Below are 51807 nucleotides of genomic sequence, written 5' to 3' on the forward strand. Positions count from 1 at the left end.
AACTCTGGAGGAGCTGTGACTACCCAACCCCACGCCCCAGGCTACTGACAACTCCGCACCAGGGAGGTGCTTTGTGTTAATGGGGCGCTCGCAGGCTCTGAGTGGGGGTCTGAGGAGAAATCCAAGCCAAACTAACCTTTGATGTACCCTGGCTGCAGTTCAGAAGCCTGGCTTGTGTCTGTAATGGCTGCCTGCACCGTGCAAACTGGCCGATCTCTCCCTCTCTTGTTTCTCTCTCTCTCTCTGGCGCCATACGCGACCTGCAGCTGTACGAAGGGTGGGGGGGAGGGGTCATACATGCCTGAGCTACAGACCTGTGCTGCTGCTTCTGCACGCCGAGCCCCGGCCCCTTTCCGGTGCCAACTGCTCCCCCCCGCTGGCGCCCCCGGCGGGTGACGTCATCAACGCGCGCCGGAGGTTTTTCTGATCGAATATATTTTCTCTGCTCGGGGCTGGCGGTGGAGGTGGTGCTGCTGGAGGAGGAGGAGGAGGAGGAGGGGGGGTGGTGCTGCGCGCCACATTGTTCGTGCAGTCGCGCCGCCGAGCGTGGAAAAGGGAAGAGAAAGAAAGCAAGGCAAAAAAAGAGAGAGAGAGAGAGGGGAGGGGAAAAAAGGGCGAGAGGTTGCTTTATTTTTTTCTTTTCCACTGTGGGAAGTCGGAATCGCCATTCGAGGAGGGGAAGGGAGAGGATGTCGGAGGAGAAGGGGTAGCGCCTGTGTCTGCAAGCGGGCAGAGTGGTACCGATTCGGGGCGGGCAGGCTCGGTGAGTAAGCGCTCTCAGGAATGTGCTCCTGCATTTCAGCCCTCCTGACGGGTGGGCTGCTGCAGAAACGGGAGTCGCCAGCCAAGGCGCCGTGTCTGGCTGCGGAGCACGCCGAGGACTAACGGAAGTGTGATTTTGCGCTGGCAGAGGAAGAGGGAGACATTTGCGACACCCCCCCCCCGTTTCTGTGCGAATGGCCGTCGGGTCCTTTTCGCTTCCGAGCCGCACCGGACCGAACCCGAGGGCTTCCTCCACCCAGAGCGCAATCAATCGCAAAATTATTCTTTTTCGTTACAATCGGCGTGGGCAGTGTCTTGTCTGTCTGTCTGCCTGTCTGTCTGTCTCTCTCTGCCCGCCTGCACTCGTGTCTGGTGCTGCTGGGCTCGGTTCTCCCGTCCCGTCGGGCTCCCGGTCTCGCAGAACCCGCAGGGCGGAGTCCCGGGCTCGTCAGCACGGCGTCCCGACTTGTTTGAAAAATACGACTCGTTTTTATTTTTCTTCAGCTGCAGTTCAGCTCATGTTCAACCGCTTCCAAGCGTTCAGCACGGTTTCCCGGTATCGGCTCTTTCCCGCAGAGCAATGCTCAAGGTTTCTGGAAATCATTACAAATCACTGTGATGAGAAGTTTGTATGTGCTGGACATCTCCCGTATAACATTTATTTTATTCTCCAATCCTTGATTTGCTCAGGAGTTTACACTTCAGGCCTTTTTTAGGACTACATAACAAAAATGGTGTTGATTTTGGTAGTTATGATAACAGTGAAATTAATTGATTTTGATTAAGTTAGGATTTTTCAATGGAGCTTTTTACATTTAAAAAATATCTCAATATAGTGGACATTAATGTGTTTATCGCTCATAATGCGGTGTTGCTGAAAGTTGGTTTTGGCACAATAAGTCTCTCTTCAATAATTCTTGTGTAAACAAATGAAGACATGAAAAACAGTAAAACTATAGCTGTTGGACACCATGCCTGTCTAGAGTCTTCTGCACTAGGACTGGACAGTCCTGCAGGCACACTGGCTGGTTCTCCAGGACTCAAGATTCAGACAGCTGTCATCCTGGTCCTGGAGGGTCAGTCAGTCAGTCAGTCAGTCGGTCAAAGCATGGTCTAATAAGACTGGACCAGCTGTCATCCTGGTGTAACAAGACTGGACCTGAACCACCGGACCGGCTGTCCTCCCGGTCAAACAGGACTGGACCTGAACCACTGGACCAGCTTTCCTCCTGGTGTAACAGGACTGGACCTGACCCACTGGACCAGCTGTCCTCCTGGTCTAACAGGACTGGACCTGAACCACTGGACCGGCTGTCCTCCCGGTGTAACAGGACTGGACCTGAACCACTGGACCAGCTGTCCCCCTGGTGTAACAGGACTGGACCTGAACCACTGGACCGGCTGTCCTCCCGGTGTAACAGGACTGGACCTGAACCACTGGACCAGCTGTCCCCCCGGTGTAACAGGACTGGACCTGAACCACTGGACCGGCTGTCCTCCCGGTCAAACAGGACTGGACCTGAACCACTGGACCAGCTGTCCTCCCGGTGTAGCAAGACTGGACCTGAACCACTGGACCAGCTGTCCTCCTGGTGTAACAAGACTAGAGCAGCTGACCCATCGGTTTAACAGTCCTGTATCTTAACCAGTGGGCTGAGTGCACTGTGAGCTGTGGGGAATAGTGCTGCCGGGTCAAGCTGAAGTGAATGATTACACTGCTGTCTCCTCCCACAGAAGCTTACTGAAACCCCATTCCTTTTTGCTGTTCGGCAGACTCTTCCCTGGACCAGCTCTCCTTGCCTACAGCTGTCTGGAGTCTCGAGGACCGGACATCTGCGTCACTCCAGGTGGGTACCAGGATGTTTTCAAGAGGTGGTGTGCTAGAGAGTCCCCCAGGAATGCTGTGTCGAGTGTCACCAGCGCCCTGGTCCTTGAGCTGCTTGGGGTACTGGGGTACTGGGGTGTGTGGACTGTGAAGTGTAAAAAGGGGGCAAGTTCAGTGGGTCTGTGCATAACATGTTGGAAGGGGGCGTGGCTCAGAGGTTAAGTACACATGTTGGAAGGGGGCGTGGCTCAGAGGTTAAGTACACGTGTTGGAAGGGGGCGTGGCTCAGAGGTTAAGTACACGTGTTGGAAGGGGGCGTGGCTCAGAGGTTAAGTACACGTGTTGGAAGGGGGCGTGGCTCAGAGGTTAAGTACACGTGTTGGAAGGGGGCGTGGCTCAGTGGTTAAGTACACATGTTGGAAGGGGGCGTGGCTCAGAGGTTAAGTACACGTGTCGGAAGGGGGCGTGGCTCAGAGGTTAAGTACACATGTCGGAAGTGGGCGTGGCTCCACGGTCAAGTGCACATGACAGAAGTGGGCGTGGCTCAGTGGTTAGGAAAGGGTCGGAAGGGGGCGTGGCTCAGAGGTTAAGTACACATGTCGGAAGGGGGCGTGGCTCAGAGGTTAAGTACACATGTCGGAAGTGGGCGTGGCTCCACGGTTAAGTGCACATGACAGAAGTGGGCGTGGCTCAGTGGTTAGGAAAGGGTCGGAAGGGGGCGTGGCTCAGTGGTTAAGTACACTGTTGGAGGGGGTGTGGCTCAGTGGCGGGGTATTGAATGGGGGCGTGGCTCTGACAGGTGAGCGTGACCCTGGAGCATGACTGCTCCAGTCCAGGATATCCATCCATCCCTCCATCCATCCTTCACTGTCTTATTCCTTCACTTTATCCAGTTCAGGGTCGTGCGGGAGCTGCAGGCCTTGCTGTCAGGCAGTGGGTGTGAGGCTGGTACGCCCTGGACGGGATGCAGGTTGCTGCAGAGCAGACACACACACCAGGGCCAATTGTCTCAGACACTGTAGCACCCCAGATTCGGAGTTGAACCCAGGGCCCCAGCCCTGCTAACCCCTGGGCCCCGTGGCACCCCAGTGCAGCACATGCAGCTGGAAATGAACAGTTCAACAGTTTGCCCGTTTCAGAGTGCCGAACTAGACTTGAGAAAAAACCCTGCGCTTGTCGAATGGAAACCGCGCAGCCCTGTGGTTAGCCACGAGCGCGAGCCTCTGTCTCTGTCGCCGCGCGGTCTGCTGTCTCCGGTGGTACAGATGGCGGGGAAGGAGGTATTAATTCGTGAATGACGATTGTGTGGTAAGGCGTCTTCAGATCGCCCTGACTCCTGCTTCCTGTGGACACACACACACACACCCTGGACAGGACACCAGTCCATCACGGGACACACACAGACACACACACTCACACACCCTGGACAGGACACCAGTCCATCACAGAGCAGACATAGACACACACACTCACACATCCTGGACAAGTCACCAGTCCATCACAGAGCAGACAGACACGCACCAGAGCCAGTTTTCCCAGAAAACAGGTAACCCACCAGCATGTCTTTGGAAATAGGAGCACCCAGAGGAAACCAGTGCAAACATGGGGAGAACATACAAACTCCAGACACCCCAGGAACCGAACCCGGGGCCTCAGAGCTGCAAGGCAGCACTGCGAGCTAATCACTGGGCCACCACCTGCGCGTTGCTCCTTAATGAAGCCGACCGTCGCAGAACCATAAAGGGGTCTGCGAGGTGTTGAAGCTGTTTGACTGCGCGTGTGCGTGTTGGGCACGAGACCGCGGTGGCACTGACTGTGTATCCCTGTTGCGTTTCAGGACTTTGACACCCAGGACATCCCAACCCTCGCCCCTCCCCACCGAGAAGGAGCATGGCGCACCACGCTGGAGGTGACGTCAGGTTGCGCCCCAAGCCTCTGGCGGGAGAGGGCGCGGCGGCGGCGGGGGGGGGGTCAGACGAGGACCTCACCAGACACATTGAGAACCTGATCGCCCAGGAGCTCGGCGCCTGCTGCCTCTCCGACCTGGAGAACTCCTCGGAGCTTCCCCAGCCCGGGACGGAGCCCCTGCCGCAAGGGGGATGCAGGAACGAGGGGGCTGCACCCCTGGGAGACCCCAGCTCCCCCTTGGCCGCGCAGGGGGGCGGGGAGACTGCAGAGGCGCTGGCCCTGCCTTGGTGCGTGTCACAGTCTTCGCAGGGGCCACCCTCCCCGGTGGGACATGGCGGCAGATCTCCACCGTCCTCTCTGACAGATCCCCAGCCTGCAGTGGCTGCAGCTCACCACAGCACGGCGCCAGCGGGCACCACGAACAGCGCCTCCTCCTGGAACATGGATCAGTACTCTGATGTCAGCAGCTGCTCTGAGCCGGACACGGACAAGACGCTGGAGGAGTGGGGTGCGTGGGAGAGAGAGGGGGCGCTGTCGCCGCTCTGGCAGGCCGCCTCTAGCCTTTCGCAAAACAGTTTGCCCGACTTCCTGGACAGCGGGGCCGCGGAGGGCGCTGATCCCGAAAAGGGTCGCAGGAGGGAGGTGTCCCTCTCGCAGGAGGAGGAGGAGGAGGGTGGAGACGGCACGGCGGAGTCTCTCGCCTGTGCAGGAGATCCGTTGCCCTCCCCGCTGGCTGATGGGAGAGCCGGGACCGGAGATGGCGTCGGGCCGGGGAGCTCGTCCTTGGGTGTGGAGGTGCCGATGAAGGCGAACTGCGCCCTCGACGGCGCCGGGAGCCCGCTGGACCAGTATTCCAACATCAGCAGCCCGCCTGAGGGCGAGGACAAGAGGTCGTTCTCTGGAGAGGATGCCGACGACGATGACGACGACGACGACGACGACGACGACGATGACGATCCGAGGCTTCGGCGGCGACCGGTAGACCCTAAGCAAATGCAGAACTCAAGTGCTGAACCCATTGCCGACTGTCCGCAAGACAACGACGGCGCTTCTCGTCAGCGCAGCGACTCCAGCTGCGGCCCTGTGGAGGCTGCTCCTGCCGGGGCTGAGAGCACTGGTCCGGAACTGCCAGCAGGGGGCGACGGTGAAGCGTGCCGGCATGCTCCCGACTTGGCAGAGCAGTATTCCGATGTCAGCAACTGCTCGGCCGGGGTTCCGGGCAATGACATCCCCGGGCCGGAGAGAGACGGCGGCCCGGATTCTCGGCAAGATAGGGTAGGGGATTTGGAGAGAGAAGAGCCAAGCTGCTTATCCGAGGAAGCTTGTCAGCCTTGGCAGCGGGAAGTGGGGGATTCCTGGATGGCCAGGAGAGACCTGGACGATTCTACATCCAAGGGTGATCCTGGTCCACCCAGACTTGTCATGATGGATCAGGAACCCGGCAGCAGGGGCCTGGCAGAGGAATACCGAATTGTGAGCCCGACTCCTCGCCACTCGGGCGTCGAGCCAGAGCCCCCAGTGCTGGTGTTCTTTGAGCCCCAGTGCCGGTCCCCCGGGGCGACTGGGAAGGAAACTCCGCCATCCCGTAGCTCTGCTCACGACGGCTCCGGGGAGCACAGAATGGAAACGAGCCCCGAGCGGCCCGTGGCGGCGCAGCCAGAAAGCTCGGCGACGCGCGAAGGAGGAGCCAAGCTTGCCGGCGAGGAAGAGGCGACGGCCGGGAACGGTGGCCAGGACGAGGGAGCGGAGGGAGATGTCGGCTTCGCCTTGCTTGCAGGGGGTTTATCAACGGCCGGCGACTCTCCCGCCAGGGACGACGCCTCTTATCCTGACCGGGCGGGGATCGGAGTGCAGGACGAAGGTCCCGGCGCGGCACGGTCTTTAGAATGCCCTGCGGGATCCAGGCGGGAGTCGGAAGATTCGACGGAGCAGGAAGGGATCTCAGTGAGCTCCCCCGTGATCCGGGATGATCACGAAGGAGTGGAAGACCGCGGCGCTGAGGAAGAAGGAGAGGCGGGAAGTGTCCCAGCTGATCCGGTGCCGGTAGCAGCCGCGAGCTTTGCTTCGCCTCGTCGGGTGCAGAGGCTGCTGTTCCCGGTGGTCATCCTGAAGAAGTCCCCCCGGCCGGATAGTGGGAGGATGGTCTACCGCTGTGGCCAGTGCCACGAGAGGGTGGCGGACCTGAGCCGGCTGATCGAGCATCACCACGTCCACGCCGGCCCCCCGCCGAGCCTGCGCCCCTGCACGACCTGCGGCAGGTTCTTCACCAGCGAGAGCCTCGCCCGGGCACACCTCTGTGGGCAGTGGCGGGGCGGCGGGGCCCTCCTCTTCTCCGGCGGCGGCGGGGGTCAGCCGGGGGCGCCCGCGTGGAGGAGCGGCGGCCGGATGAAGTGCAAGCACTGCAGCCTGCGCTTCCAGCGGAGGTACGAGCTGCTCAAGCACGAGAGGAAGCACACCGGCGTGACCCCGTACCGCTGCAAGCAGTGCGGGCGGTACTTCGCCCAGAGCTCCAGCCTGAACCGGCACATGAAGTCCGCGGCCCTGGGGGGGAAGTGGAGCACCTGCAAGCCCGGGAAGTCGGAGGTCGCCGATGGCGAGAAACGAGGCGGCGGCTCGGGCCCTCGGCTCACCTGGATCCAAACGCCTCCCCAGATCCCGCCCGACCACCCTCATGCCTGGATGGCCAGGTGCTACGTGAAGCTGGTGGACTTCAGGCGGGAGCCCGGGGAGCAGCCGGGCTCCGGCGCCGCGGCCCGGGCCGCGGGCCCCCACGTCTGCGGAGTGTGCGGGAAGGCCTTCCGGAAGCAGTCGCTGTTGCTCGTGCACAGCCGGGCCCACGCCGACGAGAGGCCCTTCAAGTGCTTCACCTGCCCCAAGACCTTCAAGTTCTCCTGCAACCGGTACTCGCACATGAAGCTGAAGTGCGCCGGCAGCGCCGCCCACCGGGCCCGCCTGATGGCCCGGCTGAAGAACGCGGAGGGGGGTCCGTACAAGTGCGTCCTCTGCCCCCGCCTCTTCAAGTACTCCTTCAACCGCCTGCGCCACATGCGGCACCAGTGCCTCAAGGAGTTCGCCCAGCGGGGGCTGGGCCGGAAGGGCGGCCTGTACAAGTGCGCCCTGTGCTCCAGCACCTTCTCCAACACCTCCAACCGGAACCGGCACATGCGGCAGGTCTGCCTCAAGGACTTCACTCGCCGGGAGCAGCGGCGGGCGCGGAAGGACACGCCGGACCCGCGGAGGCGGCAGGAGCTGCAGAGCTGGCGCGAGCGGGGCAAGGCGGACTTCCGCCACCAGTGCCCCCACTGTCCGGCCACCTTCGCCTTCTCGTCCGGCAAGAGCCGCCACATGCACAAGCACCAGCTCGCCGAGAAGGCCGGGGCGAAAACCGGGGCGGCAGCCGTCCCTCCCCGCGCTCCCCCAGAGGCCAGACCCCAGGGTAGCCAGGGGGGCGAGGAGGGGCCCGACGCCGGGGGCCCCCACCCGTTCCCCTGCTGCTACTGCCAGAAGAGCTTCCGCAAGCTGCACCAGCTGAAGACGCACCAGCGGACGCACACCGGGGAGCGGCCGTACCGCTGCCAGGAGTGCGGCAACAGCTTCGTGCAGAGCGCCCACCTCCGCCGCCACCTCCTGACGCACAGGAAGAAGATCCGCTGCCTGGTCTGCAAGAAGGTCTTTGGCGCCGTCGGCGACCTGATCAAGCACCGGCAGGCCCACGCGCAGAAGGGGATGCTGCAGTGCCCCGAGTGCCCGCAGCAGTTCAAGTACCCTTCTTTCCTCCGCCGGCACCTCCGCGCCCACCAGAGGCGGGGCCCCTTGGCGTGCGAGGTCTGCGAGAGGAGCTTCGCCGGGCTGGAGCAGTACCACCAGCACCTGGACAGCCACCGGGGGCAGACGGAGTTCACGTGCGCCACCTGCGGCAGTCTCTTCAGCAGCCTCCGGGCCCTGAAGCTCCACCGCAACTTCCACGTGAGCAAGCGCTCCGGGCAGCACCGGTGCCGCTACTGCGGCAAGCTGTACAGCTCCTCCGGCACGCTCGTCCGGCACGTCCGCATCCACACCGGGGAGAAGCCCTTCCGCTGCTACGGCTGCGGCCAGCGGTTCGCCCGGCAGGAAGCCCTGAAGGCCCACGGGTCCAAGTGCCCCGGTCCTCCGGCAGACCCGCCGGCGGGCCCCCGCAAGGGCGAGCCGGAGGCGAGAGGGGCGGACGAGCCGTTCAAGTGCAGGTTCTGCCCGAAAACCTTCAGCTGGGGCAGCAGCTTGTACAAGCACCACATGAACCACAGGGACAAGGTGATCTTTCCCTGCTCCAAGTGTGGCAGGTGCTACAGTAAGCTCTGGCTGGGGGCCCACGAGAGGTCGTGCGAGGGGCCCCAGGCTGAGGGGGACGGCGCTCCCCCGTCCGCCGGGGTCGGTACCTACTCCTGCGGGAGGTGCGGGCGCTGCTTCAGCCAGAAGGACAACCGGGACGTCCACCAGAGGCGCTGCCCGGCCTTCACGACTGATTCCGGGCCACCGGCACGGGAGGAAGACCGGAAGTTCAAGTGCCGGTACTGCCCAAAGTCCTTCATGTGGCCCAGCAGCCTGACCAAGCACCACCTGAACCACAAGGACAACGTGCTCTGGCCCTGCTCCAAGTGCGGGAGGTGCTACAGAAAGGTCCGGCTCGCGGCCCACGAGAGGTCTTGTGACGGCCCACAGCCCGACGCGGCCCCCACCCCCTCCGCCGCCCACGCCAGCGCCTGCAGCAAGTGCGGGCGTCGCTTTGCCAGGGAGTATTACCTCAACGTCCACCAGAGCAAGTGCAGAGGCCCCCGAGCCCCCGGGCTCCCCGCCGAGCTGACCGCGGCGGCGGCGCCGGCGAACTCCGAGGACGGCGCAGCCGAGGAGGAGGAGGAGGAGGGGGAGGGGGAGGGGGAGAAGAAGTTCAAGTGCAGCTACTGCCCCAAGTCCTTCGTCTGGCCCGGCAGCTTAGAGAAGCACCACCAGAACCACCGGGAGAAGAAGGTGTTCCCCTGCTACAAGTGCGGGCAGTGCTTCAGGAAGGCCTGGCTGGGCGCCCACGAGCAAGCCTGCTCCTTCCTGCAGACCGGCGGCGCCTCCGTCTTCGCCGTGCTCAAGCCCCACGCCTGCGGCAGGTGCGGGCAGGGCTTCGTCAGGACGGACAACCGCGACGCCCACCAGAGGACCTGTGGCGGCCTGGAGGCCAAGTGGGTGACGCAGGAGGAGCCAGCGGGCAGCGGGAAGTCGGCCGCGAGAATGGCCAAGTGCCCCCACTGCCCCAAGTTCTTCTCCATGGGGAGCAAGCTCCGGAGGCACGTGCTCATCCACACGGGCGTGAGGCCCTTTCCCTGCGTGCACTGTGGCAGGACCTTCCCCCGCATGGACCAGTGCTGCTCGCACGAAGCCCGCTGCAGCGGCGTCTTCCGGGCGCGGAGGCGGCGGGACGCAGGCGCGGCGCGAGAGCCCCAGGGGGAGGGGGACCGGGGCGCTCCTGAGCCGACGGAGCAGGCGCCGCCGCCGCCGCCAGCAGGAGAAGGGGAGGGCAAATACCGGTGCAAGTTCTGCGGCAAGGCCTTCTCCCGGTCCAGGAACCTCCGGCGGCACATCCTGACCCACACCGACGTCAAGCCCTACCGCTGCGAGAGCTGCGGCAGCTGCTTCTCCCGCTACGACCACCTCAAGGTCCACCGGAGTCGCTGCAGGGGCCGCAGGCTCCAGCCGCAGGTCCGGATGGTCAAGCTCAGCCTGGGCGACCCGGGCGCCGGCCCCGGGGACGAGGGCCCGAAGAGGGAGCAGCAGGAGGACGAAGGGGTCTACAGGTGCGCCCACTGCGACAAGGTGTTCTATATCCGCACCAGCCTGGCCCGGCACGTGGCCATGCTGCACACCGTCAACAAGCCCTTCCGCTGCCTGCGCTGCTCCCACACCTTCACCATGCTGCGGGCGCTCAAGTCGCACCAGCTCAAGTGCAGGGGCAGCGCGAAGGCCGCCGCCGAGGCCCCCTCCTCTTCCTCCTCCGGCACCCAGACGGACCCCCCCCAGGAAGTCCAGGAGGAGGCCGAGGAGAAGCCCTGTCGGGAGACCACCAAGCTCCTGATCAGGATCCAGCGCCACTACTCGGACCTGCGGCCCTTCCGGTGCTCCTACTGCGGCCTCAGGTTCAAGACGAAATCGCAGAGGGAGTCGCACATCCGCCTGCACACCGGGGAGAAGCCCTTCGGCTGCGCCAGCTGCGGGCAGCACTTCATGCGGCGGGACTACCTCAAGCGCCACCTGTTCAAGTGCAAGGCCCTGCCCTCGCCGGCCGGCCGGCCCGCCCCAGGCCAGAGCACGCTCTGCGACCGCTGCGGGGAGATCTTCGCCTCCTGGGATCGCCTCCTGGAGCACCAGGGGGCTTGCGTGGTGCAGCCCAAGTCGCCTGACCGCCGCGCGAGGCCCCCTGCCGCGGCCCCTCCGGGGTCCCCCAAGCAGACGAAGGGGTTTTCCTGCGCCACCTGTGGCGAGCGCTTCCTGCTCTTCTCACAGCTCCAGCACCACTTCCTGTCCTTGCACAGGGGGGACAGCTACCCCCTGGGCTCGCAGAGGCCCGGCAGAACCGGGCCGCCCTCGGACAGGCCGCCGCCGCCGCACGTGCACATCAAGCAGGAGCCGGCGGACGAGGGATACGATCAAAGCCACCAGACCGCGGGGCCTCCGCCGCCGCTGGGGCAGGGCAGTCCCCCCGGGGACGCCCCCGAGCTCGTGCAGAAGCCCTGCGCGTGCCCTCACTGCGCCATGCGCTTCTGCAACCAGAGCGCCCTGAGCATGCATGTCCGCACGCACTCCGGGGAGTGGCCCTTCTCCTGCTCCCGGTGCAACAAGGCCTACCTGCGCAGGGACCTGCTGAACAAGCACCAGAAGAGGTGCAGGGTCCCCGCGGTGGCGCCGGCGCCGGCGGTGAAGGTGGAGCCGCCCTCGGACTTCGACCCCCCCGCCAGCTTCTCCTCGGAGGACATGGTGCTGGTCATCAACAGCCGGTCGCGGGCCACGGGCACAGGGGTGCTGCAGACCGCCTTCTCCTGCAAGCCGGGCAGCAAGGAGTCGCCGCAGCCGCCGGAGCCGCGGGGCTCGGGCCAGTTCCGGTGCTCGCGGTGCGACCAGGGCTTTTCGGACGGCCTGCTGCTCGTCGCCCACCTGGAGGAGCACGGGCGCGAGGACTGGGCCGGCCGGGGGCACCCGTGCGACCAGTGCGGGAAGACCTTCGCTAGCCAGAGCCTCCTGCTGAGCCACCGCAAGCTGCACGGCGTCCGGCTGCCCTACGCCTGCGGCGAGTGTCCCAGGACCTTCCGCTTCGCGTCGGACCTGGAGCGGCACAAGGCCTTCCACGACCCGGAGAAGCCCTTCCCCTGCGGGCTCTGCGGGCTGCGCTTCGGCAGCAGCACCGCGCTGGCCCAGCACTGCACGGCCCGGCACCGCGGCACGGGCGGCCACCGGTACAGGTGCCCGCAGTGCGGCCGGATCTACATGACCCTGAAGTCGTACCGGCGGCACTGCCGCCTGAAGCACGAGGAGGGCCAGAGGGTGGGGCCGCTGCTGGTGCCCGTCCTGCCCGGCGAGCAGCAGCCGCCGCCGCCGCCGCTGCCGCCGCCGGGAGAGGAGGAGGAGGAGGAGGAGGAGGAGGTGGACGTGGAGGTGGAGATTGAGAGCGAGGGGGAGGGGGGCAAGGCCGAGGACGAGGAGGAGGAGGAAGAGGAGGAGGAGGACGACGACGAGGACTCGGACTCGGCGCCGTACTTCCCCTGCCACGTCTGCGGCAAGACCTTCACCACCTCGGAGAGCCTGGAGGACCACCAGCGCTGCCACCTGGGCGAGAAGCCCCACGAGTGCGCCGAGTGCGGCCGGTGCTTCTTCCAGCTGGCGCACCTGCAGCAGCACCAGCGCAGCCACAAGACGGAGTTCCAGTGCCTGCTCTGCGGCCGCGGCTTCGTCTCGCTCTTCGCGCTGCGCAAGCACAAGCGCACGCACGGCAAGGGCCGCCCGCACCGCTGCCCGCGCTGCGCCCTCAGCTTCCGCAGCCCCTCCAGCCTGGCCGCGCACCTGGCCACCCACCGGGGCGACAACTTCCCCTGCGACCTCTGCGACCTCACCTTCTCCTGCAAGCTGAGCCGCGCCCTGCACCGCGAGGCGCACGCCGCGCCGGGCCTCCTGCCGCCCTCCCCCGACTGCCAGTGCGCCGCCTGCCTCCAGGGTTTCCCGGATCCCGGGCAGCTCGCGGAGCGCGGCTGCGGCTCGGGCTCGGGCTCCGCGCGCCCGTACTCCTGCCCCGACTGCGGCCAGCGCTTCCCGCGCGGGACCGATCTCAAGAAGCACCAGCTGTCCCACCAGCTCCAGAAGTCGCTGACCTACCAGTGCACCCGGTGCCACATGGCCTTTGCCTACCTGACCCACTTCACCAACCACATGAAGCGTCACGCGAGGGAGGGCGCGGGGGCGGGCGGCGGGGAGGACGTGGGCGGGAACCAGTGCCCCTACTGCCCCAGGAGCTTCGCCACCTTCGCCCAGCTCAGCAAGCACCTGGGCACCCACGCCGCGGCCAAGCCCTACCAGTGCCACACCTGCGGCAAGCGCTTCATGCGCAAGAGCAACCTGACAGTGCACCAGCGCAGCCACGTGGGGCAGGCGCAGTACGAGTGCACCGAGTGCGGGGGCAGCTTCCTGGGCATCGACGCCTTCAGGCAGCACGGCTGCGCCCGCTGGCGGCCCGCCGGCCGGGATCGCCCGCCGTCCCCGCCCTCTGCCTCGCCCCGGCCGCCGCCGCCGCCGCTGAGCGGGCCGGAGCCCGAGCTCGACCCCCGCCCTCCCACCGGCTCATGGGAGGAGCCCCCCTCCCTGGAGTGCCCCGTCTGCGCCAAGCGCTTCTCCTGCCCGCGGAAGCTCCGGGAGCACCAGCGCTGCCACTCAGCCAAGCGGCCCTTCCAGTGCCCGGCGTGCGGCAAGCGCTTCCTCAAGCCGGCACACCTGCGCAAGCACCAGGAGGTGCACCAGCGGCAGTACGCCTGCGCCAAGTGCCCGCACACCTTCAGCAGCATGAGGGCCTACCTGCAGCACCAGGGCCGCCACAGCCGGGAGCGGCCGCACCAGTGCGCCGCCTGCCTCCAGCGCTTCGCCACCGCCTCCGAGCTGGCGCGGCACGAGGGGACGCACGCCGAGGCGGGCGGCGGGGGCGAGGGCGGGGTGTTCCAGTGCGACATGTGCTGGAAGACCTTCAGCCAGGCCGCCTACCTGCGGCGCCACCAGGAGAGCCACGTGGGCGAGGTGGTGTACGAGTGTACCGAGTGCGACAAGGCCTTCGCCTCCTTCCAGCTCCTGCAGCAGCACCAGGGCGCCCACGCCCCGCCCCCCCCGCCGCCCGCCGCGCCGCAGGGCTCCCAGGACGCCCCCTTCCCCATCCTGCTGATGCGCAGCGCCCCGGTGGAGTTCGTCGTCAACGGGGACTTCGTGCACTAGCGCCGCGTCTCCGCGGAGACGTCCCGAGCAGCAGTGCGGAACGCCGGGCCGGGAGAGGAGCGCCCAAAGGTCAACCCTCTTGTTTTTAAAGGGCAACTCCTTCGTCTCGGCAGGAACGCGCGTGACTGGGGTCCGAGCGGGTTCGAAGGCCGCCGGCTTCGGCCGCGGTCAGAGTCCAGTTCGCCCAGACCCCCGGCCACCACCCCTGTCAGAGACGTCCCGCTAATACCCGTGTCCACCTGTGTCCAGCAGGCTGGCCTCCGCAGTGCGACCTGGACCCTTGGCTGTCCTTGGCCGAGCCCCTGGCGCATCGCCGGGAGAGTCCGTAGAGATGGATGTTGCGGGCTGTTTGGAGTCGGGATGCCATTCCCCTTGCAGAGCAGTGCGATCCGCTCCAGGTTTTATAACGCTGCGCTGCGGACTGTCCTCCTCGCTCCGTCTCTCTCCTCCCCGAGCGCGCTCTCGTCCTGCGGCCCTGTGGTGCCCAGCGGTCAGAGTTAGTGCCTGGCGCTCGGACCCTGCAGGTGTCGGTGTTGTCCTCTATCCGTCTGTGTCTCCCCCCTGTTCCCGGATCCCGCTGTCTCGCTCCGCTGGGCAGGTGGCGGAAACCGTCATAACAGTGTGTTCCTCTGTGGCGTTTTTTTGTGTGTTTATACGTTCGTTTCTACGTTTTCGGACCGTGACCAGACACGGTTGTTTTCAAGCTCGAGGATTAATTGTTTGAAAAAAAAATTCTCCTTGACCTCGGTCCAGTTCTGGAGCGAGGCGTGGGGTCGGGGGCTGGCTGGGGCTCGACCTAGCCGGTCTCCCTCCGAGATGTTTCATTGTTACGGTTTAAGCTGAAAGACTTAAAGAGGAAAAAAGAAAAACTTTTTTTTCCTAGGAATGGTTTTCAAGGTCACAGGATAAAAAGAAAGAGTGAAGAACGGCCAACCCTTTGAAGTTTCCCCTGTTTCGTTGAAGGTTTTATCATTTAAACACACTCAGAAGAGAAATGAACTGACGGATACAGAAGTGATGGGCTTTGGTTTGGCGTTTTGATTTATACTTTTTCCTTGAGCGTTGGAGTAAGAAACTGAAATTTTTCTATGGCAGATTTTTTCCGCAAAAGTAGAATCCCCAGTTCTTACAGGAGGCCCTAAATTTTGTTGTTATTTTATATGAGAACCTTCGGTGAAGCTGTTAAACTGATGACACAGAGCTGTTCAGGAGCTGGAGTGAACGCCTGCTGATCTCTCGGGGTGTAAAGGTTCTTGCTCGAAGCCTGTTACAGCCCCACCCCTTTCCAGTCTGTTCCTGGGCAGTTCCTGGGCTTGACATTAATTGGTTAATTGTTACAGCGCCGGCTGTCTGCGGTCCCGGCCTGGTGCGGACTGGGAGAGCAGCTCGGTGGGGTCAGAGTCTTTTGTTGCTGTTGACAGAATTTTTTAACAAGTGTTTTTTTTTTTTCCTCAACGGGGAGCGAATCATTATTTCATGAAAAATAAGATTTGTCTTTTTCAAAGGTCGCCAGTCTCTGTCCTTGACCATTTCTCTCTTGTATGTATATGTATATGTATATATTTTTATTTTCTTGGTCTTCTGTTTTTGTCATTTACTCACAGTCCAGACTGTACAGTTTAAAACAGGGGGAAGGTGGAAAGAGAGACGTTTTGCCCTCACTATACTTCCCAATAGGTAAGGAGTGGGGGACCCCAGAAAGTTACTTTTTAGGTCCACTAGTCTTGGTCCTATGGAAGTACAGGCTCTTGTAGTTTCAGGACTGAACTGAGCCAGTTCCTGTCCTCATGAGCCCAGACTCATAGTAACCTTTAACCCCTGAATGAAGACCCCCAGAGCCCCTGAAGGACTGGGGTCTCAGGGACTGAACTGAGCCAGTTACTGTCCTCGTGAGCCCACACTCTCAGTGACCTTTAACCCCTGACTGAAGCCCCCCAGAGCCCCTTTATTCCATTCTGCCTGAGTCACTCAGTTCCTCCCCCAGTCATCTGTTTTGTCTGCTCAGTCTTTTTTGGGGTGCTGGTTGTTTTGGGGTCCCCGGGCCTCTCGTTCCCTCTTCCCTTTCTTCCTGTTTTATCCGAATGGTTCATTTCTCACCTCCTTTCCGGAAACTCGCAGACATCGTTGACATAGCACTACCCTTAGACTTTCCCATGGAAAGGAAGAAACTGTCACATTGTGATTTATTCTTGATTCTAATAAAAAATTCTTTGGACTAGCTGAGACTTCATATGAATGTGCCTGTTTATCATATTTGTGAGTCTGTTTAAACTGATATGTCTAAATCTTTTAGTACCCACGTACTGTTACTGTAACACACTGTGTAGCCAGTGTGTAACCCACCAGCACACACACACTGTTACTGTAACACACTGTGTAGCCAGTGTGTAACCCATCAGTACACACACACTGTAACACACTGTGTAGCCAGTGTGACTCACCAGCACATACACACACTGTTACTGTAACACACTGTGTAGCCAGTGTGTAACCCATCAGTACACACACACTGTAACACACTGTGTAGCCAGTGTGTGACTCGCCAGCACACACACACACTGTTACTGTAACACACTGTGTAGCCAGTGTGTAACCCATCAGTACACACACACTGTAACACACTGTGTAGCCAGTGTGTGACTCACCAGCACACACACACTGTTACTGTAACACACTGTGTAGCCAGTGTGTAACCCATCAGTACACACACACTGTAACACACTGTGTAGCCAGTGTGTGACTCACCAGCACACACACACACTGTTACTGTAACACTGTGTAGCCAGTGTGTAACCCATCAGTACACACACACTGTAACACACTGTGTAGCCAGTGTGTGACTCACCAGCACACACACACTGTTATTGTAACACACTGTGTAGCCAGTGTGTGACTCACCAGCACACACACAGTTACTGTAACAGTACTGTAGTGCAGTATTATTATAGTACAGTGTAGTGTCTAGTCGCACACCTTAGAAATCAATCCTGTTCTCGGTGTAACAGTACTGCAGTGCAGTATTATTATAGTACAGCGTAGTGTCCAGTAACCCACATTTGAAATCACTGCCCTGCCTCAGTACATGATTATAGCACATTGCTGTGCGATTTCAGTCCCCACAGAGGTTTGGTGCTGACGGTCTTCCTACCACCAGGTGGCGCCCCTAGCTCGGTAAGGCAGTAATGGGGTGAACATTTCGTGCGTAACCGCTCTAGAGTGGGTGTTGTGGGTAGGCATCGTCCTGCCGAAGCGTGGTTTGTTTTTACAGAAACGGTCACCTACTTTTTTTTATAACAAAATCTTCCCTTCGTGGATAAGTTTTGGAGTCTCGGCGCAACACACCGTCTTTACTTCCTTGGGATTTTCAGGAATCGTACGACCGCGGCGGGAGGATGCCTCAGCCCTGTTTTCTCGGCTCCTGGAAAGCGTCTAGCTAAATACCGCTTTCTCGGCGCCGAACTGGAGTCGTACTTCGCGGTAAGTCTTTCCCCCTGTTTCGTCTTTGATGGACTTTTAAGACGTCTCGACGAAGCCGTAGCCTTCTTGAGAAATCGCAGCTGCCAAGTCTGTCGCCCGTGTTTAAAAGTGCCGCCCGTGAGGGTCGTGGTCGTCATCACGAGTGGAGAGAAACCCGCTGATGACCGACCGGTGGATTTCGAGCTGGCGGCTGTTTGTGTGGTTCTGGGGCTGTTGGAGGAAACAAGCCCCTCAAGTCTGTAGAGCTGCCGGTTAACTTGAGTGACTAAAACCCGTCTCGGTCATGAAGAGACTAAGCTGCGAAGTAGCCCCCCTCTCGTGTGCTTGCTCTTCCCAGAGGGGCCGGCTTGCGGCTCGGCTGTGTCTCTGGTGTCGCTGCTGAGGAGGGAGGCGAGAGGGTCGGTCCTGACCCGGGGTCACCCGCCAACCCGTCCTGCTGGTCGCGGCGGGAACTACCGCGGGAAGGCGCTCAGAAGGTACGTTTTCAGTGCCTTTTTTTTCTATTAAAAAGACACAGACACACACACAGACGTGGAATTTCTACTTTTTTGGGAAGTTGCTGATAAAAATGACACATAGTGACTCTTTGAATTGAGTTTTTCCCCCTGAGTCATGCAGTTTCCATGGTTTTCTTTAACTCAGACAGTAATTAACAACAACAACAATGATAATAATTCTCTCTCCTGTCTTGTTTTTCCTCCTTTCAGCCCCGCCCCCATCACAAGGCCCCGCCCCCAGCCAGCCACACCCACCAAGCGACCAGACCCCGCCCCCGCCATCGACAGGCCCCACCCCGGCGGCCAGGCCCCGCCCCCTGGCAGTATCATGGGAAGCCGGCGGCACAAACTGTAGAAGAGGTGTGGCTCGACCGGCTCTTCCTCCTCCTCGTGCCTCGGGAAGGGAAGCCGGGATGCTGGGGCTGCAGAACGGACCGGCCGGCCAGCCCAGGGGGGGCAGGCGGTACCCCTGCGTGGCGTGCGCCGCTACCTTTCCTGCCCTGGCCACCCTCCTGGCGCACCAGGCTGCCCACACGGAGGGGGGCGCGGCGGGGAGGGCGCCGGAGCTCCCAGCGGCCCCCCCCTCCTCCTGCATCTGCTCCTGCGGCCAGGCCTTCCCCGGGTTCGAGGCCATGCTCCGGCACACGTGTCTTCACCGCGGCTCGGCCGCGCCGGACTGTCTGGGGCTCGACAGCCCCGCGGGCCCTGCGGACTCTTCCCCCGCCGTCGCCCCTCCTCCTCCTCCCCCTCTTCCTCTGCTGACTCTCCCGCAGGGCGGCTTTCCCCCCGGCCCCCTCGCCCCCGCCTCTGAGGAGCCCCCAGGCAGCGCCCCTGAGCGCGTGGCTCTGGACACCCCGACTCCAGTGCCGGGAGGGGCGGGCGAGAAGACCTGGGCGTCCAGCAGCCCGCCGGCCGAGCCCCTGGGGAGCCTGGCCCCCCCCTCGGTGACCCCACCGCCCTCCGAAGCCCCCGAGGCCCCGCCGGTGCTCCTGGGGACGAGAGCCGGGGGTCTGCGCCTCGTGCCGTTCACGGTCGGCCCCTGCGCCAGGCCCTGGCCCACTCCGGCGCCGCCCCCCTCGGGACAGACAAGCCCGCCGGGCCCCCCGGAGCCGCCCCCCGCCACGCCGCGGCCCTGCGGCGAGAGGAGTCGTCCCGCCAAGCCGGCGCCCGGCCTGAGAGCCGTGATCAGCCAGCTGCGCCCGCTGCTGCCCCGGCCCGGCCGGAGGGAGGGGGGCGCCCCTGCACCCCGCTCTCCCCTGGCGCCCCCACGGCTGCTGCTGCAGGCATCCGGCAGCACCGTGAGCCTGAACCGGCGCTTCCTGCCCCTGGTGCGGCTGGCGGCCGAGGGGCCGTTCCCAGGGGGCCGGCGGCACAAGTGCGGGCGCTGCCAGCGCGCCTTCCCGACCCTGCGCGCCCTCGCCGAGCACCGCGACGCCCACCACCTGCGGGAGAGCGTGTTCGGCTGCCGGCGCTGCGGCCGGCTCCTGGTCAGCCGGGAGCCGGTCGGCCGCCATGCCTGCCCGCCGGGGCCCCCCCCACCGGGGCAACCAAGCTTCAGCCGCGGCACCGTGCTGCCCGCCCCCCGGAGAGCGGCCGCCGGCCCGGCGTGGCACCGGCGCGGGGAGGGCGTCCCGGTGTCGGGGCAGCGGTCGCCAGGGAAGCAGCACAGGTGCCTGGTGTGCCGCCGCAGCTACGCCCGCCGGCTCGCCCTCAAGACCCACCGGTGCCCGGGCGCCCCCTCTCCGGGGAAGCCGAGCCCGGACCAGGACTGGATCCGCCCGGCGACGTTCATCCACCCGCAGAGCTCGGGCTCTTGCAGCGTCGGCACGGCCACCGAGCCCCTCTGGATCAAAACGGACCCGGAGCCGGCCGGGCCGGTGGCCACCGCGCGCGATCCGCCCCGGGAGCCCGAGCTGCGGCCTTTCCACCTCACCTCTCCGTGTCGGAGCAGCGTTCCGGCTCCCTCGTTCCTGCTGCTTCCCCAGTCTCCCCAGGGGCGCCCCCTGTTCCAGGCTGCCCTCACCCCCCTGCCCCCCGAGCCCGGGGGGGGCGGAAGGGATTCCAGCGTCGCCGCTCCCAGGAACCCCATCCTGGAGCCGGTCTTCTGGTCGGACCGCGAGACGCCCGGCGGCCTCAAGCCCTTTTCGCCCGAGTCGGCCAACGATCTCGCGCCCGAGTCCGGAGCTCCGGGGTGGTCCCAGATCCCGGCGGCAGGCTGCTGGGATTCTCTCTGCCACTTCCCTGCCGCGCGGCGCCTCATGGACAAGGCGGCCGGCCGGTCAGCCCCTCCGACAGACGGACCACCGATGGCTCAGGTGGAGCAGGTCAAGGTCAAGCTTGAGGAGGTGGAGGAGGAGGAGGAGGGGCGGGAGAAAGGGGGCAAGCGTCCGGGGAAACCGGAGCCCGAGGAGAACGGTGTCGGCCCGCCCCCGAGGCCGAAGCCTCACGCCAGGAAGCGGTACGCGTGCGCCCGCTGTGGAAACCGCTACACGCGGCGCTCCTCGCTGCTCGTGCACCGCAGGAAGTGCAGCCTGCGCGAGGGCGAGCAGCGGGCGGCGCCGACGCCGGGCCAGTCCGCGCAGAAGAGGTTCGCGTGCGGCCTCTGCGGTAACAGCTACACCCGGCGCTACAACCTTCAGGTGCACCAGCTCCGCTGCCCGCTGGGGGCGGCCGGGCCGGTGAAGAAGGAGGAGGAGGAGGAGGAGGAGGGCCAGAACGGGTCGGGGGAGGGGGGTACCGGAGGCCGGTCAGCTGGCGGTTTCGCCCCCAAACCTGACACAGTCGGCGAGAAGCGCTTCTTCTGCGCCCACTGTGGGGCCGGCTACACGCGGAGCTACAACATGCGCGTGCACCAGCAGCACTGCGCGGAGCGGCCCCCCTGCGCGGGCGAGCCGGCGCCGGGGCCACCCCAGCCCGCGCAGAAGAAGTTCGTCTGCGAGCTCTGCGGCAGAGGCTACACCCGCCGATACCGCCTGCGCGCCCACCAGGAGAGGTGCGGGCTCGCCGGGGGCGGCCAGCAGGGCGGCGGCGGCGGCGCCGGGAGCCCGGTCCCGAGGCCCGGCCCGCCCGCCGACAAGCGGTTTGTGTGCGAGCGCTGCGGTAACGGCTACACCCGGCACTACACCATGATCAGGCACCAGAGGAAGTGCCCGGCAGCGGGGGGGGGCGTGCGGGACGGGCCGGGAGACCTCGGTGGCGGCGGGGCGACGAAGGGGGCAGCGCTGGGTCTCCCGAACGGCCTGGGGTGGGAGGGGGCGGCCAAGGGGTTTCGGTGGGATGCCCAGGAGAGCCGCCCGCTCTCGGCCAAGTCGGCGCGGGCCCAGCTCGCCGCGGCGGCCAAGCCCTTCATCTGCGGCCACTGCGGCGCGGGGTACAACCGCCGCTACCGCCTGCGCGCCCACCACAGGAAGTGCCACCCGCGAGACGACGCCCCGAGCCCGGCGGCTGGAGCTCGGGGCCCCGGCGGGGGGGGCCGCACAGCGGGCGGCAGGCGGTTTGTGTGCCGCGGGTGCGGGGGCAGCTTCGCGCGGCGGTACGGCCTCCGCCGGCACCAGAGGACGTGCTCGGCGTTCCTCCGGCAGCAGCAGGCGGACGGCACCGGCAGCGGAGAGCCGGACGCCCAGGAGGGGGCCGCAGCGCCGGCGGAGGAGGGAGAGCTGGGGGCCGAGCTGCTTCTGCGGCGCCTGCAGACCCCCGCCGGGGAGATCGGGAAGGAGACCCGCGCCCCCCGCCGCAGCCACGCACAGGTCCAGCAGTGCCGGGCCTGCGGCCGCCACTTTCAGCACCGGAGGTCCCTGCTGCGTCACCGGCGGAGAGGGACGTGCGTCTCGGGCCAGGCGGCGCCGCCGCGGTGCCCCCGGTGCCGGGCGCAGCTCTCCAGCCTCGCCGAGCTCTGCCGGCACCTCCGGGGCGGGTCCTGCCAGGCCTCGGGGTCCGCAGTGCCTCTCTCGGGGGCCGCGTCTCCAACCCGAGACCCTGCCGCCTCCGCCGGCTGCGAGGGGGAGCCGTGACAGCGAGGACGGCGAGCCCAAAGACTCGCTGTTTGACAACAGACGTTGGCGGCAGGCCGTTTTGGATTTTAAGATTTCCCGCACTTCCTGGCTTCCTGTCCGACAGGCGAGCAGGGATCAGGAACTGGTAATCTGACTGGGAATGCGGGTCTTCTGGGCACGGAACTGCTCCCAGCGCTGGGATTTCCTGTCCTGGACAAGATCTGGGAGACCGACTGCAGGCTGGGAAGATTCCCCGTGAGTGAGGGCTCTCCTGCGGTTGATCCCACGTTGCTCCGCAACACAGCTGTGGAAAACGGTTACCCCGCAGTGTCCCGGTTACCCCAACGAGCTGCAGGATGGGGGGGCCGTCCTGGTTTGAGCTGGGAGCCCTCTGCTTGACGGCACTGAACTGTCGGGTGCAGATTCACGCCCCCTCCTCCCATGAACTGGGAATAATACCTCCTGCAGGAAAAGCTTTCTGGGTGGGACAGTGTGTTTTGTTAATAGTTAACAAACAGCAGGGCAGTTGATGTGGCTCTGGCACCATCTGCCCTCGGAATGGGAATCGCTCTGGACCGCAGAGGGCCAGTGGGACAGGGGTCAGGGGCTGTGGGAGTTGACCAGTCCTCTTGTCCATGTGGACCTGGCACTGGCTCACGCAAGGCCTCCAGGCCCCCGGCCCAAACCACACAGCTGCGTCTCCAGGCAGGGCCGCCCCTGGCTGTGTGGTCCTGGCCGCTCCCCCTGCCCTGTTCTGTCGCCGGGTGTCCTGAGGATCTCCAGCTGCGGTCTTGATCGGGTTTGTTCCTGCCTCCTGAGCTCCGCGGGGCCACCTCTTCCTGAGCGCGTGGCTGCTGTGCCAGTGGCCTTGCTGGACCGTGAGAAGTGGGGGGTCCCACTCCGTGTGGGCTCTCTCAAAGCCTCTCAGCGGAGGGCAGCGACCCCTTGCCCGCTGTCTGCGTAGACCTTCCCACCGTTAACCGTGATGCTCATGCTGCTACTACTGACTGTCTTCCTGTGTCACCTCCTATTCCGCCCCAGGGAAACAGGAGCCCTTCAGAGACCTCAATATAGTTCTGGCCGCGTCCAGTGCCCTTCCAAAGAGCGGACTTTTACTGTGGATCTGTTTCATTGGACTTTATTTAAATGAAGCTAGAAGTATGAATTAATGTGACCCTTGTGTTTTCTGGAATTCATTTCTGACTGAAATGCCTTCGCTGTGGGCATTGCAATTGTGATTACAGTATATATAACATTAGAATCTTTTTTTTTAACTGCCATTATCCGGGACTCGGTCTTGAATGTCATGGTTTTGTTCTCTTTTTGGCAGGGGGTTGGAGGAATCGGTCGGGCACTGCGTATGTACTGTATGTAGGTGTTCGTTGGTTTTGAACTCCCCTGTTCTAAGTGTTCTTGAAGGGGAAAGTGTGTGTCCATCCTGGGCCACTGTGTCTCGGCTGTTCAGTATGGGTCTGTCCTGCAGTTCCAGGGACACAGTTTCATCTCTAAAGAACGCGGGAGGAAAGTATTACAGATTAAAAGTTCTTTCGAAAACGCTAAGGTCTTGCTTCTGACTTTTGTGTTCTCTTTCCTCTCGGATTGGGTTTGCAGAGGCTTGAGGTTGAGGGCAGGCAGAGGAACCAATAACAAACTGGAGGTTAATAGTGTCACTGCCTCTCCTGCAGCAGTGACCTGATGCCCTCAGTCTCTCCTGCAGCAGTGACCTGATGCCCTCAGTCTCTCCTACAGCAGTGTCCTGATGCCCTCAGTCTCTCCTACAGCAGTGCCCTCAGTCTCTCCTACAGCAGTGTCCTGATGCCCTCAGTGTCTCCTACAGCAGTGCCCTGATGCCCTCAGTCTCTCCTACAGCAGTGTCCTGATGCCCTCAGTCTCTCCTGCAGCAGTGCTCTGATGCCCTCAGTCTCTCCTACAGCAGTGTCCTGATGCCCTCAGTCTCTCCTACAGCAGTGCCCTGATGCCCTCAGTCTCTCCTACAGCAGTGCCCTCAGTCTCTCCTACAGCAGTGCCCTGATGCCCTCAGTCTCTCCTACAGCAGTGCCCTCAGTCTCTCCTACAGCAGTGACCTGATGCCCTCAGTCTCTCCTACAGCAGTGCCCTGATGCCCTCAGTGTCTCCTACTGCAGTGCCCTGATGCCCTCAGTCTCTCCTACAGCAGTGCCCTGATGCCCTCAGTCTCTCCTACAGCAGTGCTCTGATGCCCTCAGTCTCTCCTACAGCAATGCCCTCAGTCTCTCCTACAGCAGTGCCCTGATGCCCTCAGTCTCTCCTACAGCAGTGCCCTGATGCCCTCAGTCTCTCCTACAGCAGTGCTCTGATGCCCTCAGTCTCTCCTACAGCAGTGCCCTGATGCCCTCAGTCTCTCCTACAGCAGTGCCCTCAGTCTCTCCTACAGCAGTGCCCTGATGCCCTCAGTCTCTCCTACAGCAGTGCCCTGATGCCCTCAGTCTCTCCTACAGCAGTGCCCTCAGTCTCTCCTACAGCAGTGCCCTGATGTCCTCAGTCTCTCCTACAGCAGTGCCCTCAGTCTCTCCTACAGCAGTGCCCTGATGCCCTCAGTCTCTCCTACAGCAGTGCCCTGATGCCCTCAGTCCCTCCTACAGCAGTGCCCTGATGCCCCCAGTCTCTCCTACAGCAGTGCCCTGATGTCCTCAGTCTCTCCTACTGCAGTGCCCTGATGCCCTCAGTCTCTCCTACAGCAGTGCCCTGATGTCCTCAGTCTCTCCTACTGCAGTGCCCTGATGTCCTCAGTCTCTCCTACAGCAGTGCCCTCAGTCTCTCCTACAGCAGTGCCCTGATGTCCTCAGTCTCTCCTACAGCAGTGCCCTCAGTCTCTCCTACAGCAGTGCCCTGATGTCCTCAGTCTCTCCTACTGCAGTGCCCTGATGCCCTCAGTCTCTCCTACAGCAGTGCCCTGATGTCCTCAGTCTCTCCTACTGCAGTGCCCTGATGCCCTCAGTCTCTCCTACAGCAGTGCCCTGATGTCCTCAGTCTCTCCTACAGCAGTGCCCTCAGTCTCTCCTACAGCAGTGCCCTGATGTCCTCAGTCTCTCCTACAGCAGTGCTCTGATGCCCTCAGTCCCTCCTACAGCAGTGCCCTCAGTCTCTCCTACAGCAGTGCCCTGATGCCCTCAGTCTCTCCTACAGCAGTGCCCTGATGCCCTCAGTCGTTCCTACAGCAGTGTCCTGATGCCCTCAGTCTCTCCTACAGCAGTGCCCTGATGCCCTCAGTCTCTCCTACAGCAGTGCCCTGATGCCCTCAGTCGTTCCTACAGCAGTGCCCTGATGCCCTCAGTCTCTCCTACAGCAGTGCCCTGATGCCCTCAGTCCCTCCTACAGCTAGTCCTCAGTCTCTCCTACAGCAGTGCCCTGATGCCCTCAGTCTCTCCTACAGCAGTGCCCTGATGCCCTCAGTCTCTCCTACAGCTAGTCCTCAGTCTCTCCTACAGCAGTGCCCTGATCCCAGGAGCCCCGCGGTGAAACGGGCTCCCGGCGGTGCAGCGGGCTGCAGACTCCGCGACACTAGGGGGCAGCGTTAGTGCGGGTCCGCCGCAGACGGGGGACTCGTGTTTTCAGCCACATTCTTGTTCTGTAGGAAGTGCGGGTTTTCCAGAGGGGGGTCGAGCAGAGGAGATTCTTAATGGGATCCGCGCGGCTGGAGCCGGGGGAGCGCGCGTGGCTACAGCAGCGTTGCAGTCGGCGCTGATTGCCGTGTCGTTCCGCGTGGCTGAACCGGAGAGGGAGGAGGGCACCGGTACCGGTACCGGTACCGGCACCAGCCCGGGCGGAGAGCGGCGCACGTCGGAGCGGATGCACGGGGTAACGGCTCCCGCTCGGCTCGGTCCGGTCGGGTCCGAGGGGTGTGAGCAGGGTCACGGCTCGGCTCGGCTCGGCTCGGGTGGGGGGTGGGAGCACGAGCTGTAAAGTTTCCGCCGTCGTGAGAAAAACACGGGTGTGCAAAGACGCCTCCCGCCGTGATGCATTGAACACAAACACAAACACGCCTGCAAGCGAACGGGTTCCTATAGCGCCTGACGCGCCCTGATTCGCTCTTTGTTTCTGTTGTGGAAATGTGAGCATTGATATGTAAAGGTAAATATTTACCACGCGTGTGCCTCAGCGGTGTCAACACGAGCGACGCGCCCCCACGTCCCGCCTCGTGACTGTTGGCAGGAGGGGTGTGCCCTTCGGCTGGGGGTGTCCCGGTCCGGTCGCGCTGCCCAGCCCGGGACCACCGGCCCGCTTGCGGGCTGCCCACGGCGCGTGCGGTGGGAGCGTGGCGTCGCTCGCGTCTCGTGCGGTCAGTGCTTTGAAGAGACGGCCCGTGACCAGGACACTCAGTCCAGCTCATCTGCTCATCACGAGCAGAGTCTGCGTGTACGGACTGCAGTCTGGCGGTAGCAGTACGTTTCGAAGCGCAGGTGTGTTATTTGTCGCTTATCAGCGCTCAATGCGGCGTTACTGATCAGTGATAACGATCGATATTTCATATTGATAGTTCGGGTGGCAGAGCGGCGGCTAACACTCCTCGCTGACCGGTTGTTGTGACGTGATTAGACGGGGGTGAGGTCACGACGCGTCGGAGATGACGTAATTCTCCGACGAACTGCACGTGTAGAATTGTGCGTCTCTACTGTGAGCTGCTGTTAAACTTTCTTCACTCTTGGTGACTGAACGTTCAGCTGGTCTATTTATTTCATTTTCTGTGTAATTGTCATATTTCTGACCAGGCTCTGGGGGGCTTCTGCTTTCGGGAAAGAGCTGTCCCTGTAATCAAAGGGACAATTCAATTAAAGTGGACTTTTCGAAAAGTCCAGTTGAGTTTGAAACCGTACAGCAGCGCAGGATCGGGAGGAACTGTGCTGCCCTTGTCGTGCTGGGGGGTGACTAGCGAGCAGGAAGGGCCGCTTCTTGCCGCAGGTGTCCCCGACCAGGGGTTTGCGACAACGTGGCCACTTGCAGGACTTTCCCAGGGCTCACCCGGAGTCCGTACGGTCTTTCTGTCCCGTCGGATTCCAGAGCCGGTGTGAGCAGCTGGGATAAGCAGGAATGAAACGCTGGACCCGGAGGTCGGCTCACGAGACCGCGGGGTGGGACTCGCTCCTGCAGAGGTAACGCAGTCTCCTGTCCTGTCTCCGGGTTCCAGGCTTGGGGATGGAGCAGCCCGGCGGCCGCGCTCGTAGCGCCCAGCGGAGGGGAGCGCCGTGACCGGCGGCGGGCGCGGGGGGGCGCCGGCGAGGCGGCGAGACGGCGAGCATGCAGACGGGAGAGGAGCCGCTCCCCCGCGGCCCCAGCCGGGAGCTCGGCCCGTCCCCGGAGGGGCTGCGGGCTCACCGCGCCCGCGCGGGCGCCGCGCCGGCCCCCCTGCCCTGCTGGCGCTGCGGGAGGCCCTTCGCCAGCCGCCAGCACCTGGAGCAGCACGCCTGCCCCGCCGTCACCTACATCTGCACCTGCGGCCAGGGCTTCCTGCGCTACGCCGCCATGCAGGAGCACGCGCGCGGCCACGACGACGTGCTGGTGCTGGACTACAGCGGCGCCCGGCAGGCGGCGGGCCCGGCGGACCCGGCGGACCTGCGGCTGCTGATCCACGGCGCCGCCGTCAGCCTGCAGCGGCGCTTCCTGCCCGTGGTGCGGCTGGAGACCCGGCGGCGCTTCCCCGGCGCCGGGCGGCACTGCTGCGGGCGCTGCCAGCGCACCTTCCGCAGCCTGGACCAGCTCGCCGACCACCACGCCGGCCACCGGCCCGAGCGGGTGTCCGGCTGCCGCCGCTGCGGGCGGCTGCTGGTCAGCCCGGAGCCCCTGGTGCGCCACGCCTGCCCGCCGGGGCCGCCCCTGCGGCGCCCACTGCGCTTCCGCTGCGGCACCGTCCTGCACGCGGCGCGGTCCTGGGGCCTGGGGCGCCACCGCTGCGCCGAGGAGGAGGAGCCCCGGGGGGGGGCGGGCCCGGGCCCGGGGACAGACCGCGGGCCAAACGGGGTCCAGGCTGGGCCGGGGGCGAAGGCGGCGGCGGCGGTAGTGCGCACCCCAGCCCCCCCCCAGGTCCCCGAGGAGATCACGTTCAGCTTCCGCGCCACGCGGGGCATCAAGACCTACGAGAGGGGCTGTGTCACGAGGCTGCGGCCCGCCGGCGGCGAGGGCGAGCCGGCCGCGGTGCGGGAGGAGGAGGAAGACGAGGAGGAGGAGGAGGACTGCTACGTGGTGGAGAGCGCTCCCAGCAGGGGGCAGCAGAAGCACTGGCCCCAGCTGGCCGCCAGGCTGCTGGCGTGCGCCCACTGCGGCCAGACCTTCCCCTGCAAGGTGTCGCTGCAGAAGCACGAGGAGCGCTTTCAGCGGACGTGCGGGCTGGCAAAGGCAAGGGGGATCGACCTGCCCCGCGGGGTCCTGCAGGGGGCGCCGCTGGCGAGGAACTGAGGCACACGCACCCGGGGAGAGGCATCCTCACGGACGCTTGTGCAAGGGCGAGCTTGTGCGAACACACACAGACGTGCAAAGATGTTGTGCACACACAGATACATACTAGTGCAAAGATGTGTACAAGCATGGATACAAAGCACACACTAGTGCAAAGATGTGCACACACAAATACAAAGGACACGCTAGTGCAGAGATACACACTTGTGCCAAGACCGGCACGGCTGCGTGCAAAGACAGGCGCTCACGCTCTGCCCTGCAGTCTGGCTCCAGCCTGGCCTGGAGGAGGGGTTTGGTCTGATGCTTCTCTAGATCCCGATCAGATCTGACGGGGAAGGAGAAGCCCTTTCATTCCTCAGGGATGTCAACCTAGCTGAGAACAACACAGAAAACCCACTCTTGCACACTCTTAGACGTGCGCAGACTCGCAGGCCCACTCCTGCACACTCTCGGACGTGCACAGACTCGCAGGCCCACTCTTGCACACTCCCGGACGTGCACAGACTCGCAGTCCCACTCTTGCACACTCCCGGACGTGCACAAACTCGCAGGCCCACTCCTGCACACTCTCGGACGTGCACAGACTCGCAGGCCCACTCCTGCACACTCTCGGACGTGCACAGACTCGCAGGTCCACTCCTGCACACTCTCGGACGTGCACAGACTCGCAGGCCCACTCCTGCACACTCTCGGACGTGCACAGACTCGCAGGCCCACTCCTGCACACTCTCGGACGTGCACAAACTCGCAGGCCCACTCCTGCACACTCTCGGACGTGCACAGACTCGCAGGCCCACTCCTGCACACTCTCGGACGTGCACAGACTCGCAGGCCCACTCCTGCACACTCTCAGACGTCCACAGACTCGCAGGTCCACTCCTGCACACTCTCAGACGTGCACAGTAACATTCCCAGGTGAGGTTCCCACAGGGAGAGCAGTGGAGGCGCAGGGATTCTCCGGCGGACGTGAGGTTGCAGGGGAGGGACACAGTGCAGGGATACTGGCCAGGCCAGTGCGCAGCACCTGCAAGCTCAGTGCCTACAGCTGAAAGACTGCCTGAGCTGTAGACCCTCGCTCCGAGGTCCCGCTGCCTACGTTAGGAAAGACAGAGGCTTTGGGGGGGGATCTGTCGGGCGTGGGCTGCTCCTTGCTCTGGCCACTGGCCCTTCAGGACTCGGACCGTCCCAGTGGGTTTAGAGGGCTTGTGGAGCACCTGAACGGCTGATCAGTGCTTCAGCGATCCTTAGTGTTGAGTAAGCAGCCATTTTCCCTTAACTAGGGTGTTCAGCTTTCAGTGCCCAGCAGCCCATCCAGTTTGTTTGGTTGATTTCATCGGACAGCTGTTCATTGAAGGACTCTCCACCAGCTGGGCAGTGTAGTGTGTTGCAGTCACCCGCCTCTCTCTGTGTACGGAAGTGCCTCCTGGTTTTGCGTTGTGCTGTGTGTCCGGACGCCCGGAGGAGTTATGGGTTCTGCAGAGTGGTGTGGCGATCCTGGAATTGTGTTCGAAGCAGCAAGGCAATGTCCATCTCATCCGTTCATCAGTGTTTCACGCCTGATTGATATTTCCGGACCCGTCTGTCTGTTGTGAGTTCAACGCGTTCAGACAAAAACGGGCTTTAACAAAGCTGAGAAATTTCCAATGGTAAGAGCCCAGCTTGGATGTTTATGTGTCAGAATTAAGAGAAGTTGTATCCCCACCCCAACAGTCTCTCCTTTCCCCTTTGTGAGATATGTTTCTGTGTTACTCGAAGTTTGGAATAAATGTTTACCTCTCTTATTCTTTGTTTTTTTTCACTGAATATTGTGAAAGGTGAGGGATAGTGGTGGCTTTGCTAATATCTAAAGTACACTCCTGTCCTCCTGGTGTAACAGGACTGGACCTGAACCACTGGACCAGCTGTCCTCCCGGTCAAACAGGACTGGACCTGAACCACTGGACCAGCTGTCCTCCTGGTGTAACAGGACTGGACCTGAACCACTGGACCGGCTGTCCTCCCGGTCAAACAGGACTGGACCTGAACCACTGGACCAGCTGTCCTCCTGGTGTAACAGGACTGGACCTGAACCACTGGACCGGCTGTCCTCCCGGTCAAACAGGACTGGACCTGAACCACTGGACCAGCTGTCCTCCTGGTGTAACAGGACATGACCTGAAATCATTGGGCCAGCTTCCCTCCGTGTAGAAAGATATCCTGGATTTGATTATTTCATTCAGTTTAGTGTGTCAGAGTGGAGGAAAGGAAAAGAGAACTTTAAAACCCCGCCTATGCCGGTGCCTCCGCACAGGTGAAACAGGTGGTTTCATGCCGGGCGGGAGGGGGGTCGTGGGTTTCCGGTTGGCCCCGGAAGTGCTTGTAAATTTAAACAAAGCTTGAGGGCTCTGGCACAGTCGTGGGGGTTCGGAATCTCTTCCTGTCGAAGATAGAGAGGGGGGGAGGTTTCATATAGAAACACACCCACCTGCAATCACGTACTGGGGTTTTCCTGTCTAAAATCGCGATTTGTTTTATTATTTTCAATTTGGGTGTTTTTACATCTGTGAGTTTTTAAACGAAATAAAAAAGCCAGAAACTCTAATACACGCAGATTTCATGCCACGGTAAGAGTTCGGGAAATATTTCTAATTTGTGTTTGGCGAGGCGGTGATTGAATCTTCCCCTCCGACTTGAGCATTTTTAACACCTTCGTGTTTATCATTCACAGCTCGGAAGGGAGGCCATGTTTCCGTGCGATATCAAAGTTCCTCATTGCATCTGTGTTTGTTTTCAGTTTTACTGGTTAAATACCAGTTAAGCCCACTGCGTAGAGAACACACACCGTCCTCGGAAAGGTGTTGCACTTAATGATTGCGCTAGAACTATTGTTATTGTTTTTTTAAAGTGGACCGTGATTGTAAACGAAAAGCAAACAAGTCAATAATGTTTTAGGAACACCGCAAACTTCCAGCAAGAATAAACCATTTTCTCATCCTTTGACAAATGTGATGCAATTGTACGTATTGATATTATTATTTTATTTTACTATTGTTGTTGTCAATAATAATCATCATCATCATTAAAGACTTCTGGATTTAGGCGTCTGAACAAAAAAAAGCAATATTAAAAAACAAGTCAAAAACATTGGTCCAACAAGTTTACGTTTTTTTTTAATAATTAGTACAAATGAAAATGGGTAGTTGTTTTGGTTTTTCAGTTAAAGAATATATTTTGTAATTATTTGTACATTTTTGTAGACTGTGGTGTCATCAAGTTGGGAAAAAACGTCGAAAAAATACTACAACCTTTTCATCATTACAAATACTCGGAACGCTATTTTGACTACAGGGATAATGGTATTTGTTTTTATACCGTATTTCATTTTCGAAACAGCATGCAGACATGCACTGCTGTAACTGCACAGTATACTCTCTGTGTTTTAGTCAGTCCGCGGATATCCTGATACTTAATTACTCAGGATTCCTAAAATTTGTACTAGTGGATGTGGTGTGAACTTTGACCCTTCACCCCGAGGAAAAGAGACTGCAGCGCTCGGTTCTCACTTCTGTACTGGAGTCCTTCTTTCAGCTGAAGGCATACAGCTTTGTTGCATTGAGCGACGGTCATTAATCTCAGCTCAGAAGTTAATTGATCCCATGATCTCATCCAGTAATATCTTGCAGAGGAGCCAGGGTATCAGCTTCAACATCACTGCTGGGCAGCTTGTTCCACACCCCTGCCACCCTTTGTGTAAAGAAGAGCCCCCCCCCCATCCGCTGTTTCAAGCACGTTTCCAGGTCCCAGTCTGTTGTGTTTACAACTTCCCTAGTCGAAGTTGCTTGAAATGGATTTCTGGGCAGAATAGCAAAAAAAAAAACTTAGAACTGAAGTTTTTAGGAAACCTCCGTGGGTTTCACAGAATTTCTTTTTAAATTGACCATGTTTTGAGAATTGATTGATTTTTGTTTCAACTTCCTCCTCCCCTTACAGGCAGGAACCCCGAGGGCTTCACCTTCGGTCGAGAGCGCCCTCTGCTGGAGAGAGGGACGGAAGGGCGGCGGCGGCGGGAGTCTGATGTCCGAGGAGGGCTGGAAGAGGGGGAGGGGAGGAGCTGGGGGGGCGGAGCCCGACCTGCTGCCCAATGGGGAGCCCAAGCCCCTGAAGAGGGGGAGGGGCCGCCCGCGGGGCTCCGCCTCCTCCCGGAAGGCCCCTGGTGTCCTGCGCAGAGCCCCGCAGGAGCTGGAGGCGGAGCGGAGTGCCGGGGCGCCCCCCCGGAAACGGGGGCGACCCCCAAAGACGCCCAAGAGGCGTGGGCGGCCGCGTAAGACGCCCCCGCCGCCCGAGGGGGCAGAGGCGGCGAGGGGGCCGCGCGTTTGGAAGCCGCTGGGTCGACCCCGGATCTACCCGCGGGCGGAGCCGGCCAGCCCCGCGCCAGGAGCGCCCCGGGGGCGCGGGCGGCCACGCAAGCCCACCAGGGCCGCGGGCATCGCGGCGCGGGGGGAGGCGCCGGCCGCCGGGGCCGAAGAGCACGGCGCGGGCGGGAGGAGCCGCGCTCAGCCGCGGGGGCCGGCCAGCTCCACCCCTCCTCCGGCGGGCCGGCGGTCGCACACACCGGAGCCGCAGGCCGGGCAGGCGGGAGGGAGAGGAAGCACCGTGCCGCCGGGCAAGCGGACGCGCCGCGGCCGGGCGCAGAAGACGAGCCTCCGCGGCGCCCCCTAGAGGCGGGGGCATGGGGGCCGCCCCGCGGGAGCCTGCCCCTCCCTCCTCCTTGTCCCGCAGCGTCTCTGACCGGACTCTCGGTGGTCTGGCGTGCGCCGAGGGCTCGGACCAGCTGCGGCCCGCCCTGCTCCCGGCTCGCGGGCCGAGAAGTGATGCGTGTTGGGCCTGAAACAGACGGGGACCTCCACCTGCAGCCTGTTGGGAAGTGCGCCCAGATTTAATAATAACCTTACACCTATGTAGCTTGTTTCTCTGCTCACTCCACTGTTTTGGCTGCTGACCCCACATCTCGGACTCGACTGCTCGATCGATCGGCGGGATTGGCGGTCGGGCCACGCCCAGCCGATCGCTCGTCTCCCAGGCCTGTCGGCTGCCAGCCAGCGCCAAATCTTTCTCTCAGTGGCCGAGGAGCAGAACCTGGCTCTCGGCTCATGGGAACTCAGAACTGGGCGCTGGGCACCTGTGGTCGTGTGGGGCTCGTGCACAGGGCTGAGCTCAGGGCCGTCGTGTGGGGCTCGTGCACAGGGCTGAGCTCAGGGCCGTCGTGTGGGGCTCGTGCACAGGGCTGAGCTCAGGGCCAGCCTCCTCGTGCTTAATCCAAAATCCTGATTTTAGGTTTTTATTGTTTCTTTATTAGTGCCTGACTTTAGATCTAGACAACCAAAGTTTAGCTGGTTATACCTCTCTTCAAGCAGGATTCTTGAACTCTGGTTTTTGTAACAGCTGAGGTGCAAAATTGTTTTTTTATTCCAGTTTATTTCCCAATTACCAGATTGAACCAAAAGGTTTCTTAACCAGATTAATCCAGATTAACCATTACCCTGACTGAAGACCCCCAGAGCCCCTGAAGGACTGGGTGTTTGATTGGACCAGAGTTCAAGACCTGTCTTAAATGATTTAAAGTTAAAGACATCCGCCCACTTTCTACAGTTGTTTTCTTTCTTCACTAGCCTGATTGTGCAGTTTCTTAAATCATTGTCCTTTCCTTCCGTCCTGTGACATTCTCAGATGTCTGAGATTATTAAAACTAAAGATTTTGAATTTGATCTTTGTAAACTAAATGTGAGGTTGTAGGGCGCGTAGCCAATGGAAATGATTGTGTAGGTAAAAAGGTTGATTGTGATGGAAAATGTTTTTGGTAGCTGGATATAGCAGTATAACTGTACTGTATTGAGTGCCTGTCTAGTGGACTGTTCAGCTCATTGTTTTCTTGTTTAGTGTATAAAATTCCTCTCTTTGTTTTGCTAACAAAAGGAAGCAGAAGGGAGGCTTTAACAGATGTCTGCTGAGAGGACAAAATGAAGAACGGAGTGTGTTCATCACTGGTTAACGGACAAGCTGTGTGTGAAGGCTGCACCTTAGGCCTGTATCTGATCGTGTGTGTGTGTGTGTGTGTGTGTGTGTGTGTGTGTGCGCCAGGCCTGTGTCTGACTGAAATGTAGCTTCAAAACAACTGAATAAAAAAGAAGTTGAAAACTAAAGATGAAAAACCCAGTTGCAATGGTAACGTTTTTAGAACCGTTTATCAAAGTCAAGGCTTAACTCAATGTTTACGTTAAAAAATCTTTGTATCTGACAAGTGGCAGAGTTTTGAATTTTGTAAAGTTTTTAAAAAGGCCTTGGATTAGATCTGCCTTTCGGCGCATTCAACCTCTGTTTTTATAATGGAAGTCTTTTTGTTCTTTTTATTAAAAGTGTATGTATTTTTAGTAAGAAACATATAAGATACTTTGATCTGATTGTTTTAAATCAATAAAAAATGGTCTAGTTGTTACGTTACCCTCTCCGTTTTCTTATATATGCCTCACTATTCAATATATTAATTTTAAATATTAAGTCTAGGTAGATAAAAAAAATAGTTTTGAGGAAACAGGTAACTACTGGTTACATTATAGATCACTTGTGTTTCTATAGCGCATTTCATTCCTAAGTGTTTCAGGAGGGGACCCACTTAATCTCTCACTGAAGTGCACCAGCAGCCCCACCTGGGAGACACACAGGGGTCATTCTGCACCAGCAGCCCCACCTGGGAGACACACAGGGGTCATTCTGCACCAGCGGCCCCACCTGGGAGACACACAGGGGTCATTCTGCACCAGCGGCCCCACCTGGGAGACACACAGTGGTCATTCTGCACCTGCAGCCCCACCTGGGAGACACACAGTGGTCATTCTGCACCAGCAGCACCTCATGAGAGACACACAGTGATCATTCTGCACCAGCGGCCCCAGCTGGGAGACACACAGTGGTCATTCTGCACCAGCGGCCCCACCTGGGAGACACACACACAGGGGTCATTCTGCACCAGCGGCCCCACCTGGGAGACACACAGTGGTCATTCTGCACCAGCAGCCCCTCCTGGGAGACACACAGTGATCACTCTGCACCAATTGTCTGAATGTGCTTTACAGTACATAAAAATATACATTGACACGATAACTGATCCGAGAACTGCCAGGGAAAACTACAGGTAAGAGCGTTTAAAAATTGGAACAAGCAGACGGCACATCTTTACACAAAGGGTGGTGGGGGTGTGGAACAATCTGAATACTGTATGTTATAAGAGAAGAAAACCTTGCTTTTTCAGTGGCTTTTTCACAGCTAGATGTAATCCTGGGATCCTTTAGCTGCTGAAAAACCAAACAGACTAGATGGGCTGACGCACGCCTGACGTTATTAACCAGCATGAAGCCCGTAGATTAATTGGCCAATCACAACCCATCGGCTGCCCGGATGGCCGCTTCTCGTCGTGGAGATTACGTCACGCTTGCGAAATGACGACGGAGTGCGGCGCAGGGGGAGAAGGGAAGTGGAGGGGAGGCGCAGCCGCCTCCGGCACCCCGGGCTGGAAACCGACCCCTGTCATGTGACAAGGGTCGAACACTCCCCCCTCCTCTCCGACTTCACCGCACTGGGAATCCTGGGAGAGGGTAAGCGCAGCGCTGCTGTCTGTTTACACATCGTTTCTGCACGAATTTACTCGTGTTTTCGGCTAAGTTCTGGCCCGCTGAGGTCCAGGCGGGGGGTCCCCCCGCTCTGGGGGGTGTGTTTTGTGCGCGGGTTCCCCTGGTGTTTTTAAACCTCGGCCCCGAGGCCAAGTCTCTCCGTCTGTGTGTCTCCTCCGTGTGCCCGAGCGCGCCCGGCTCCCCCAATCTGCCCGGGCTTTGGGTGAGCTCGGCTCCGGTACTTTGGGGTCCCGTTCGGGCCCGGGGTCCCCTGCGGCGCGGGGGCGGCGGGCGGGGGCGAGTCCGCGGGCGCTGCGGTCTGCGGGTCCTGCGGCGGGGACGGCCGGGCGTGAGGCCTGTGCTTCCGGCCGGCCTGCGCTGCCGCGGAGGGGCTTGTTCACCGGGGACTCTGGGCGAGGGGCCTCGCTGGCCGTGGTCATCAGGGTTTACTGGTCAGCCTTACGTCACCCATTCCTGCAGGCTTCGAGCGACTGCATCAAGAGAAATTTAAATAAAAACTGTGTGTCTATATTAACCCCTCTCTCTCTCAGTGCAGTGTTAATGTACTGGAGTGTCCAGTCAGTGTGTCTATATTAACCCCTCTCTCTCTCAGTGCAGTGTTAATGTACTGGAGTGTCCAGTCAGTGTGTCTGTATTAACCCCTCTCTCTCTCAGTGCAGTGTTAATGTACTGGAGTGTCCAGTCAGTGTGTCTGTATTAACCCCTCTCTCTCTCAGTGCAGTGTTAATGTACTGGAGTGCCCAGTCAGTGTGTCTGTATTAATCCCCCTCTCTCAGTGCAGTGTTCATGTACTGGAGTGTCCAGTCAGTGTGTCTGTATTAACCCCTCTCTCTCTCAGTGCAGTGTTAATGTACTGGAGTGTCCAGTCAGTGTGTCTGTATTAACCCCTCTCTCTCTCAGTGCAGTGTTAATGTACTGGAGTGTCCAGTCAGTGTGTCTGTATTAACCCCTCTCTCTCTCAGTGCAGTGTTCATGTACTGGAGTGTCCAGTCAGTGTGTCTGTATTAACCCCTCTCTCTCTCAGTGCAGTGTTAATGTACTGGAGTGTCCAGTCAGTGTGTCTGTATTAACCCCTCTCTCTCTCAGTGCAGTGTTAATGTACTGGAGTGTCCAGTCAGTGTGTCTGTATTAATCCCCCCTCTCTCTCTCAGTGCAGTGTTAATGTACTGGAGTGTCCAGTCAGGGTGTCTGTATTAACCCCCCTCTCTCTCAGGCACTATGGACATCGATGGAGTGACGATACAGGAGGTGCGAGTGGGGGAGGAGGTGGCTCCGGAGGTCGATGGTGATGCAGAGCCCTACACCTTCATCATCCCAGAGGCTCCGGCCCCCTCTGTCATTCAGTCCTGTGAGTCCAGCTGCCCCTTTCACTCTCACCTCCTCTCCTGTACTTGTCTGGCAGGTTAACAGTAATCTTATTTATCCCTCCTGCTTTGCTCTCCTCTCTCTCCCCTCCTATCAGTTCAATTCAAGAAACTTTATTGGCATGAAAAATGAATTTCCGTGTTGCCAAAGCATGTACAATTAACACAACATCTATAGACATTTACAATACACACACATCATAATACATTTACATATAAACATCTGGAGCATTACTGGGAGACAGGCTCACTGTTCCTCAGGACGGGACAGGAGATCACATACTGGGCTGCCAGTTCAACTGAGTTCCCTCCTCCCTCTCCCAGTAGGATTGGGACCCGTTGTGATTCTGGCAGGTGTTGGAATTCTGGGATTAGATTTGTAAAATTGTTTGAAGAATGTTTCTCTAATCCCAGAATATCTGTCACAGTGCAGTAGGAAGTGCACCTCTGTCTCTGATTCTCCCTGCTGGCAGTGGGAGCACAGCCGTCCTCTCTGGACAGTCAGGTCTGCCTGTGTCCAGTGTCTATGGCCAGGCTGTGGTCACTGAGTCTGTCCTCTATGGACAGCCAGGTCTGCCTGTGTCCAGTGTCTATGGCCAGGCTATGGTCACTGAGCCTGTCCTCTCTGGGCAGCCAGGTCTGCCTGTGTCCAGTGTCTATGGCCAGGCTATGGTCACTGAGCCTGTCCTCTCTGGGCAGCCAGGTCTGCCTGTGTCCAGCGTCTGTGTCCAGGCTGTGGTCACTGAGCCTGTACTTCGTCAGGGTCTGTTTCTCTTTGCTGTTATTTAGCTTGGTTAGATATTCGGCTAGTGTGTATTGTCTGTTTAGTGTTCTGTAGTATTCCAGTTCGTGTGTGTTTGTGTGTGTGTGTCCCAGTGTGTGAGATATTGCTGTTTGATCTGTGCCGTGATGTGGTTGATTCTAGCAGTGCTGTCCTGAGGCTGGCTGGTGTCGGTGTGGCTCGGGCCAGTGAGCCTCAGGACCAGCTGGCTCAGGGGGCTCGTTGTTGGGCTGGGCAGGGCCTTGTGGTGGCAGGAGTTTCAGGTGTAGCCAGTGCTTTATGACTCTCTCCCGTGTGTCGATGGCTAGAGGAGTTAGGAGTTTCCCCCGCTCTCTCCCCAGACCAGCACGAGAACCTGCAGTGCTTCCAGTGCTTCATCACCTTCTGCAGCTCCAAGGCGAAGGAGCGGCACATGAAGAAGAGCCACCGCGAGGAGTACAAGCAGCAGCTGCAGGAGTGCGACACGCTCTTCACCTGCTATGTGTGCGACCGCACCTTCTCCTCCTCGCAGGAGCTCACCCAGCACCAGGGCGCCCACAACAAGGAGGACAAGCCCTTCAAGTGCCCGCACTGCGAGCAGCGCTTCCGCACCTTCTCCGAGGTCAGAGCGGGAGGGGGGAGCACAGACACGGGGGGACAGAGAGAGGGAAGTGGGGGGACAGAGAGAGGAAGGGAGGGAGGAGCACAGACACGGGGGGGGTCAGAGAGGAAGGGAGGGGGGAGCACAGACACGGGGGGGGCGGCAGAGAGGGAGGGGGGAGCACAGACACGGGGGGACAGAGAGAGGGGAACAGAGAGAGGGAGGGGGAGTTGGGGGGCACAGACAGAGAGCCAGAGTCCGAGGGGGGGTAGCATCTGTGTCCGTGGAGTGTTGCACTGACCTCTGTGCCCAGTCCTGCCCCCTCACTCTCGTCCTGCCCCGCCAGGTGACGGCTCACCGGCGCCAGGTGTGCCGCGAGAAGCTGTGCGTGTGCCGGGAGTGCGGCGAGACCTGCCGGGGCCCGGCGCTGCTCAGGAGCCACCGTGAGGCCCACCGGCGCGCCGAGAGCGAGGCGCGCCACACGCACCGCTGCGAGAAGTGCGGCCGCGGGTTCGAGACCGAGCAGCAGCTGCTGGAGCACCAGGAGAACCACGCCGGCGACCAGCACTGCAACTCCGGCGGCGCCAAGAGGAGGGGGCGCCCCCCGAAGTCCTACCGGCCCCCCGCCCCTCCCGGGGAGCAGCCGCCAGCCCCGCCGCAGCCGGAGGGGCAGGAGGAGGAAGAGGAGGAGAGCAAGAAGGGGAAGAGGAGGAAGAAGAAGGAGGAGGAGGAGGGCGGCAGCAACGACCGGCCAGTGGCGGCGGCAGCGTCATCAGGGGGGGCTGAGAAGCCGAAGCAGGGGGCGCGCCGCGGCCGGCCCCCCAAGACACAGCCCCAGCCGGCGAGGGAGGAGGAGGAGGAGGAGGCGGTGGCGGCGGCGGCGGGGGAGGCCGGGGAGGAAGAGCGGGCGGAGCGTCCCGACCCCCTGCCCCTGCCCTGCTCCGACTGCGGCAAGAAGTTCGGCACGGCGGCGCTGCTGCGGGCGCACCGGCGGCTGCACCGCGAGCGCAAGGCCCACGCCTGCCCCGGCTGCGACGAGAGCTTCGCCCGGCCCGAGCAGCTGGCCGCCCACGCCGCGCGCGCCCACGGCGCCGGCCGCCACGCCTGCCCCGACTGCGGCAAGAGCTTCGGCCGTGAGGGCAACCTGCGGGCCCACCGGCAGACCCACGGCGCCGCCGCCGCGGCCGGGAGATAATCGGGATTGTGGGGGGTACGAGAGTGTGTGCGCGCGCGTGTGTTTGCTGCGAGGCGAGGGGGCGGAGCGGGAAAGTGCCGGAAAATGTGGGTTGGGGTGTACGGATTCAGGAATTTGCGGGGGGAGGGAGGGAGGGAGAGGGGAGAAGGGGAGAAGGGATTTAGTTTGTAACATTTTTAATTTTTCCATCTCGTTTTAAGCGATCCAGGATGCTTCGCGTTTTACTGAATTTTTTTAAACTCGGTCATTTCGTGTTGCTGCTGTATGTGTGTGTGTGGGGTGTGGGATGGGGGGGGGCAGGATTTCAGACTCCGCCCTGTCCGCCCGAGTCATTCTCGTCCCCCTGTCCTCGTCGGCCTTCCGGATCCTGTCTGTGCCGCTGTGGCTCGTGTTTGAGGAGGGAGAGTTCTCCGGCTCGGAGCACCTTCTGCGTGAACGGATCTGGCGCTCCTGAAGGCAGTCCCAGCTGCTGCCCGGCAGGTTCCGGCAAGGAGGCCGGGTTTTCAAAAGGCTCGGGATACAGGAGCCTGTGGATCCGGTCTGGGACAGAGCCAGAACCTCCGTCATCCCTAAATCCAGGGTGTCAAAATAATAACTGAAGATGTCATTGGGGATTTGCGGAAGAGATCAAGCCCCAGTCTCATCCCACTTGTTTTCGAGGGGTTAAAAGCCGAGTTGTTTTCAGGAATGTCTGCAGGCAGTGGGACCCTGGGTTACTGGGATAACCCCGGCCGGCTCGCTGGACCGGTAGTGGACGGAGCAGTGGGTCAGCTTGGTGCTCTTCAGGAAGAGTCTTCGGATGCTCTGGTTACAAACTGGACTGTCAGGCGTGTCTGCTTTCCCACGATGGCATCACGCCCCCCACCCCCACCCCGAGGAGGCAAGGGGTCCTGGAGCCCCAGACGAGGCTCCCCTTCGTCTCCAGGACGGCGAGAAGCAGCAGAATGAGTTTTCACCCCCTCGGGCCGGTGGCCAGGGACCCCCGTGTGTCTGTGTGTGTCTGTGTCCGTTTTTCTAAAAGCAGAGCAGTTGTGTAACAGAATCTCGGCTGTATGAGACTTCCGACACAGTGTGGCGTTTTAATAATAAAGAGCTCTGGGGCTCAGCCAGGAGGGATCCTGGCGCAGGATAAACCATCTCTTTCCTGTCGCTGCCCAGTCTTTTACACTGATGCTTCCTCTGCTGTGCCAACTGCAGGAACTGAGCTAGTGCCCAGTGCTTTCACTCCAGTGTGTCAGTGGAGTACCAGTGAACAGTAATACCTTAGCGATAGTGATATTTGCTGGTGCTGTGGAGAGATGCAGAAAACCTGCAGACACACTGACTCTACATCTGTTTTCTGATAACTTCCAGTTCAGGGTCACAGGGGAGCTGGAACCTATCCCAGCAAGCAACGGCTGCAAGGCAGGGCACACCCTGGACAGGACACACACAGACGCACACACACAACCTGGACAGGACACACACAGACACACACACACAACCTTGACAGGATACACACAGATGCACACACACACCCTGGACAGGACACCAGTCTGTCACAGAGCAGACATAGACACACACTCACACACCCTGGACAGGGCACACACAGATGCACACACACGCCCTGGACAGGACACCAGCCCATCACGGGGAAACACTCACACCAGGACCAGATTTCCCAGAAGCCAATTGACCCACCAGTTTGTTGTTGGACTGTGGGAGGAAAACCCATACAAGCCTGGGGAGAGCATGCAGACTCCACACAGACAGCACCCCAGGAATTGAACCCGGAGCCCCAGTGCTGTGAGGCAGTAATGCCAGGCACTGTGCTGACCATCTGCCTTGTTTTCATTTTACAGTGGGTCTAATTAATTTTGTCATGGTAACGCCTGTGGCTCTGAGGCGTCCTAACCGCTTTGCCTCTGGAGCTGAAACCCAGCTGAAGGTGGTATTTCCGGCTCAGGGAAGGTGTCTTACTATGGAGGCGCTCGCTGGGGTCTACGCTAGCCCCAGTGCAGGGCGGGCGGACTGAGGGGTCACTACATTCAGCAGACAGAGCACTGCCGACGGGTGACCCCATGTCCGCTGCAGTCAGAAGTGTCGCGCTGGAAACTGATTTATTTAAATTCGCGGTGTCCAGACGTATGCTGTACTGGGAGAGTCACGCCCGGTTCCCTTCAACCTCGATGGGTTCCGTTTAATGTTGTTTAATTGGGAGCTGGGGACAAAACATTTGATCAATTCTAAAGAAGCCAGTCTCCCAGATTTCTAACTCAATAAAGAACACCTGATTCCAGACCCGAATGGCCTGAGCGGGGAATCTGTCCTGTCGGGAGTAATGAGTTAATTTCCCCACTAGCGCAGGCTGTGGGGCGCCGACTGGACCAGTCAGCACGTCACGACTGCTGTGGACCGAGACACTTCCTACTCCGGAAGGCAATTGTGACGTCATGCGGGGACGCGCGGCTGGAGGCGCTGGGTCCCTTAGCAACGGTTGCTGCGCCGCTTAATTAAATGCCGCGGAGCTCGAAGCGAAGAGTTTTCTGTCCTCCCGGCCCCGGCCCGTGTCCTCCAGCTGTCTCCCCCTAGCGGACAGCGGCCAAGACGAGGCGAGACTTCATTCCGTTCTGTTTCTTCTCAGGATACTTCTCAGGAGGTTTTAGTGTGATCGGGCCGCTGGCGTTTCTCATCGTCGTCGTCATCATTACAGCAGTGAGTGCGGTGCTGCCGACAACACCCTCCCTCACAGCTTCTACCCGAAAGCCAAGCTGAGAGCACTAACTTAAGATATTTTTAAAAAACAATAAACGACGATATTGTTATTACCACACACACTCCTGTTGGTCTGATTAGTGACAGTAAATGCAGAGAAACAGCTGAACTGCACTTGAATGAAATGTTTTTTTAGAAGGTAAGAACAGCAATAGTTGTAGAACAGAAGTCAGGCGTGTCAACAGCAGCGCCAGGAGCAGTGGTAGCTACAGCAGCAAGTGTAGTAGTAGCAGGAGTACTGTTATAGTGTAGTAGCAGCAGTAGTGTAGTAGTAGCAGCAGTAGTAACCCTAACCCTAACCCTAACAGGTGCAGAAGCTCAGAGCAGTGGCTGTGCTGGTGTTTCAGGACAAGGACTGACTGGCTGAGCGACTGATGCGCGGGCTGATCTTAGGGTTCCTCGTCTCGCACTGCCGCCATGTCCGGACGCCGCGCCCCAGAATTCCAGCCCCTCCGCCGTCTCCCCCCGGCCGTGACACTGGCGCCCCCCGCCTGCCTCCTGCCTCCCGCCCCCTGCGCGCTGGTGCTGTCACTGCCGCCGTGTCTCCCCACCGCCATCTTCGGGCCGGTGACCCCCAGAGCGCCGATGGGGGCCCCCTTCATCACTGCCCGGCCCGCAGAGCGCCCCCCGCAGGCCGACCCTGGGATTGCAGCCAGAGCGAGGGGACTGGACAGACCAGGGAGACTCACAGGTGGGGTCACTTCTCACAGCCCAGGCTTTACTTCACTCTGTCCTTAACCGAACCCATTTCATGAATATGTATTAAATTGTATTCTATTATACTGATTATACCCTATCATATTATCAACCCTTCCTCCATTTCCTAACTGCTTTATCAAGTACAGAGTCACAGGGGAGTCCATCCCAGCAAGCAACTAGAACAAAGCAGGGGACACCCTGGACAGGACACCAGTCCATCACAGGACACACACAGACACACACCCTGGACAGGACACCAGTCCATCACAGGACACACACAGACACACACCCTGGACAGGACACCAGTCCATCACAGGACACACACACTCACACCAGGACCAAGGTTCCCAGAAGACAATTAGCCCACCAGCATGTCTCTGGGCTGTGGGAGGAAACTGGAGCACCCAGAGGAAACACATGGGAACATCGAGAGAACATACAGACTCCACACAGACAGTTCCCGAACTGAACCCGGGGCGCCACTCTGCCGCCTTGCATGTGTTCTGTAGTATGATGTTGTATGATGTTGTCTTATAGTACGCTGTGTCATGTTGTGTAAAGTTGTGTTATACGGTGCTGTTGTCCGTACCCAGCCTCTCTCTCTCTCTTCCAGGGAACTCCAGAGAAGGCTGGAGCCGGCTCGACCTCTGCCAGTCCTGCGGCTGGACGTCCCGGCACTGCTGGCACCACTGCTGGCACCACTGGCACCACTGCTGGGCACACCTGCAGCAGGATGAGGACAGGAGCCCTGCCGTGCCAAAGCTCCAGCCCCAGGAGCGCCAGGAGGAGGCCCAGCTGTCTGTTTCCCGGGCCGTATCCCAGTCCTTATCCCAACCTTCATCCCCGTCTTTATCCCAGCTGTTATGCCAGTCTCTCCCCCAGCCTATATCCCGGTCTATATCCCAGTCTCCCTCCCAACCTGTATCCCAGCCTGTCTCCCAGCTTTTATCCCAGCCTGTCTCCCAGCCTGCATACCAACCTGTCTCCCAGCCTTTCTCCCAGCCTTTCTCCCAGTCACTCTCCCAGTCTGTCTCCCGGTCTTTATCCCAGCCTGTATCCCTGACTGTTTCCCAGTCTCTCTCCCAGCCTGAATCACAGTCTCTCTCCCAACCTGTCTCCCAGCCTGTATCCCAGTCTCTCTCCCAGTCACTCTCCCAGTCTGTCTCCCAGTCTGTCTCCCAGTCTGTCTCCCAGCCTGTCTCACAGCCTGTCTCCCAGCCTGTATCCCAGTCTCTCTCCCAGTCACTCTCCCAGTCTGCCCCCCAGTCTGCCCCCCCGCCTGTCTCCCCGCCTGTCTCCCCGCCTGTCTCCCAGTCTGTCCCCCAGTCTGCCCCCCCGCCTGTCCCCCCGCCTGTCCCCCAGCCTGTCTCCCCGCCTGTATCCCAGCCTGTCTCCCCGCCTGTCCCCCAGTCTGTCTCCCAGCCTGTCTCCCAGCCTGTCTCCCAGTGTCTGTTGTGCCCCCCCGCCCCCCAGCCTCACCGCCACCCGTGCCCTCTGTGCCACCGCGGCTTCCGCGCCCCCAGCCAGCTGCGCGCCCACAGGTGCGCGCCCACCCGAGCCCTGTGCACCGGCTGCGGACAGTACTTCGGCAGCCACCACCTCTACCGCCGGCACCGCAGCCTGGGGCAGTGCTCCCGGGCGTGGGGCAGGTCCGTGCCGGCGTCGCCTGAGCCGAGCCCCGGCCCCCGCGCTCAGGACCCCCACCTCGCTCGCCACAACCGCTCCTCACACCAAAGAGGGGGTCTCAGGGCCCCGGGGCTCCCACCTTCCTAGACCCCCTCCCCCCGAGACCCCCCCCTCTCCTGCGCTCATTTTGCAGTTTCTGCAAGATCCTGATCCTGTGAATATCTGATTGCCCCACCCTGGCAAACCCCCCCAATACCCCACTAACACCCCTCACCCCTCTGCTCGAGGCAGAACAATAAAAAGTATTATTTTGTACTTTGTGTGTTTTTTCTCGTTCCCCCCTTAAAGACTCCTGAATTTTGTTGGGATCTCTGTTCCTCGCGGGACTTAGTCCAATGGGGATTTGTAATTTGTTTTAAAAGGGTTTCCCGAGTTTTCAGGGAGAGGCAGACAAACAGGGGGGTGGACAGGAAGGGGTAAAAGGACTGGGACCAGGTTCAACTGTGGACTGGAGAGTCTGTCTGTGTGGAGTCTGCGTGTTCCCTGGAAGTCCAACAATCAGGTGACCAATGACAACCCCATCCGGGTAATGGTCATGTAATCTGAAACATTTTAATGAAACAATAGATACTACTCCAATTGCATTTCTAGTGAAAAGTTACATTCTTATAGTGACAAGTCCATTATTACCCTAGGGAATTGTAATATTTTGGAGAAGAGAAGTGGAAAATGGCTGAAAGCACTTTCCCCTTTATCAAGAGGAAATTAAAAGTTTGATTATATAGATGATGAGACTCTTGTCAGAACAAGATCTGAATTCTTAACAGATCAAGGAATCCCTGAGACGAGGTTTTACACCGACTTCAACACCTGTGTTTTGTGTCCGATAATGAAACAACCGAACATATTTTTGTGTCATCATACAACAGCCTTTTGGCGTTCCGTGTGTTCTTGGTTAAAAAGTATAAATACTTGTATAAATCTGGCTCACAAGGATACTGCTGTGGGTCCTCTAAGTAAACATAAAGAAATTCGCATACTGCTAAATGTTACTCTCATGTTGATAAAATCGTACGTACATAAATGTACTGTTTAAAACGCCTGTATGCTTTAAATAATTTATAGATTCACATAACTTTTACTCAAAGTATTTAAAAATGTCTAAAACACCCGTGGAAAACAGTTTTTTAACGCAAAATTTGTTGGATATAAGTTTATTAGTTTCCTTATAATGCTCAGAATGTTCTAGCCGTCTTTGTTGTTCTGTTGATTCAATTGCTGTTGTTTTTCGTATTGATATTTTACACTGTCCATGTGTATTTACACATAACCCTTTTAGCGTTCCTTCGTATAATAAATAAAAACATACGGCGCCAACGACGCCGTGACGTCACTTTCATGCGCCGCGGTCGGGTTACAGGAAGTGAGTTTGTGAAGCCGGAAGGAGGCGAATCAATACACAGACAGAGGGGTGTTATGGAGGATTTTAATATTGCGGCGGAATAAAGCAGTTTAACAGTAAAACATCCAGCGTCGAAGGGCCTTTTATACCAGTTAATTAGAGATAGAGAACTGTAGCTCGCGAAGGCTGGTTTTACAGGCCATCCCGGCCTGGAAACTGGCGGAGATGTTGTTGGTCGCGATGGGTAGTTGTTTAATTGCGTGCGGTAGCCGTGTTGTTACGACTATGACCGACTGACAAGGAGCCCAGTGCACCCAACACAAGGTGAGAGTAACCACAAGCCTGTTGTTGCGATCTGTGTAGCATAAGTGCTTGTTATTCTTGTCCAGGACATGCTCGGCTTCGGCGGACACGTTTCTCTCCTGGCTACGATGTGGGTCGGGATGTTTTTTTTCCTTCTCCAGTGTCGGAATCGCACCTTCCTTCGTGTCTCCCCGTGCGGGACGGCCGAACAGCTGAAGCTCCCAGGGGCTGATTCACGGAGCAGGTTTGACGTGTAAGGAAAGAGCTGACATACCTGGGGATTATCTTGAAAAGATCAAATTGAATTCACCCCCCATTCTAGATACAGCCAAGAAAAAGGTCTCAATACTGATGGGTTAGAGATTGATCGCTGGAAGCTCGTGTCTTACTGTGACAATCGGGGCGATTCTCGCTTTCTTCGCTCTCGTGTTAGTGACGATTTTGACTAATCACTTCATAAGTTTATATGGGAAGAATAAACCCCATGATGGTTTGAGCCCATAAACCAAGGTGGCTTGAACGGTTTAGAGTTTTGCACTTAATATGTGACCAAGATCCCAAGTGGATTAGAAGGGATATTCAAAACAAACAGAATCAATGGTGCCTCAGTCCCAGTCTGGTCTGATCTTGACTTTCTGTTAAAGTGTAACTATAAGAAAATACTGATGGAGTTATCCAGCTTTCACTTATTATCTTATTATCTTGGAATTTAATATATAAACATAATTTCTTAACACACACATGTATACATACGATAATAATTGCATACATATATACAATTAGCGTATTAACCCCTCTCTTTCTCCGTTTCAGGCCTCATGTCAGAGTTCACCATTGATATCCAGCTCACTGAGCTGGGTTTCCCCGAGCTGTTCCAGAGCAACGATGGGTCAAAGGTCGAAGGTCCGCCCCCGGAGTGCTCAGAGGAGCAGGCTGATGAGGCGAAGGCGGACGGACAGGGCCGAGGCCGCGAGATAGCAGGAGTGACCGTGCTGACGAAAAAGAGACAGAAGACGGAACGGGCTGACGTTAAAAACACCAAGCAGAAGAAACCGCAGAAACGCATCAGCATTGTCCGAAAGAAGGGACAGGACGCGGAGAAGGAAGGAGAGCCAACAGATGAGTCAACCGATGACAGCCAGGTCTCTGACGAGGAGGAGGATGAAGATGAAGAGGAGGAAGACGAGGAGATGGAGCAGGGTGAGACAGGAGGAGGTCCAGGTGAGTTGTACAACACTATGTACCATAGTGTCCAGTCAGTGTGTCTGTATTAACCCCTCTCTCTCTCAGTGCAGTGTTAATGTACTGGAGTGTCCAGTCAGTGTGTCTGTATTAACCCCTCTCTCTCTCAGTGCAGTGTTAATGTACTGGAGTGTCCAGTCAGTGTGTCTGTATTAACCCCTCTCTCTCAGTGCAGTGTTCATGTACTGGAGTGTCCAGTCAGTGTGTCTGTATTAACCCCTCTCTCTCAGTGCAGTGTTAATGTACTGGAGTGTCCCTTCAGTGTGTCTGTATTAACCCCTCTCTCTCTCAGTGCAGTGTTAATGTACTGGAGTGTCCAGTCAGTGTGTCTGTATTAACCCCTCTCTCTCTCTCTCAGGTGTCCCGGGTCCAGACTCCTCTCAGGAGCACCGGTGTGAGGTCTGCGCCCGGGTGCTGAGCTCCGCCTTCGAGCTGATGGAACACCGGCGGCTCCACACCGGCGAGCGCCCCTACAAGTGTGCCGAGTGCGCCAAGATGTTCTGCCACCTGGCCAACTACCGGGCCCACCTGGAGCGGCACCGCCAGGCCAGCCCGCTCAAGTGCCTGGTGTGCGCCACGGCCTTCGCCTCCGACCTGCTGCTGCAGCGCCACCTGGAGACGCACCAGGAGAAGGAGTTCTACCAGTGCGACCAGTGCAAGCGTGTCTTCACCTGCCTGACGGCGTGCCGGCTGCACGTGGAGCGCCACCAGCGCGCCTGCCGGCACCGCTGCGAGCACTGCGGCCGCGGCTTCCGCCGGCGCGGCGCCCTGCGCGCCCACCTGGACACGCACCGCAGCGGCCGCGGCTTCGCCTGCCCCGACTGCGGCCGCGGCTTCGCCAAGGAGCGCCTGCTCTTCCGGCACAGCTTCTCGCACTTGGGCGTCAACCCCTACACCTGCGTGCGCTGCCGGCGCCACTTCCGCCTCGCCGCGCTCTACCGCAAACACGTGTGCCAGCCGCAGCGCATCCAGTGCGTGGCCTGCCTGGGCTTCTTCCCCAACGAGCGCGACTTCCTGTCGCACAAGGAGGAGACGGGCTGCTGGGGCCTGCAGGGCAGCCGCGACGAGATCCGCTGCATGGAGTGCGGCGCGGCCTTCGGCTCCTGGGACGAGCTGAAGCGGCACGGCGGCACGCACCAGCGCGTCAACACCTGCACGGAGTGCGGCAAGGGCTTCCGCTCCGCGCTGCTGCTGGTGTCGCACATGCGCGCCCACGCCAGCGAGCGCCCCTTCCTGTGCCAGCGCTGCGGCCAGGGCTTCGCCTACCAGCAGGCCTTCCTGGACCACAAGGAGGCGTGCGGCCGCGGCGAGACACAGGTGAGCCGTGGTCCCGTCTGCTCCAGTCCGCTGCAGTCTGATCCGCTCCGGGTCTTGCAGTGCAGCCAGTAGGAGCTCCAGTCCGCTGCAGTCTGATCCGCTCCGGGTCTTGCAGTGCAGCCAGTAGGAGCTCCAGTCCGCTGCAGGCTGATCCGCTCCTGGTCTGTCAGTGCAGCCAGTAGGAGCTCCAGTCCGATGCAGTCTGATCCGCTCCGCTCTGGGAGTCTGACTGACAGCACAGAACACCTGGAGTGGATCAGACTGCTGTGCTGCGGGCGTCTCTGTTAGCGGCCCCGCCTGTGGCTCGGTGTGTGACGTGCCTGTGTCTGTCTCGCTCTGCGCAGGAGATGGTGCGGAACCGGAAGAAGGCCGCCGCCCAGGCCGCGGCGCCGGGCCCGGGGCTGTCCGCGCTGGCCAGCGCCGCGGGCGTGACCTACGTCATCTTCGAGCCGGTGCTGCCCAGCGCCAGCGAGGTCGTGCTGCGCTACCTGAACCACGCCCGCGCCCCTCTGCTGACGCTCGTGCCGGGGGCGCCGGGGCCCGGGCCTGCCCCAGGGGCCGCCGCAGCGCCCGCGGGCCCCTCTCTCCTCAGCGGGGTCCCCGCAGGGGGGGGCGGGCAGGGGCCGGCCGGGGCACCCCCGGGCGACGAGGAGGGGCGCAGCGGCGGGGCAGCCGATCTGGGCTCGGGCCCCAGCGGGGGGGGCTTGAACACGGAGCCCGGTCCAGGAGCAGAGCTGGTTCCGGTGAAGTCCGAAGCCCCCTGGGGCGGAGCGGGGGAGAACGGAGGGCCCAGTCCAGAGGGGGAGGCGGTTCCGGTGAAGTCCAAAGTCCCCTGGGATGTGGGGCAGGGCACTGGTGCTGGTGCTGCTGGGCCTGGCCCAGGGTCTGAGGTGGTTCCGGTGAAGTCCGAAGTCAACCGGCCTGTCCTGGTTCCGCTGAAGTCCGAAGACAACCGGCCTGTCCTGGTTCCAGTGAAATCCGAAGACAACCGGCCTGTCCTGGTTCCAGTGAAATCCGAAGACAACCGGGCTGTCCTGGTTCCAGTGAAGTCTGAAGCCCCCTGGGCCGGCGGACAGGATACCGGACCCCAGAACCTGGTTCTCGGTGTGGCGCTGAAGCCGGAGAAACGGGAGGAGGGGGGCTGGGGGGGCGGGGAGGCCTGCGTGGAGGTGGAGATCCGCGAGGAGGGCGAGGAGGAGGAGGAGGAGGAAGAGGGCGAGCCGCACGAGTGCCTCAGCTGCGGACAGATCGTCCTGGACGGGGACCTGCTCCAGCACTACATGCGCCACGCCGCCGAGCAGCCGCTGGGGTCACGACCCCCGACCCCGCCCGGGATGCGGCTGAGGCCCCGCAAGAGCTAGACCCCCCAGTCTGGACGAGCACCCGCATCACGCCCCGGTGTGGGCCCCTGTATTGCTCTGCGCCCCCGTACGGGTGACCAAGAGGGGGGTGCTCTTGGAGTCTGGGGGGCTCATGTTTCCCTGGAAGTGCAGGGCGGGGAGTGCCTGTCGCTCTGCGGTGTAGCTAGGCGATACTCCAGTTGTGTGTCGGAGCAGAGTTTGTATTTCATCAGGACCAATAAACCAGTCTTGGAAATCGTGGCTCGTCGTGATCATGGGTTCCTGAGCGTTGTCTCTCTGCTTACCTTCGCACCCGACTCTCTCTCCTCTTTGGCCTGTAACATGCCATCATTCAGACCCCAGTGCACTGCGGTCTGATCCGCTCCAGGTGTGACAGTGTGACTCCCAGTGCGCAGCAGTCTGATCCGCTCCAGGTGTGACAGGGCTGTCAGACTCCCAGTGCGCAGCAGTCTGATCCGCTCCAGGTGTGACAGTGCTGTCAGACTCCCAGTGTGCAGCAGTCTGATCCGCTCCAGGTGTTACAGTGCTGTCGGACTCCCAGTGTGCAGCAGTCTGATCCGCTCCAGGTGTTACAGTGCTGTCAGACTCCCAGTGCGCAGCAATCTGATCCGCTCCAGGTGTGACAGTGCTGTCAGACTCCCAGTGCGCAGCAATCTGATCCGCTCCAGGTGTTACAGTGTGACTCCCAGTGCGCAGCAGTAGAAACCAGTGTTATTTGTTTTCCACTTTGGGTAAACCGGCTACTTTTGGATGTCTGTAGGCAAATAAGGAATCCCTTGATTGTGAGATCCAGCACTGTCAGGAACTGGAAAGGGTTATAAGTGGGGATGAGTCGGGGTCACAGTCAGCAGTAGGGCTGCTCCACCTCCCCTACCCCCCAGATGGAGAGTCTTCCAGTGGATCACCCTGTAGCCCTGGAGCGGAAAGGACTGGACCGGGAGAGAGGGAGGGAGGTGATGTGAGATGCAGAAAAGCAGGCGTCTTGCTGGCGAAGGCCTGGAAGAGGCCGTGGGGTCTCCGGGCCTGGGTTCGAGGAGCTGTGCCTTGAGTAGGTGGGGGGACTCCAGAGACTCGGCTAGCGTTAATTCAGGCAGAATCATTTCAACACTTCTCCAGGTCATTCAGCGAAAGCGTATAAGTGCT

The 51807-nt window shown here is 60.1% G+C and overlaps 6 protein-coding genes across 7 annotated transcripts; all 6 read left to right on the forward strand.

Moving 5' to 3' along the window:
* The first annotated feature begins 609 nt into the window (after nt 1–609).
* On the forward strand, nt 610–16211 carry znf1035 (zinc finger protein 1035). Its single transcript, XM_088905523.1, has 3 exons — nt 610–763; nt 2536–2609; nt 4425–16211. Exon 3 carries the CDS (start codon nt 4478–4480, stop codon nt 13979–13981), a length of 9504 nt encoding a protein of 3167 aa, XP_088761649.1. The 5' UTR covers nt 610–763; nt 2536–2609; nt 4425–4477; the 3' UTR covers nt 13982–16211.
* A 987-nt stretch (nt 16212–17198) lies between these two features.
* LOC148814971 (uncharacterized) lies at nt 17199–23326 on the forward strand. Its single transcript, XM_088905609.1, has 3 exons — nt 17199–17458; nt 17796–17934; nt 18166–23326. The coding sequence occupies exon 3, from the start codon at nt 18369–18371 to the stop codon at nt 21963–21965; it is 3597 nt and encodes a 1198-aa protein (XP_088761735.1). The 5' UTR covers nt 17199–17458; nt 17796–17934; nt 18166–18368; the 3' UTR covers nt 21966–23326.
* Nucleotides 23327–25690: 2364 nt separating this feature from the next.
* LOC148814972 (uncharacterized) lies at nt 25691–30155 on the forward strand. Its single transcript, XM_088905544.1, has 2 exons — nt 25691–25784; nt 27112–30155. Exon 2 carries the CDS (start codon nt 27222–27224, stop codon nt 28374–28376), a length of 1155 nt encoding a protein of 384 aa, XP_088761670.1. The 5' UTR covers nt 25691–25784; nt 27112–27221; the 3' UTR covers nt 28377–30155.
* Nucleotides 30156–35901: 5746 nt separating this feature from the next.
* LOC148814973 (uncharacterized) lies at nt 35902–41098 on the forward strand. The gene is made up of 4 exons (XM_088905543.1): nt 35902–36004; nt 37254–37388; nt 38527–38786; nt 39112–41098. Exons 2-4 carry the CDS (start codon nt 37259–37261, stop codon nt 39958–39960), a joined length of 1239 nt encoding a protein of 412 aa, XP_088761669.1. The 5' UTR covers nt 35902–36004; nt 37254–37258; the 3' UTR covers nt 39961–41098.
* Nucleotides 41099–43131: 2033 nt separating this feature from the next.
* Nucleotides 43132–45186, forward strand: LOC148814974 (uncharacterized). The gene is made up of 2 exons (XM_088905535.1): nt 43132–43405; nt 44027–45186. Exons 1-2 carry the CDS (start codon nt 43132–43134, stop codon nt 45184–45186), a joined length of 1434 nt encoding a protein of 477 aa, XP_088761661.1.
* Nucleotides 45187–46631: 1445 nt separating this feature from the next.
* On the forward strand, nt 46632–50894 carry LOC148814975 (uncharacterized). 2 transcript variants are annotated; one of them, XM_088905524.1, is made up of 4 exons: nt 46632–46765; nt 47558–47965; nt 48345–49303; nt 49648–50894. In XM_088905524.1, exons 2-4 carry the CDS (start codon nt 47563–47565, stop codon nt 50662–50664), a joined length of 2379 nt encoding a protein of 792 aa, XP_088761650.1. In that variant the 5' UTR covers nt 46632–46765; nt 47558–47562; the 3' UTR covers nt 50665–50894. The 2 variants fall into 2 exon arrangements, with proteins under 2 accessions (XP_088761650.1, XP_088761652.1); XM_088905526.1 differs by lacking the exon at nt 46632–46765 and adding an exon at nt 46882–46997.
* The last annotated feature ends 913 nt before the right edge of the window (nt 50895–51807 follow it).

Source organism: Atractosteus spatula, chromosome 25 (genome assembly GCF_055471065.1).
Source record: "Atractosteus spatula isolate fAtrSpa1 chromosome 25, fAtrSpa1.hap1, whole genome shotgun sequence".
Classification (NCBI taxonomy): domain Eukaryota; kingdom Metazoa; phylum Chordata; class Actinopteri; order Semionotiformes; family Lepisosteidae; genus Atractosteus; species Atractosteus spatula.

Excerpts from the sequence above, each read along its gene's own strand:
- LOC148814971 (XM_088905609.1), top strand. The coding sequence starts at position 18,369 with ATGCTGGGGCTGCAGAACGGACCGGCCGGCCAGCCCAGGGGGGGCAGG.
- LOC148814975 (XM_088905524.1), top strand. The coding sequence starts at position 47,563 with ATGTCAGAGTTCACCATTGATATCCAGCTCACTGAGCTGGGTTTCCCC. Across the intron at positions 47,966-48,344 it reads TGAGACAGGAGGAGGTCCAG|GTGTCCCGGGTCCAGACTCC; the intron begins GTGAGTTGTACA and ends TCTCTCTCTCAG. Across the intron at positions 49,304-49,647 it reads GCGGCCGCGGCGAGACACAG|GAGATGGTGCGGAACCGGAA; the intron begins GTGAGCCGTGGT and ends CGCTCTGCGCAG.
- LOC148814973 (XM_088905543.1), top strand. The coding sequence starts at position 37,259 with ATGGACATCGATGGAGTGACGATACAGGAGGTGCGAGTGGGGGAGGAG. Across the intron at positions 37,389-38,526 it reads CCCCTCTGTCATTCAGTCCT|ACCAGCACGAGAACCTGCAG; the intron begins GTGAGTCCAGCT and ends CTCTCTCCCCAG. Across the intron at positions 38,787-39,111 it reads GCTTCCGCACCTTCTCCGAG|GTGACGGCTCACCGGCGCCA; the intron begins GTCAGAGCGGGA and ends CTGCCCCGCCAG.
- LOC148814974 (XM_088905535.1), top strand. The coding sequence starts at position 43,132 with ATGTCCGGACGCCGCGCCCCAGAATTCCAGCCCCTCCGCCGTCTCCCC. Across the intron at positions 43,406-44,026 it reads CAGACCAGGGAGACTCACAG|GGAACTCCAGAGAAGGCTGG; the intron begins GTGGGGTCACTT and ends TCTCTCTTCCAG.
- LOC148814972 (XM_088905544.1), top strand. The coding sequence starts at position 27,222 with ATGCAGACGGGAGAGGAGCCGCTCCCCCGCGGCCCCAGCCGGGAGCTC.
- znf1035 (XM_088905523.1), top strand. The coding sequence starts at position 4,478 with ATGGCGCACCACGCTGGAGGTGACGTCAGGTTGCGCCCCAAGCCTCTG.